The sequence below is a fragment of the Phodopus roborovskii genome, unplaced genomic scaffold (genome assembly GCF_943737965.1).
Source record: "Phodopus roborovskii unplaced genomic scaffold, PHOROB, whole genome shotgun sequence".
In the NCBI taxonomy this organism is placed as follows: Eukaryota; Metazoa; Chordata; class Mammalia; order Rodentia; family Cricetidae; genus Phodopus; species Phodopus roborovskii.
In genome coordinates this window covers 3,903,720-3,975,808 of record NW_026126447.1, presented here as the reverse complement: position 1 = coordinate 3,975,808, position 72,089 = coordinate 3,903,720, and positions in this window count along the sequence as shown.

The following is a 72,089-nucleotide window of genomic DNA, read 5'->3' as shown; positions in this document are numbered from 1 at the left end:
AATTTAATACGGCCATATTATAATGCAAATTACCAAACAAAGATGCTAAGTATTTTATACCACTTCCAGAGAAATAACTACTATTCAGTGGTATATGCCTATATCAGCCTTAATAGTATTTATATAAAAAACTGACAACATGTACATGCAAAAGATATTCTGCAGAATTAGAAGGTTACATTTTTGTAGCTAGGAACATGCATAGAGGCACTCATCTAATTAAAAGAAAATCAGTCATAAATATGAAAGGGTACAAGGAAGGGTACATGGGTGACTTTGGAAGGAGCAAAGGGGAGGGGGAAATACAAAATAATTATAATCTCAAAAATATTAAAAAAAATTTGAGAATTGGGATAATAAGAACCATAGCATTTTATTTCTTTCCTAGGTACTCAAACTGAGCCTTATAAAACCAAAGAAAAATGTATTTTTGTCAGCATATGTTTTATAACTAATTTTGGATGATATAATACTAGCTTCCTTCTTAGGAGCATGCTAATAAAATTTTAAATACTCTAGCAACCAGGACAGGTATTCTAGAAGATAAGGAATATTGGAACATTTGAATGAGGACAGAACCAGGACAGCAGCCCCGCTGTGAGACACTTACTGTTAAGCCTGCAATGAAAAGGACAAAGTAGGAAATTGGTTTAGACAGTAGAGTTTCAGTATGTTCTAGGATTGGCTTTAAATTTATGCTCAATGTTTAGTATGTCTGAGTAAAGCTACCATCCTCTCTACCTGCATTCTCACCAAGCACACATAGATAATAAGTATTTATAGCTGTCCTCCTGTTAATAAAAAAGCCTGTTTTAAATGCTTATCACATTACCTAGTATATATTAAGAACTAAATAAATGGAGCCTTTTGATGCTAACTTAAATTGAGACATCTTAGCAGTTGGTTTATCTTATGTTTCTCCATTGAATGTTGCCAGACCTTTGCACTTCAAGCATTGTGTTTGGATCAGAGAAGGAAATATCAGACAAAGGCCATTTATCTTACATTGTTGAGCCAATGCAGAAGAGAAGAGTTAAGAAAATGACCTAAGGAAACCTCTCCACAGGAGATTCCTAGCAGAGTTTCATGGTCTTGTGGATGTTCAGAACACACCTCAAAGTTTAAGTTGTGAAGATTTACCTTCCTTGAATCAAAGCCATATTCTGAAACTGTTTAGCATTCACAATCCAGCTCCAGCTGTTTCCTCTTGGAGCAACTTATTCACCTTCTCCTTCTGTTATCATGATGCCCTTTGGCCCACTTTGAAGGTTTATCTGTGAGCCCGGGTCATGTCTCCTCTTTATTCTACACAATGCCTGAAAGATTTTAAATTCAATTCATTAAACATTGCAACAATAGTGATTCCAGTTATTTGAAATATCTAAAAGTTTGAATTATACTTATTGAACTTTAGTATTTACTGCAGAAATAATGCATATTCCTTCATTAATTCTTCACTTAGTACAATGGATCTCAAATTGAGCAATGATCTTTTACGTGTCATGGAATGACATAGCTGGTTACTGAGACCAGTGGATATTCATCCATCCATCTATTCAGTCAGTCACTAATGCCTTCATTCATTCATGATCCTCAGATAGAACCAAGTACCCTGGTATTTGTATAGAAGAACAGGTTTTCATAAAGACTTTATTGATTTAAACATTTCAGTGACCACAGTTTGTCATCCTGTTTCCAACCATTTCCAGCACACAGTAAATGCTTCTTACACACCTGTCAAGTAACAATGGAAATGTCATGTAAACTCTCTAGACCCTATAGTTTTTATGTCTATAATATGATAACAGTGGCAACATCAAATTCTCAGAATAAATTCAGGGATTCAATGGTAAGTTACTGGATGTTCTAAGAACTGTTAGTTACTTAAGGCAATTCTAACAAGACCACCTCTACTGGAATGGAAACATTGAAATCAAGATCAAATAATTTATTAATATATTAGTTATTATATGGATAATGTATTTGTGCTGGAAAATGTTCAAGTGCCTTAAAAATGATAGAATTATTCTGATCAAGTTCAGTATTACTTCACTATAAAGTAGAAATTTAACTAAAGAAAGGATATTTAAAATTAGATTGGAAGCATCCTCAAATGGGTGTAGAGAACCATCATTAAACTTGTAAGGAACATTTATATCTCAAAAACATTAACTGTCTGTCTCTGATTTTTGATGTGCGCCTATTCTGGAGATGGTCAAAGCCAGGTCTATTAAATTGAAGTAATAGGTGTCTCTGCTAGGGAAACTCATTTGATTTGTTCTAAGATTTATTTTTATTTTCTTGATCAGGCATGCTTTCTGCTAATTTATCTGGTCTACAGGGGAGGGTGGCTAGGCTGACATGAAATTATCCCAGTGTTCTGATTCCATTACCCTGTCTTTTGCAGATTTCTATAGTATGAATTTGGTAAACACAGACATATTTTAAAAAATGAGCATCTAACACAACCAGATATACAAGGTACCCCTTGCCTTAAATAAAGCAAGGAAATCATGTCCATGTGGACAAGCATGATGAAATAACTGAAATTTGCCCACTAAACTCGTGGTTTAGTTTTATATTCCACGGCACCTATATCTTCTTTAGTCATTTCTATTTATGCTTGTGGATGTTTTACCCAAATCTATGTAAATATATATACCACATTAATGCATTACTCACACAGCACAGAGGGGAGGAATGGTCCCTTAGAACAAGCATTATAGTTGGTTATGAGCTGTTTTGTCTATGTTGCCTATCAAACACAGGTACGCTAGAAAGGCACACTGTTCCCTTAACCAGTGTGATATATTTCTAGTTGAACATCAGTATTTTCTGTGGTTATAGTATACTTTGCTCTCACTTTTTGGTGTTAATTAAATGAAAATAAAACCATTAGAGCTAGAGAGTTTTCTCTGAGAAGGACAGAGAAGAAACATGGCTGAATTTCAGGGATTCAGAAGTAGAAGAAAAAGGTTATAAAGGTGCTATGATTTTCCTTGATTGAATTTTAAGATGTGGAGATGTCCAACTACTTATAAGAGGGGAAAAATAATTAAATTTATGTTCATCTACTATTGTGAATTTTCCATTGTTATCCAATATAGAATCAAATGAAAGAGTAAATTCAATTACAAAATAAAAAAGAAACTGAACTTAAATCATGACCCAAATAACCCTGAGTTCTACTTCTTCTGGTGTTTTTTTCAGTCTGTTTCACTCTCTCTGTGTTCAGTGAAGTATTTCTCTTATGGTTACAAGATTTATTTCATGATAGGGAATGACCTTCGGCATATGATGTTTACATGGAAATTCTCAGAGCCTGAATAAAATAGCCAGTAAAAACAAGTATGTGAAATTTTCAAGTTTCACTATAAAATTAATAATGCAAAATTTACATGATAGTTACCAAAGAAGGAAACTAACAAAACAGTCATATTTTAAAAAATGTAAATGTAATAAGAGAAAAATAGAGATTAATGCAATGAAAACGTCAGAATTTAGGGGCCTGCCTCTCATCATTCAGGGTTTAAGAAGACTACTTTTACTCTTGTTCTTTCAGATAATTTTATTTTGAGACATTTAGTCTTCTGTCAATACTCTTCTTTGATTTGTTTCATGACTATGCATGAGGTCCATTCTTCACTTTATGTTACATGTTCTTTTACCTCTAATGCCAGCTGCCAACATGGATTCCCTTTACCCGAAATCAATGAACGACTATGCCATAATAGTTGTCTTCATGATTTTCTTTGTGCTAGTCAGTTTTATCTGAGTTGTCACTTATAAATTATAAGGGAGAAAGGCTTATTTTGGTTCACATCTTCAGCTATTTCCATCTATTTCCTTGGCTCTAACAATTCACAGCCCATGGTGAGACAGAATGTCATGAAGTTATGTGAGTTTAAAAAGCTGTCTACTACAAGGCAGACAAGATTAAGACAGAAGAGAGGAAATGTGTAAGGAGATGATAGTTAAATGATGGATTATAGATAAATAGATGATAGATAGATGATAGAGTGATCACAAAATATACTAGATGTAGCATTCTTAATGCATGCATATCCTTTTATTTATTTATTTATTTATTTTTTAAAACCAAGTCCATTTAAATGAAAACAAACATTTATAGACAATATTTGGGAATTTGGGCGTCGTGCTTTCTAAACTACTTCCTGCTGGTAAGGGGCGCTGTCATGGGGCATTCCAAGAAGATGCAGAAAACCTGGCTGTAATCTGTAAGGATGCTTTGTCCAGCTGTTTTGAATGTAGGATCACCTGGTACTCTGTTTCAGGCAGTCTGGCTTTATCAAACCACATTAGTCTGGAAGGAATCCATAGCTTTTCATTTTCTGTGGAAACAAAAATAGAAATCCTTTTCCCCAGTAACTTGTCCTTGAACTTACATTTTTGAGTCAGAGCATTTTTTTAAATTTATTATTTTACATGTCGGTCAAAGTTCCCTCTCCCTCCTTCCATCCCTCCCTCCCTTTTGCCCTCTCTGCCCTCTCACATGTACCCTAACCACACTTCCCTCACATCTCCCACCCAATTCCATATGTAGGGGAATGCCATCCAGTTGGGGTCATGTAGATCTGACAGGTCATGTGAAGTAGGGACTAGGGCTTCTCTCCTGTCTCTAGGTTAAGGCAGTTATCCCTCCATGGGGGATGTGTTAGCAAGGTCCTTTTGTGCACCAGGGATACATCCTGGCTCCACTGTCTGATCCCTTAGACTGCTCAGTCCTTCTGCCTTAGACTCATGAGTCAGTCCCATGCTGGCTTACCAACTATCAGTCTGAGGGCCCGTTAGCTCCTCCTGGCTCAGGTCAGCTGTCTGTATGTGTTTCTGCCACCTGGTCTTGTCCTCTCCATCTGCATCTGGGTTCTAGTTTGACTCGGTGTTTATGTATATGGGTGTTTGCTCCTGTTTCCAACAGGCATTAGATGAGGGCTCCATGGATAAGTTAGTTGTTGATCTCACTATCCAGGAAGGGCATTTATGGTAGCCTTTCCACGGAAGCTCAAATTGTTAGTTGGCAGCAGTCTTGTAGTTCTCTAGACCTTTCTTTGTGTTCAATTTTATCTTCAAACCAATATTGGCTCCCTCTTTTATGCTCTCTCTCTCACTCTCTCTTTCTCTCTCTCTCTCTTTTGTCTTCTATTCCCAACTGGGCTCAATCTTCCTGGTCCCATGTGTTTTCCTTTCCTCTCTCTCCTTTTCTCCTACTACTTCTCTCTACATATTCTCCTTATAGACCTTAGTTCCTAAAAGTTCATAAACCTCACAACAATTACAAAGAAGCATAATTAACTAGGGCACAGTTGTTGAACATGTGTGTCTTGGAAAAATTTGATGTTCAAATATTAGCATTTCTTTTATGGGAGCATAGCTATCTCTCTGACAATTACCTTTACTTGTTGGATACAATCTCCCTTATGTACAGGAGCTATCTGAACTTTGACCTGGGTCAAGGACTATAATTGTATTATCAATTTTTGGTCACCTTACCTCAAGCAAAAGGATTTATTACAAGATGGTTTATAAAATAATAATATAGCTGTTTTAATTGCATCTTATTAGAAGCAAGAAGCAAGACAAAATAACTTATTTAAAACAGGTGAGAGCAGCTTTATCCCCATTGACACACATATTTGTTGGACTCTTGTGTAGTTGTTGTTTCTGACATCATAATGGGCATTTGAAGAAACCAGAAACAGAAAGTTACAGCTTATATATGTGATATTGTTCAAAGGTTTATGTGTTATACACTTAGTGTTGATATTGTGTATTTGAGGGGTAGTGTAAAGTTTAAGAAATGAGAAGTATTAGAAATTTCTCTTCTTACTGAGACCAAGATTTTGAGGGCTATAGTGAGATCATAGCCTAAAGTTAATTACCAGGTACTTCCTTTCTCAGGTTTTGCTTCATAGTCTTGAGGGTGGGGAAGATGCTGCTCTACCATGCCATTCTGACATGATTAACTATGCCTCCAACTATCTAACAATGTAAGTATCTAAGAAAAATTGCTTTCCTCAATCACATCCTGTATCTTTTAATGTATGAAACTAAAATATCCTTTCATTTTCTCAATAGATTTCAAGAATTTGATCTATACGTAGAAAACTGAATTATAATACAGAATGCCACACTTGAAGTTGAAGACCTTGAGTTCTCAGGATAAGATTATGGCAAATAATATATTTTGAGGTTGATTAGTATTATACTGATATGTCCTGAGAATATGTACATATTTACACAATAGAACGAAAACCTTTTCTTCTATTCTCATCTTTTCTTCCCAATGTGATAGACAGCTTAAATACATAAATTAGTTTTTCTCCATGCTCATGCATCCACTAAGCAATCGTCTGTGTTCTGCAATTAAAGAGACTTCCATCATTCCATTGTCAGAATAAATAATCTTCTAGCCTCTATGTCTATCTATTAACATTTTACATGCACATATCTCATGTAAAATTCTCCTCTCAGATAGTTAGGAAGAGCTCATCATTAACCTGTGTGGTGACACCTCTGTTGTATATCAGATCTGAGCAACAAGACTGCCAACAGCACCAAATCAATTTCCATTAAACAAAAATAAACACTTTTTTCATATTGCTCAGTATGTTTACTATTTAAAATTATTTCATTCCATAAAATTGTGCAAATTAGGTCTGGCTAAATCGACTTTATTTGTGTTGTCTTTCTAAACATCATTTTTTTACTGAGCCAACAACTTATTTTACCTACTTGTTTTAAGAATTGAAAAAAATCACAAAACTCATCATAGTCAAACTGTACCCACAACGTAGATGTGAATGTTTTGAGGTAGATGTAATATTTTACACCTCAGCTGAACATGTATCAGTGACTTACTTTCTGCCTGACACATTTCTTTTATTCCAAAGAACAAGCTAATGGGAATACCTAAAAGGGAAACAAAGATTACATCTAAGTTAGTAACTATGAACACATTCATATAATCAAATAATGCCTATAAAAGGTATAGATATTCATAAACTTTTGAAACAGTTAATATGTGTCTGTCTATTATTTCAGTAAGAAAAGATATCTGAAGTTATCACTTTTCTTTATAAAAGTCACCAGGATTAATTTTAATGTAGCTCCATCCATAACAAGATACTTGGATGACTAAAATCTGTCCTTGAATATCTCTTGCCATTAAACATCTTACCCTTTATATTATGCCTACTTTTTAACCTACTGTGTCACACCTAGCTATTTTTATTAGAGTCACATTAACTATTTGAGGTTTTACTACTGTTGTATAGGTGTTAGTCACACCTACTTGTCAGATTTTTGTATGAAAGATTTTTCGTTGAAAACACAATTATTGTATTTAATAGATTGTAAGTGGCAGTGTCACTCCAAGCCTTTATAGTCTTTCAAATCCATGTAGCTGTGTCATATAAATACTGCATGCATTTTTAATATATATGCATATACATATGATATATGCTGGTCTTTAACATTCATAATTTTACAATATGACCAGGTGGCAGAAACACATATAGACAGCTGACCTGAACAAGGAGGAACTAATGGGCCCCCAGACTGATAGCTGGGAAGCCAGCATGGGACTGACTCAGGCCCCCCTGAATATGGGTCTCAGCCAGATGGACTGAGCAGTCTAAGGGACCTCAGACAGTGGAGCCAGGATGTATACCTGGTGCACAAAAGAACCTTGCTAACATAACCCCTATGGAGGGATAACTGCCTTAACCAAGAGACAGGAGAGAAGCCCTAGTCCCTACTTCAAATGACCTGTCAGATCTACATGACCCCAACTGGATGGCATTGCCCTATATATGGAATTGGGGTGGGGGGATGGGAGGGGAGTGTGGTTAGGGTACATGTGAGAGGGCAGAGAGGGTAAAAGGGAGGGAGGAAGGGAGGGAGCAAGAGAGGGAGGAAGGGAGGGAGGGAGTAGGGAGAGGGAACTGGGATCGACATGTAAAATAATAAATTAAAAAAAAAAAAAGAAAAAAGAAATGTGCTTAATAGCCCAGAAATCCAGGAAACATTCCTAGTCCTAGCAAAAATCATATCTTTAAACTAAAATTTTTTCATGCCAATAGCTGTTCATGGGTTAGGATAAACAAAGATTTCTAGGATGTTATAATAAAAAAGAAACCCATCAATCTGATATAGAAAAAGCACCTCTGAAACTCAAGTGAACCTCATAAATAATGACAAAAGCCTGAGTACCTTCTCTTTGAAACTACGGACCGGGTGATGATGTTCACTCACTCCACTCTTACCAACAGTACATTCAAAGCTCCAAATGTTGATCTTTTTAGTAACAATGAAAGGCACATACATTTGAAAAGGTAGCAATCTCTTTGCAGAAAATTTTGCATGTTGTATAGTGGAGTACATTTATCTACAGGAAGTAAATTTATCAAACAAAACCAGCATACACAGCATTCACAATAAGTCTTATTCTTACACCCTACAAGAGAAATGATGTAAATAATTAAAAACAGAATTTATGAGGAGGATCCCAGATAAGACTCCTGGAAATAGTAGAGAGAGTGCCTGAACTGGCATACCCCTATAATCAAATTGACGAATACACCAACTATCATTATAGAGATTTTATTCGGTAACTGATGGAACCAGATGCAGAAAACCACCAAGCCAAATAACTATGGAAAGAAAATGAATCAATGGGACTTAACAAAATATAATGGGGCCTGCTAGCCTGGGAGCTGCAGGCATGTCTACTCTACCCCAACAGACCAAACAACCAAGAGTCTGCTGACATTTCAGTGCTAGTCATGCCTCCACCCACCAGGAGTGTGAGAATCTCAGTCCAGCCTCCTACACCCACAATGAGAAATATCAGAGTACTGGACCTGCTTCTACCCACTGGAAGAGAACATTGGACCCATACCCACTGGGAGAGGAAGAGACCCTGTCTACACCCACTGCAAGAAGAGATGGGAAGATGACAATACAAGAATATATTCAACAACAGAAAATCCAATATGACATCATCAGAGTCTAGGGACTCCACAACAGCAAGACCAGAACATCTCAATAGAGATGAAGCAAAAGAGAATGACATTTAGACACATCAGAGAAATCATCCACAATGATCAGACTTTGAAGATCATCCATGGATGGCCTCACACTCCCTATGTAGCAGAAAGAGGATGGGAAAAGGGGTTGGTCAGTAGGGCAGAGGAGAGGAAGGAGACATGTAAATCAAGCTTGATTCTAATTTAAATTTAAAAAATCCAAAAACATAGTATAAAAACCTTTCTTTTGCTGGAGCCCCTTTGAAAAGGATGTAAGAAAGGTTCTTAAATTGAAAAAAAATATTTGAAACTCAGAATACTGAACACAGGGGAAGAAAATATTCACAACTATTTAAAATATATTTCAAAATTCTCACAAATAAAATTTAAAATGAATAAGTTAATATTATAAAATATCAAATTTAATTCACAATACACTACCCCATCTGTACTGTCAGAATTACTCCACCAGAGGTATCAACAAAGCTAGAGACAACTTCAGATCAGAATGGAGGGAATCTGGATTCTTTGTCCACTGATAGTGGACATATAACCCCCAAAAGCGTATAAATCCCTAAAAATTTGGTAGTTTCTCAAAAACTACATTTGAGACACATCATACTAGAGATAAGAAAATATTTGCTTATATAACATCATCGTTTAAAGTAATTTTGCATTGGTCTTACAATCAATTGTATAAAAATGCTGGCAACAATAATGAATGAACTATTAAAATATGTTGTATAGCCTTACCCTGAAATATTACTCAACAAGAAAAATGAATAACTATAAGGAAATAAAAAAGCATCAGAGTCCATTTTATAGGAAATCGACTAAGCAATGAAAACCATATATAAGCTACATAATAATGATTTAATTTACCTAACATCAAAATATATCATATTTTAGACCCCTTGTCTTTCAAAAGGAGAAGTGGGGAAGAGAAGAACATGTGGGAACAGGAAGCCTGAGTTGGGGAACTAATAGATGAGAGCAAAACAAAATAAAACAAAACAAAAAGAAATGAAGAGAGAGATACAATAATAGAGGGAGCCTTTAGCCACTACATGTTTTAAGAGAAAACACACTCTAGAAAAATGTTCAGAGACCTAGAAGGATGACCCCAACTAAAATCTGAGAAATGGTAGAGAAGCTACCTAAAATCCCCTTTCCTGATAATGAGATTGATAACTAACTTATATGCCATCCTAGAACCTTCATGTAGTTGTAGCAGTGGAAACAGAAGCAGACACCCACAGCTAAACACTGAGCCAAACTCCTGAAATCCAGTTGTAGAGAGGGAGGAGTGATAAGAAAAATGGTCAAGACAAGGCTACAGGAAACCACAGAGACAGCTGACCTGAACAAGAGGGAGCTCATGGTCCCCCAGACTAATATCTGGGAAACCAGAATTGGACCAACTCAGACCTCATGAGTATGGGTCTCAAGTAGATGGCCTGGGAAGTCTAAGGGACCTCTGACAGTACAACCAGGATTTATCCTTGGTGCACAAAACGACTTTGGGAGCACCTTCCCCATGGAGGGATATTCCCTTAGCCTAGAGGCATAGGGAGAGCCTAGTCCCTACTCCAAATGACTTGACAGATTTTGATGATCCCTCCTGGAAGGTATCACCCTCCCTGTGTAGTGAGTAAGATGGGATGGGAGGGGGATTCAGGGTGCATGGGAGGAAAGGAGAGGAAACTGAGATAGATATGGAAAATAAGAAAAATTACACACACACACTATATATTGCACTTGTGATGTGTGATCATTGAACAAAAAATGTTGCAATTAGGGAAAGTACATAAAGTGTATTATAAATTGATTTATTGGTATTATGTTTTATAGCCATATCTAAACCCAAGTTGGAGGAAGAAGTGATCATATTTCATTATATTCGTGTATGAATTCTCAAAACGTTAAAAACATTAAAATCATTGTATATGCTATTGTTTTAGGATGAGGATAAATTCGACAAGTATTTCACAGTTTTATATTTGAAAAAAAATGTATCCAAAATCAGTGTCCCTTGGCATACTTGTAATATAATGAGATTAAAGAATGTGATCTGTATGGATGTGGATCATTTGGGTCCATCACAGAAGGGGAAAGGAACAAGATCTTCTGAGCATATGGAGAATGGTGTGGGGGGGCAGTTAGTAGAGAGGGAACTAGGAGAAAGTGAGGGGGGAGGAGAGGAAAGCACATGGAACTATGAAGACTGAGTCAGGGGAGAAATAGACGAGATAAAAGACAAAGAGAGAGAAAGACAGAGACAGAGGCAGAGAGACATAGACCATTAAAAATAGAGCCTGTATAGGTTTGAAGAGAAAACTGAACCTAGAAAAATGCCCAGAGTTCTACAAGACAGACACCAACTAACAACTTGAACAATGGTGGAAAAGTCCTTCCCTGATAATGAGATCGACGACTAACTTACCCACCATCATGGAACCCTCATTTAGTAGTTAATGGAAACAGAAGCAGACACCTTCAACTAAACACTGAGCTGAACTGGATTCCAGATGCAGAGAGGGAAGATAAGACCAGGCTGCTGAAAAACATAGAGACAGCTGAACTGAACAAGGAGGAGCTAATGGGCCACGAGACTGTAAGCTGGGAATACAGCATGGGATGGTCTCAGTCCCCCTGAAAATGAGTGTCAGGTAGAAGGCCTGAGCAGCCTAAGGGACCTCAGACAGTGGAACCAGGATATATTCCTGGTGCACAAAAGGACTTTGGGGGTATATCCTCCATGGAGGGATACTGCCTTAACCTAGAGACAGAAGAGAAGTCCTAGTCCCTACTCCAAATGACTTGACAGATTTAGATGACCCCTCTGGGAGGGCATCACCCTACAAGTGGAGTGGGTGGGAAATGGGAGGGGAAGGTGTTCAGGGTGCATGAGAGGGTGGGAGAGAGAAAAATGGAAAGAGGGAGGGAGAGTGAACTGGGATCGATATGTAAAATAAATAAATAAATAGATAGATAGATAAATAAATAAATAATGTGACCTATGTTCACTTAAGCTATGGGAAGCTAGCCTGGCTGAACAAATTAAAGAAGGTTCCACTGTAATGCTCAAACTACATAGCTGGAGATGCAAATACCCTGAAGAGCAACAGAGGTTTCTATTTTTCCGAATGATCAGACTTACTTTTTATGTTTCTAGTTTAATTTTACACAGGGCAGCATTTGAGGTTACAAATAATACTTGTTTATTTGTATTTCCAAAGTCCTGTTAGTTTATAGGAACATGTACCATTTGCCTAAGCAGTGGAAACATTTTGAGTGATATTTCTGTTTGGACCATGTTCAATGGGTCCATGTTTATGCATTATTTATTTATTTCTGGATCATAGTCTCTGACCAGACAGTCTAATAATATTGGCAGTCTAGGTTTAATCACATCCCTGTGGTATGGCTAAAATAAGCAGATCCTTGAACTGCCAGTTTTAAGCATCAATATATTTAATGGAGAGAATGATTTTAATTAAAAGTAAAGGGTATGTTTGATTTAGAGATTCCTAGTGATCAAAATAAGACAGTTGACAAAAGTGTACTAAAGTGTACATTGCATTTCATTTGACTGTTGCTCTAGGCCTCAGATGATCAGATATGGCAATAGAATTTTGGACAGAAACAGAGCAAATGGAAGTGAAGAAGATTTGTACAGACACTATGAGGACTCTGGATATTCCATTAGGTAAATGAGTTTGGAAATAAACTGGTTAAGTTATTGAATGTGACTGAAATATTTAGAAAATAATTGTTTTGTAATTTCTATAGTTTTCTTTTTTTGAATTCTATAGATTTTTTTTGAATTGGGAAAAACGAAGGAAATCTTGGTAATCTAATCAAAATAGAATTATTGGAAAGATACCATGAATATACGTAGATCCAGGATGTAGACTCTATATATATATATATATATATGTATACACACACACACACACACAAACACATACATATCCATCCTGTGACAGAGATCTGGCCTAAAGCACACTACCAGCTTTACTCTTTACGCTCAGGAATAGAATTGTGGGAATATTTGGTGTGAAATCCATATTTCCTGCCTTACTGAGTCAGGTTATCAAGTGCAAGCACACATGAAAGAATTGTAGGATTTAGGGTCATATACACACTTCTCCTCATGCAAAATGTGTACCTGACATGTTTAGAACATGTAAAGGAAGATAATTCATCCTGAAATACTGTCCTGTCTGAAACAACTTTTGGTTGCTATATAATAATTAACAAGTATTTCAAGATTAGCAATGAGAACATACACTTATCAACTATGTAGGTCAGAATTCTCACCAAGCTGACTTGGATATTTTACTTAAAATCTCTCAAGTCCAAAATCAGACCCTGTCTTCCTTGAACTGTCATCTGGAATCTCAGGGGATAAATCTTCTTCCCAGTTCATCAGATTGTTTACAAAGTTCTGATCCTAAAACTCAGAAGTCTGAGCTCACCTTTTCCTTGCTGGCTTTGACTCAGGGGTCACTTTGTGATCCTGAAAAATCTGAGCTTCTTACTTTTTAGCTTTACTAATTTTGGCATAACCTTTCAATGCCACATCCATGTTCATTCTCTGTGACTTCCTTTTCTACTAGCAATTGAGAGAGGAGCTGTAAAAAAAAGTATTGTATGTTCAGTGTACATTGTGTGTGTTTCATAAGGACATTTACTCAAGCAAACCTGTGCTTTGACCTTATTTTCTCAACATCATGTTGTTCTATACACCCTCTCTTCTCACAGTTGCAGTTCTTTCCCTAAACAATTATTTATATCATGTCTATGTGCATTTAAAACTATGTCCCACACTAGAGAAATCATGGAACTTAATATAATGACTTCAAATTGTACCCATTTCCTTACATATGAATTAATTCCAGTGTAATTTGTGGTTGAATATAGTTGCATTGTTTGTACATATCACATTTTGTTCATTTGTTGGGATGCAGATGAACATAGAGGCTGATTCTGTTTCTTGACTGTGATCAGTAATACCACAGTAAACGTGTCTGAGCACTTGTCCCTGTCGTATGATGTCTTATTTTCCTTTGGATATATTCCCACAAATAAGTCAGCTGGATCCTACGCTAATTCTGTTTTCATAGTTTTGAGGAAATCTCCCACTACTTTCTAGATTTGACATACCTGTTTACATTCCAACTATCAATATAAATTTAGAATTTTCCCCTACAACGTTAAAATCCTGTGTGTGTGTGTGTGTGTGTGTGTGTGTGTGTGTGTGTGTGTGTGTGTGCGCGCGCACGCGCGTAACCATAACTATTGTGAGTGACAAGAGTGAAATTTCATCTTGGTGTACTCTCAACTTGTATTTCCCTGAAGGCCTAAGATGCTGTTCTCAGGTATCTCTAGTCTATCTGTATACCATCTTCTCAGAAAGTTCTTTACATTTTCCTTGTTTTTGATTTATTAAAAATAAAGAATTTCACTGGCCTTTAATTTTTGGTACATTTTAAATTCTAAGTAAACTTCTGTCTACAACTGGGGAAAATTATCAATTCTTTGTGCTCTCTCTTTGTTGTTGATTATTTACCTTTATGCTACAGAAACAATCTAAGTTCATGTAGTCCATTATAACAAACATTGGGATTCTTTCTTGAGTTGTTGGAGTCCTTCACAAACTCTATACCAATGAGAATTTTTCTAACTTCCTTTATCTGTATATGACTAACCACATTGACCAAACTAACCTGTGAGGCAAGTGTTTATTTGGCTTACTTTCTCGGTCACAGTCCTTCACTGAAGGAGGCCACAGCTGGAACCCAAGCAGGAATTCTAAGTTGAATAAAAATCATAAGGAAATACAGTTTCCTATCTCCTTTATAGATCCATTCTTAGCTAAGTTTCGTAACTCTTCAAAACCATTTTCCCAGGTGATTCTATCATCTTTGAAAGAAATACAAGCCCAAGGATCAATGTGATATGGACAATCCCTTAAGAGATATCATTTTCAAATAACAGGGTTGTGTCAAATTGACAATGTTAACTACATCATGTGTATTTTGAAGTATTGTCCAAATATAGCATTTATGGGTGGGTATGGTTCAAATAACTCCACGTACATAGTCTACTGAGCTCATATTAATGTATTTGTGTGAGTTACTTAATTTTATCTCCTTTTTTAATTAACTTTTTATTTTTATTTTACATATCAATCCCAGTTCCCTCTCCCTCCTTCCTTCCCTCTTTCCATCTCTGGCACCCTCTTATGTCCCCTGATTACCCTCCCCTCCAATCTCCCCCACTACTCATGTAGGGTGATGCTCTCCAGGAGGGGTCTTCTAAATCTGTCAAGTCATTTGGAGTAGGGACTACTCTCCTGTCTCTATGTTAAGGGAGTATCCCTTCATGGGGGATATACCCCCAAAGTCCTTTTGTGCATCAGAAATATATCTTGGTTCCACTGTCTGAGGTCCCTTAGTCTGCTCAGGCTTTCTAGCTGAGACCCATGTTCAGGAGATCTGAGTCAGTCCCATGCTGGATTTCCAGCTATCAGTCGGGGAGGGGGCATTAGTTCCTCCTTGTTCAGGTCAGCTGTCTCTATCTGTTTTTGCAGCCTGGTCCTTCCTCCCGCTCTGCATCTGGAATCCAGTTCAGCTCAGTGTTGAGTAGTGGATGTTTGCTTTTGTTTCCATTAGCTACTAAATGAGGGTTCCATGGTGGTGGATAAGTTAGTTGTCGATCTCATTATCAGGGAAGGGCACATATGGTAGCCTTTCCACAGTTGCTCAAGTTGTTAGTTGGTGTCAGTCTTGTAGGTCTCTGGACATTTTTCTAGGTTCAGTTTTCTCTTCAATCCTATAATGGCTGCCCCTTTTATGGTCTCTCTTTCTCTCTTTAGTCTATTACTCCCCTGACTCAATCTTCCTAGTCCCACATGCTTTCCTTTCCTCCCCTTCTCTTTTTCCTAGTACCACACTGCCCCCCCATTCCCCATGTGCTCTGGAGATCTTGTCCCTTCCCTGTTCTATGAGGAACCTTATATGAATCTCTTAGAATTCTCCTTGTATCCTAATTTCTCTGGCAGTGTGAACTATAGGCTGGTGATCCTTTGCTCTATGTCTAAAATCCATATATAAGTGAGTACATACTATGTTCCTCTTTTTGTGACTAATTTACCGCATTCAAGATGGTTCCATCCACTTCCCTGGGAATTTCATGATTCCATTGTTTTTTTTTTTTTTTTTTTTTTTTTTTTTTGGTTTTTTTTTTTTTGTTTTTGTTTTGTTTGTTTTTTTCTGCAGAGTGCCGCATCTTCTTTACCCATTCTTCATTTTTAGGGGCATCTAGGATGCTTCCAGGTTCTTACCATTACAAATAATGCTGCTATAAACATAGTTGAGCACATGTCTGTGTTGCATAAATGTGGACCATTTAGTTATGTGCCTAAGAGGGGCATTGCCAGGTCCTGTGGTAGACTGATTCCCATTTTGTGAGGAACCTCCATAGTGATCTCCAAAATGGCTGTACAAGTTTGCACTCCCACCAGCAGTAGAGGAGTTTTACCCTTTCTCCACATCCTCTCTAGCAGAAGTTGTCATAGGTGTTTGTAATTTTAGCATTTCTGGCAGGAGTAAGATGGTATCTCAAAGTTGTAATGATTTGCATTTTCTTGATAGCTAAAGATGTTTAGCACTTTCTCAAGTGTCTTTCAGTCTTTTTGATTTCCTCTATTGAGAGTTTTCTATTCAGTTCTGTACCCCATTTTTTAATAGGATTAGTTGGTGTTTTGTTGACTTGTTTCTCGAGACCTTTGTATATTTTGGAGATCAGCCCTCTGTCAGATGTAGGATTTGTGAAGATCTTTCCCCTGTCTGTGGGCTGCGGTTTGGTCTTGTCAACTGTGTCCTTTGCATTACAGAAGCTTCTAAGTTTGAAGGTCCCATTTATTAATTGCCTATCTCAGTGTATGTGCAAAACTCTACCACCTTGTAAGGTCTATATATTTTCAGAAGGCTATTCAGAAATCTACCTAAAATCTCTATCACAAAGAAATATGGTAATGAAGAAACAATGATCCAAAGAATATAGAGGAAATGAGGTAGACTCCCTTAATAACAAACAAGGTTGGGAATTGGTGGTGCATGTGTTTAATCTGAGCACTATGGAGGTAGAGGCAAGTGGATCTCTGTGAATTTGAAGCCAGTCTAGTCTACAGAGTCAATTCTAGGACAGGCTCCAAAATAATATAGAGAAACACTGTATGAAAAAAACTAAAATAAATAAATAAATAGTAACAAAACAAATTCACAAACACTTAAGGCTCTTCATAACAACTGTAGTGCATAAATCTTATTTTTAAAATAGACAATACATACTTAAATGTATAATGCAGTTGATATCATAAAATATAAAATATCATATTTTATATTTTATATAAATTAGTTTGTAAACTACTATATAAATTATATAAAATATTAAACACTAATATTTTTCTTTATGCATGTGCCCATGAGTATGAATTTCAAGGGACTCTGAGGTGATATAATAAAACACTGAAAATGCTGGAATCTCAAGACTCAATTATCTGCTTCAGCACAATATACCTAAACAATCTTGATAAATCTTCTAGATCTCAATTACTTGAGTTACAAAATAAGTGAATTGAATCTGGCTGTAAAATATGTTCATAGTGAATCATAAACAATAAGTAAAACCATTGTATTAAACTTCCAGATGTATCTTTTTAATAATATACCCATATAAAACAAACACATATAAAAGGGTTATGTATTTATTCTACACATTTTCAAAATTATTTGTATAGTATGACAAGGGTATAGGAAAATGTTATGAATGGATATTTCTAAATGGATAGAGCTAATGAAGTTATAAACAATTAAAAATTAAATTAGGTCATGGATCCCAGATGATAGCTGGGAAACCATCATAGGACCAATCCAGAACCCCTGAACATTGGTGTCAGCTAGGAAGCCTGGGTAATCTATGTAGCCTCTGGGAGTGGATCAGTATTTATCTCTAGTATTCAAATGGACTTTGGGATCCCAGTCTACAAAGAGAGATATTCCCTCAGCCTAGACACATGGGGGAGGTTCTAGGCCGTGCTGCAAATTATTTGACAGACTTTTAAGATACCCCATGGATGGCTTCATTCTCCCTGGAGAGCAGAAAGGGGAAGGGACGGTGGGTTGGTGAGGGGTAGGGGTAGGGAAGGGAAAGGGAACTGCGATTGACATGTTAAAGAAGCTTGATTCTAATTTAAATAAAAAAGGAAAAAATAAAATTAGAGCTGTTGATACTTAGGGACAAGAGTTTCACAAATCATCTGATCTGTGCATAAGAAGTTTTCATTTGCCCTTAGTATCTAACTAAAATAATATATCTTTTCTACCAGACATTTTTAATCCTTCCCCCTTCCTCACTAGAAACAGCTATAAAAAATCAATCATTTTAATTTAAGCATTCTAATATAATCTATATTCTTTTTTGAGAAAAGAAGACAAAAGTTTATCTGATATGGTACATTAGGTCTTCAAACGAAGATTTTTAAAGGAAAAACTTAGGATCATATCTTCATTCACGTCCACAGCCATCACTTAGTTCTGCCATGAAGAAGTTGGCTTTATAAGTAAACAGACTATGTTACCTATTTCTTCTCATCTCCTTCCAATTGTAAGATTTTAGCATCGAAGGGTTGTCTTCACTGCATATATATTCTGATCACCTAACTAGGAATGTTTTGTTTGTTTGTTTGTTTGTTTATTTGTTTCCATATTATAGACAAGATCACCAGATTCAGGGGGTATATTTCAGATCTAAAGGCTTAGTAGAATAAATTATGTTAACAACTGACAAGACTAAGCCTTATAGGCATATGAAGTAATTTGTTGAGTAATGATCCTAAGTTGCTTTTAGTTATTGTATTTTTATGATAGTGAAAAAACAAAAAAACAAACAAACAAACAAAAAAAAAACAATTAATGCAGAGCAAGGGTAGGAAGTAACCAAGAGTCCAGTGCTGACAATGAAAGCAAGAAAAGGAAGGGTTGTAAAGTTCAGGCTAAAACCTTGCTTTTGTGGTGTCCTTCATAACTGAAATTTCCAATAAGCAATATAGATCAAATTTATAAAAGAGTGATAGAAAGATTTGAGAGAGCTTAAAACAGGTGAATGAGCCTAGTAGAGTAAAGCACATGAACCTATAAAGTAAATTCTCTGTAAATACTTCCCTAATTAGTACATCAGACTTCCAGTAATTGTCTTGATTAAACAAAATTACCGACTTAATACTTGTATTACAAATTTATTCTACAGGATACAAAGTCTAACAGAATAAAAATTTATTGGCGTGTTGTGTTGTGATTATGGACTTTAAAGTGATTCACATATCATATGTAAAATGCACAAATATGTTTCACCATTGCAGAATGCATGGTATATTTGTCATATATAATGACAGATTTGTATCTAACATGGAATGCTGTCTTTTTTATTGCTCCCTGCAGAGAAATGATTGGAATGTTATTATTGATTTAATATAATAATAAAATGAAATTGCACCCAACACAAAAGCCAGAAGAACACACACATTGAAGAAAGAAGTGTAATTGATTTCTCTGAAGACATAAACTATCTTTGTGAAGTTAAGAATAATAGTTGTTTAATAATTGTGTCTTTAGAAGTCCATTCTAAAAACAGTTTATGATGCAAATGAAAATATTTTACTCAATAAATGGAAAGGTTTTATGTGTTTATGTGAACCCCTGTGTCACAATGTATATCAGATTAGTCTTGAACTCACATATATTGCTCTCCCTCTACCTCCCAAGTACTAAATTAAAAGAGAGAACTACCATGCAAGGCATCTCCAGAAATATTCTTAATGTTGAATTTCTTCCTGGTATTTTAGAAATGCTGTGTTTATGCAAAAAGAACTAAGTCCTAATTCAACTCTGTAGTCTATGTGAGCATTGTTAGCAAAAAAAATGCAACATATTTTAAAATACATACTGAAAGCATTATTAATAAATTTACCTTAAAAATGATGCATGTTTCAAGAGATAGTCATTTAACTTTACATAATTATGACATGATAAATGTGTACATGTAAAGAAATATTATGGTTATATTAAATTTATAATTATATTTTTAAAGGTAGAATTAAAAGAATATGGAATAACAAATAAATGAAGAAAGAAAGTATAAATAAAGACTCAGTAACTTGTGACTAAATTATCATGGGTGGCATCTACACAATGCATTAGCAACCTGTCTGTCTCTTGTCAGTTATCATGCCTTCTGTGACCAAATCTAGTGGTCTTTATGGACTTTATTATTTGCTTATTTGTCATGACACTCTAGACTATATTATCAGCTCTGTGGAAGTTGCCCATGTGAGACCCCTTCCCTGTGCTCTGCTGACATTTGGGACCCCTTAGTGGATATAGAATCAGCCTTTGTCAGTAAAGTAACATATTTTGTTCATGTCCCTCTCCAAATATTTCTTTCAGCAGAAAGATTGCTTTCTGTATGTTCTGTGTAGCTCAGTTTATGCTTCCACTAACAGCCTTGAAAATTGCAAGGTATGAATCTTTTTTTCTGCTGATATTCATATTTGCCGGCCCTGCATATATGATAGACCAAGTTACATCTGCAGTGTTAAAAGATGATACAAGCAGTGATCATGACCTGAGTACTTCTTCATTGTCTTTTAGACATAAAATCTGATTCAATAGTTTACTCTTGCATTTGAGTATTATTCATTGGTGAGTTATCTTGCTGAATTCATTGAGAGCCACTATTGAATCACTGTTTTCTTTCTCATTTCTGAAACAGCTCTAGTAAACTCAGCAAAACACAGTCATGCTTACACATGCACATACATATACACATACACACACACATGCATATAAGTATATATGTGTCTATATATATATTATTTAAATATGTATATTTAAATAAGATACACTGTCTGTTTTACCTCTTTCTATGTTCAGAAATTTTAATCATTCATCTCCTCAATAAAGCCAGTAGAGCATATAACAAAATTCAATATTAATTAATCTTACTTGTACTAGTAAATTACTGAAAACATAATGAAGATATTTTCTAAGACTTAGTAAGTGAATAACATGAAAAAAAAGCAAATAATAATAATCTCTATATTTTAGTTCACACATAATCTTGGGTTAGGAGTTTGAGAACACTATATGTTAATAATCATAGACAGAAACTTTTTATTTATGTGAGTGTCAAAAATGAAACAAAAATTACAAGTTGATGATTTCAAGGAACATTATCTCATCATTCATATATTGAAAGACAATTCCAGACTGAATTTTAGAGACTGGGGATATAACTTAAAATTTAGGAGCATGTGTTCCTTTTGCAAATGTCTGCATCTCAATTTTCAGTGTGCACATGTTAGCTCATGACTATCTGTAATTCTCATTTCAAGTAATCCAATGCTTTCACTGGCTTCCATGGATGAAAAATATATGTGTGGCACACAGATATTCATACAGTTATATAAATGTAAATTAAAAATACATCTTTTTAAGTATCTAATCTTATTTACAAATTCATGGTTTATTAATATTATGAATATTGCAGAGCCATATGAAGTGACATAATTTATTTTTTTCTCTGTAATAATAATTATTTTATTTATTTATTTATTTATTTTTTCTTTCCATCTGTGTGGATTTGCCTCTTTCTGGCATTTGTTTTTTTCATAATTTAAAAGACTAAATGTAAGTATAAATAATATAGACTTTGTAGATGATATAGTACTTAGATCCAAAAGCAAAAGGACTAAAAGTAAATTATACATTAGATAAATAATTTTGTCAGAAGAATAAATCAGTGTGATCCATAGAGTATATCTGTTCACAAGACAAGAAAATAGATAATTAATTAATTAACTGAGAGCAGCTATAAACATATTCTTGTACAAATGTTTAGAACGTCACTGAATACTTACATTAACCCTGGGTATCCTATTTGTAATGGAAATTTATCTAACTAAATTATATCTCTTGTAAAATGACCACCACTGAGAAAGAGAATGACTTGTCTATGAAGACTAAAAAGGTTTATCATGAGGTATTTAGGCATAGATGGAATATTTTTGTCATACCCTTACAATGACTGAGGAGACATTGTGGCATGCAATACAATACTACTTTATTCCATATTAATAATATGTAAATTAATATTTGAACTGAGAGGATTCTTCAAAATGGGATCTTAATTTAAACTAGTAAACTATTATGAATATGTGGTTCATGCCATCTCATAGCACTGCAACTTTCTATTTGTTGGTTATAACTCAAGGAACATTAAGATACATCGTGGAGTTTCAATGTGAAACATACTTAAACTATGTGGTTGAACCGCAAAAAAAGTCACAAAATATGGGGCATCCATGTCCTTCCAGCTCAATTAAGACATCTGTTAGCAATCTTAACATTTTCCATGATTCCACAAAAAATTTGTGAAGACAGAATTGCGATATTCCATTTCTAGTGAGTCAGAGTTGGCATGAGTAGTAACAGCATTATTCTGATCATTGTAAATGTAAATGGCACAAAACAGAATCCAGAGGTTCAGTGAACAATAAGATAAGGTGTGGAATTTCAAAAACTTTAAATCTCCAGATTCCCAAACATCAACCAAGGTCCACTGGAAAAGTATCTTAGTCCAGCTATCTATTTATGAAGTCTAAGACCAAGTGATTCAAGCTGGCCAAGTTAATAAAGATTTGAAACTAATTCTTATCAAAAAAATGATCCCATCATAAATATTTAAATCTGTGATTTTATTACATTAGATAATTAAAAATAGACATGTACATGTGACCTTGAAAAAATGGTCTCATTTTTACTTTTGTTTATGTATGCATGCTTATGCATGCAACAGTCATGAAATATTCTGTGTACCTCATCTCATGGTGCAGATTTATGTGTGTATCAGACTCCAGACTTGTATGGACTGGAAGAATCATGCTACCTGTTAGAGTATAAAAGAGAAAACATTAGTAAAACTGATAATATGCCTTGTGGTGGTAACTCAACCGAAGTAAGCACATCTGTCATGAAGGAGCAGACTGCCAGTTCTTCACCAGGGGAGAGGCATTTGAATGATAATGTACCACACATAAAGACACTTCAATAATGCTCTCTACCTCTTTAAATTCTCATAGTTAGAAACATGTGCACAGATGGAACAAATGCAAAGTCACAAAATATAACTTCCCTAAAAACTGGTTGCAAGCACAGAATTCAGAACTAAGGGTAAAGGGTGAACCACAATATCATCCCTACATTCTTGGTCTTCCCATTACCATAGGGAACACACCAAGCTCTATATATGGAAGTGTGTTGGTTTGAATAAATATGTCCCACCAATGACCATAGGGAATGGCACTAAAAAGAGGTGTAGCCTTACAGGAATATGCTTGGTTTCATTGGAGGAAGTAAATCACTGGGTGTGGGCTTTGAGTTTTCTCAAGCTGAAGACATATCTAATTGCTCCCTGTCACTTCTTGTTGCTTGTTGATCTAGTTGTAGGACATTTACCTATCTCTCCAGTACTATGTCTACTTGAGGGACACCTTGCTTCCTGACATGATAATAGATTAAATCTCCAAACCATAAGCCAACTACAATAAAATCTGTTCCTTCATAAGAGTTTCCATGGTCATGGTATCTCTATACAACAATGGAAACTCTAAAACAACAAGTAACAGGTGAAACTGCAGCAGACACAGAGGTAAATTCATTGTCAGAGGAGCTCCATTAAGAAGTTTAACCTTTACCTGAAAATTGTGAAAAGTGGCAAGTGTAGAAAGTTTTCAAAATAAATAGTGTAGTTTCCATCTTACACAAAACACTTGAGGGGTTAAAGATGTAACTTAGTGGAGGAAGTGCCATTATCACATGGGCAAAGTCCTGGGTTTAGTCCTTTGGACTTTGTGGACTGGATGTTCTGGAACACACTTGTAATTCCAACCCTGTAGAAGGAATGAGATTTATAAATTCATTTTAGACTAGGCAATATTATGAGAAACATCTGTATTCAAACAGACCGATAAACAAAACAACAAAACAAGAGAAAATGCACTGAGCTATGTTTTAGGAAAAGAAGATCAGCCATGATGCATGAAATAAAATGACTGAGAAATAGGTTTATTTGTTTCCTTGACTACATGGCCTAGGTTTATGTGTCTTTTATGCACACAATAGACATGTTCCCATGGAATGATGGTGTATTATGCCCATTTTTCTGGTTTAACAGATATCTCACCATTTATATCCAATCTGAATTCAGTGACTTTAACTGGTGATTTGAAATTGCTGTGTCTAGAATATTTACAAAGATATTTACCAGTGCTACAGAGTCAGCTTCAAAGGGATCCTTGATAAACTTTTATCAGCATACTCATTAATGTCAAAAATATATTTTTGTGCTTTTCATAGTATAAAATATAACACTTCCAAAAGCATAACTTCAAGGACTAATTCATGGGGTAAGTTTATTTCATTAATCAAAATTAATTTCATTATTCAAAATAATTATTGTTTATAAATATATTTTATACAATAATTTATATTGGCCTTTTATTTGCATTTCTTCTGTTGTAAAATAAGTACAATTATATTTCAGATATAAGAAGAAAAGTTTAGCAGAATAATTGAAATTTTGAGAAAAGCAAATGAGACATTCTTGCAAGAAATTACATAAAATATCTGGTACATAGTAAGTACCAATAAAATTTGCCTATTATTGTACATATTATTTAAAAATATTTTAATGTAAAAACATTTCTTACTCAGGCCTAAAAGTTTTAACTCTATTTCCTGGATTAGAGACATTTAGCTTAAAAAAAAATAAAAAACAATAAACAAAAACAAAAAAAAAATATCTGAAATCAAATGACTGAATCCGGGGTCAGAAATGACAGGATATAAACTTACAAATAGAAATGATTGTTATTCTTGTCCTAAGGTATTTCCACAACAATGTATGCTAAAGCTTATGTATACTAATACATTTGGTAGTACATACAGTATGTATACCCAATAATGTTTCTGAGATGGAGAAGCAGAAACAAAACAATTACCTTGCTTTAGTGAGAAGTTGTTAAAGTAAATCATTACATATATGATAAGATTATGTGACTGTGAGCACTGACAATTAGAAAATACATGTCTTAAATAAGGACTATAAAAGGTGTTGTTGCCTTAGGTAGGATGCTTCTCAGAAGAAGTTCAAAAGCTCCTCAGAGATGTTTCCATCTGAATTAAGAAACTGTGTCAAGGAAGAAATAGCATATTGGAAGAAACACTGTGAAAGGAGAAGACAAATAATGCAAATATCCTGAGCTATCAGATGACTTGGGATCTTAAAACATGAACAGAGATCACAACAAATGCAGGAGAGTGAACATGGGGAAATGCATGGCTGAAAAGAAAACAGAATGAGCATGTCAGAAGCTAGATTATAGAAGCATAATCAGGTCAAGTTCTGAAATCCATTATTGATATGTGTAGAAAGCGTTAAAGTTGACTGATTGGAGTGGTGGTGGCTGTCTCATCTAACTTTGTGAAACTGTTCATGGCAAGCTAATAGAATCTTTCCACCACAATTCAGTGACCCATTAATCTATATGAATTACTTTGATCTCTCAGTTTTATTTTTTAATGGTGTGTGTGTGTGTGTGTGTGTGTGTGTGTGTGTGTGTGTGTGTGTGTGTGTAAACTCCCAAGCCTTTAAGCTATAGTGTCTTTTTTGGAGGTCAGAGTACAATTGTCAGGATTTGGTTATCTCTTATCACATAGGTTCTCGGGAATGAACGCAGGTCATCATGATTGTGACAGCACCTTTTCATCTCACTGGTTGGAGTAAATAGTTTTAGCTAATGAGTTCACTATTATTTAAAATATTACTACTATGTTCCAGTCATTGTGTTAGACTATGGAGGAAATCAGTGATCTAGACAATGAAAACTGATATTTTGACTCATTGGCAATTCAGTAGTAAATGCAAATATTATCATAAAAATACGATCCAGAGTAAAAAGAACTTGCATGATTCTGTTGACATTCAAGCTCATAAGGTACCCTGGAATTGGCCAGTTTAAAATGCTGTGGTGCACAGGGTGACAGAGCCTGTGAATGAATAGTGCATGCAGCTATTTTTTCCCCCAAGTTTAGAGGAAATAGCAATAAAGAGAGGAAAATAATATTTTGTTGTTGTTTTTAAATAAACTGAATATTTTGAATAATATCCCCATAAATGTGGTTGGGGAGCCACCTCTGAGAAGTCTAAAATCATTGCTGATGCATTTCTATTAATTTTCCTTGTATTGGGAACTTGGCTCCTGAAGCACAATGCATTATGTATAACTGCAGTACACTTTGCACAGAGAAAGGATTGAGTTTCAATGTTTCCCTAGTGCTTAACTTCAAAATACCAGCAGGTCTGACATCAGGATTGGGCCTTTGCCCATGCTCTTGATATTGAAATTATCCTAAGTGGCACATATAATCAAGAATTTTTATTTGCAATGTAATTATAAATGCATGCACACTTACAAAGAGAAAGAGGCAAAGACAGACAGATGGAAACAAGATTTTACTTGGCACCCTTGTGCAAAATATTATATCCTCAATCCTACATTAGATTAATGATTGAACTGTAGATAGTGTCTAACCTAACAGCACTATTTGTCAAACTCTGTGAAAACTCTGAGTGCATAAAAGCTAAGCTTTCATCTGGGGAGATGATTTTGTCATTAACTTGTTTACAAAGTAAGCAGATGCATCTGAGTTTGGATCCAATCCTCATAAGAAAGCAGGTACAATGACATACCTGTAATCTCATGGCTGGAAGAGTGGAGCCAACCAGAACCCTGGAGATTACAGACCAGACAGTCTTAATTAGTAGATGGGATCTGCATTCAATGACACCTTTTCTAAAATTAGTTTTTATTTAATTTTAAAACAATCTTATTGTACATCCCAGTTCCCTCTTTCTCCTCTTCTCCTATGCTTCCCACTTTTTCTTCACATAAGAAAATTTGAAAACAATCTTATTTTACATAGAATCCCAGTTCCCTCTCTCTCCTCTTCTCATATGCTTCCCACTTTTTCTTCACATCTGTTCTAGTGTCCTTATTATCGCTGTGATAAAATTTGTAATTAAGGTATACTTGGGGCAAAAAAAGGTTTTATTTCAATTTCTACTTATAGATAAGATGCTGTCACTGAGGGAAGTCAGGATAGGAACTCTAGGCATGAATTTGAAGTGAAAGCTATGGAGGAATGTTTTATTGCTTGGAATCTGGAATACTCTCTGCTGTCTTTCTTTACATCTCGGTCCTACCTGCTTAGTGATGGTATGGTCCACAATGGTTGAGATCTCCCACATCAATCATCAATCACTAACATGGCCAAGGTCCAATTTGATATAGGCAATTCTTCAATTGATTCCTTTCCCCCATGTGACTCTATGGGTTTTAAAATTTCAAAAACAACTTAATTAACAAACACACACATATACTCATTAAAAATAAATTATATATATATATATATATATATATATATATATATATATATATAATGACATATACTGGAGATGCCTCCTAGTGATACTTCCATATCTGAGTAATTATTGACAGATGATTGATAATGAGGAAAGAAGTCTCAATTTTCATAAATGTACATAGACATTGTTTAAGGTGCTTTTAACCCAGTGTGTAATTTTAGCCCATGAATATTGGAAGCTCTAAACAAAATCAATGGGAGAAAGAAAAAGGGAGAGACAGAGAGCATTAAATTGAGAAGAGGGATATGTATTGCATTGGGTTAGAAAGATGGAAGGAGAAGAGATGATATAATAATAATGAATTTTATGCATGAATTAATTTTTCAAAAAGAAAAAAGGAATATTTTTTAAAGTCACATAAAATCCTGTCACTCCCCAAAGCCTTAGACTGAATCACCAAACAAGATCTCTCCTCAGTTCATCCATGAATTGCCAACATATAACCCCAACTGACACTACTGTCCTTGTCACTACATCTGGGCCCGTACCTCTGGAAGTAGCTTCCTCTTCTCCAGAGCCAAAACAACACCCCAAACTCCAGGGACAAGAACAATTTCCTAAAATCCATACATAAATCTCCTACCCAATTAGGACCCAGGACATCATCTGAACCACCAAAAACCCTCAGACAAATCAATGACCAGACATATACAAAGTCAGAACATCATCACCGAACTTGGGCAGTAACCCCCTGCAGAACCAGAGGACAACTAGGCCATCACAAATTAAGCCCACAACAAGATCAGAGACCCTCTATTCAACAACAGGCAATAGAGACCTGAAGACCAGAGAGGAAGCAAGCAAAGGCAGAAAACACCCATCTATCAAAGACTAATGCAGAAATTGGCATGATGGGATATGTAATTCTTTAAATATGTTTCTCTTATTGGTTAATGAATAAAGCACCATTGGCAAATAGGAAAGCAAGATAGGTGGGGCTAGGAGACAAGGAGAATTATGGGAGATATAGTAATTAAGATTCAAGATGTAGGAACATGAAAGAAGAGGTTTGGGCCCTCTCTCCAATAAGATAAGACCACGTGGACACACTTAGGTTGATAGAAATGGGTTGATATTTAAGACAGAGCTAGCCAATAAGAAACATTAGTAACAGGCCAACAGCTTTATGTCTCATACAGCATCTCTCTGTGTTATTTGGGATTAATGAGGCTCTGGGACCAGGTTGGAGGGCAAACTGCTCATAACAAAATGGCCCCTACAATGTGAGTACTAAGAACTTCCATTTAAAACTTGACGAAAGTTTTAAAAGGGATTTTAGAATTAAAAGAACAGAGACATGCAAGTTTTCTTGGTAGCAGCATTTTGCTTGGATAGGTTCTGTTTTCCTAGATATAAGTAGAGACTCCTGCTGCTCCTTTAAGGGAAGTTTCTGACTCAGCATAAGAGGCAAACACTGTTTACAACTGAACGGTGTTTACTAGAGCTGGCAATGGCAATGACCACATCTCTATGCCAGCAGCATGCTGCTGGAGGGCAGCTTAGACCAAGGCATAGAGCACAGCTCTCAGAGCTGGCAGTAAACACACCACTAACATCTTGAATAGACTGCAGCTAAAACAGCTGTGGCTTTCATTTTAACAATGTTTAGCAGATAAAAGACTCATGCCAGAAAAAAGAAGAAGATTTATAGTGAAGAGAGATTCAGATTAAGAAAAACTTCTAAAGGTTTACGGAGTGTTTTAAAATATGCATAAGCTTGAGAGAGAAAAACAAACAGGATAAAGTAGTTAAAAACAAATAGAAAGAGAGTAGCAGGGTGTGGTGGCATGCCTTTAATTCCAGCACTGGTGAGGCAGAGAGAAGTAGATCTCTGTGATTTCAAAGTGAACCTGGTATACAGAGTTAATTACATGACAAGCAAAAGTTACACAGAGAAACCCTGTCTCAAAAAAATAAAAAATAGATGTAGAAAAAATAGAGTAGTTAAAGAAAAAAGATACATGAAGATGGAAAGCACACACAGAGTCTCCATATTATATGCTATTTTGTTGTCTTTGTATTGTTTGACTGCTGAGGAAATTGCAACAACTGTTAAAAGAAATACTGTTGGATTAATCCAATATATATATTTTAAAAATGCTTTGACTTCAATTTTTACGTGTAAGGGCAAGTTACTGGGGAAAAGGATTTCTACTTTTGTTGCACAGAAAATGATAAGCTATGGATTCCTTCCAGACTAACATGTTATGGTCTTCTCAATGAAGATGACATACAGAAGTGACTGAACAGATGTCTTACAGATCCTAAGATACTATGGATGCCAGCCCAGCAAAAATTTGAATTGCTATAAAAGGAAAACACAACATGTTTCATGATAAATTCTAATTTAAACAATACCTATTTACAAATCCAGCTCTACAGAAGGTACTAGAAGGAATAATTAAACTCAAGAAAGTAAAAGAAAAAATCCAAAAGATGATGTTTTAGTTCAGTGCCTCAAATGCATGGGCACACACATTTTTAAAGAAACATTACTTAATCTTAAACACATCAAACCATACACATTAAGAGTCAGGGCAGGAGGGCCAGGCCTAGTCCTTATTCCATATGACAGATTTTGATGATTCATCCTGGAAGGTGTCACCCTCCCTTGGAGTGTGTGTGGGGGAATAGGAGGGTAGTGGGGGGAGGCATGGGAGGGAAGAAGAGTGGGACAGAGGGAGGGAAGGAGGGAAAAAAGAACTGGGATTGATATATAAAATTAAAAAAAAAGAATAACAAAAAAGGGAGCATATAGAAATGATAACAAAAAAGGTAGATCATTCCCTATCCCTTCCATAGTATTGTCTTACTATATGCCCTCAAATTACTGTTAGACAAAATGCTTATGGTTTTATATCAGTACCTTCACTTTAGTGTTGTGAGTACTTGAGCAGTTCCATCTCATGTAAAACAGAAAATAACAGTGCTTATCAAATACAGTCATCCTAGGACTGAACAGGTATATATAAACTACTCTGGGCCTAGGTATTTTCAAAAGTATCAAGTGACTATTAAATGGCTAACCTTTAATATTTATATGTGTACATATTTATTTACCAACAGACCAAAGAGTTATTTTAAGACTGACATGAATTTGGATATCTGTATGTCACCCCATTCTCTTGAGTGGTGTTCATCTGTCTCTTTTATAGTCTCTTCTAATGTTTAAGAATCTTCAAGTTAAGTAGAATTTTTCCCTTAACAGAGTTGAGAAAAATCATATAATCATAGAAAAAACAGATAACTGAAATGGTACTGAGGGATCCAAAGATATTAGGTTCCTCAATTTTCAGATAAAATTGATACTCAAAATATATATGTAATATTTCAAGAGTATTATCACAATTAATATCAGACAAAATTGAAAGTCTGATATCTTCTATCTCTCTCTCATGACCATCCCAGTCCCCCTCCCTCCCTCCATTCCTCCTTCATCCTTCCCTCCCTTTTACCTTCTCTGCCCTCTCACAGGCACTCTAACCACCCTCCCCTCCCATCCCCCCACCCCAATCGCATATGTAGGGGAATGCCATCCAGTTGGGGTCATGTAGATCTGACAGGTCATGTGAAGTAGGGACTAGGGCTTCTCTCCTGTCTCTAGATTAAGGCAGTTATCCCTCCATGGGGGATGTGTTCCCAAAGTCCTTTTGTGTTCAGAAAACAAAGAGACAGAAAAAGAAATCAGAGAAACATCACCCTTTACATTAGCCACAAGCAACATAAAGTATTTTGGGGTAATGCTTACCAAACAAGTAAAAGTCCTAAATAATAAGAACTTTGTGGCTCTAAAGAAAGAAATTAAAGAAGATACCAGAAAACGGAAAGATCTCCCATGCTCTTGGATAGGTAGGATAAACATAGTAAAAATGGCAATCTTGCCAAAAGCAATCTACAGATTCAATGCAATCCCCATTAAAATCCCACCACAATTCTTCATTGACCTTGAAAGGATAATAATCAACTTTATATGGAAAAACAAAAGACCCAGGATAGCCAAAACAACCCTATACAATAAAAAGAACTTCAGGAGGCATCACCATTCCTGACTTTAAACTCTACTACAGAGCTATAGTTCTGAAAACAGCCTGGTATTGGCATAAAAATAGACAGGTAGACCAATGGAATCGAATTGAAAATCCTGATATTAACCCACACACCTATGAACACCTGATTTTCGACAAAACAGCTAAAATTATACAATGGGCGAAGACAGCATCTTCAACAAATGGTGCTGGCACAATTGGATGAGGGTGTGTAGAAGACTGCAGATAGACCCATGTCTGTCGCCATGCACAAAACTCAAGTCCAAATTGATTTAGAATGTTTAATATGGAGGAATTGTAAGTATAAATTATTTCCCTGACCTTTTGAAATATAAAGGATGTCTAGCCTATTACCACTTCACAAACAAACAAACAAACAAACAAAAAAGCCTTCCTGAAGTACCTGGGAACACATGATCATTAAAATATATAACATTCCCATTAAAATATATAACATGAGTCAAGGATCATTAAGGAAAAATTAGCAAATGCACATAGCCTCACTTTACCCACTTCCCCATCAATTTTCTGTAGCAATTTTCCACACCATTTTTATAAAGCTAAAGAAAGACCCAGATTTTATTTATTTCTTCAGTAGAGTTGAGCTTAATTTTCTGAAGATCTCTTTCTTCTGTCACAGTAGCCTGATCAAGAACAACAAAAATATGTATTGCCATTTTTAACAAAGGTCCAGGCAATTTTATTTTGATACCACATAGTTCAGGACAAAAGGTTGCTCTTGTATAGTTTCCCCTGTCTTTTGGGAAAGTACATGCAAGTTAACTGGAAGCAGACCAAATATTGCCAATTCATTTGCATTTAAATTGTCCAAATGGCATTTGGTTGGAGCTATTTGATGTCCAAAGAGGCTTTGGAGGCTTTTAAACTTCAAAACAGAAGGTCAGAATTGATTAGCAGGAAAGAGCCTCAGTACTAAGTGGCAGAGTTGGTTCCAAGCTTCTGAGCTCAGGGGCAGCATCAGACTGAAGCCCTAGAGAGAAATGAGTCACATGGGCTCACTCCAGGAAGAAAAGCCTTAAAGCCCTGGGGAAGGAGAATGGGTGGAGGACACTGTCTTGAACTATTTATTAGTTTCTATGATGCCTTGGTGCAGCTGCCCCTCCTTTTCCATTATTTCCTAGGAAACAGCAGGAAGGAATTAGTGTGCAGCTAATACTCCAGTTTTCTCTTACACAATATTTACATATGGTGAACAATCATTTTTAAATGCACTGACTGCCTATATCCATGTGTTTTGTGTCTTAAACATAGATTTATATAATACAAATAGAATTGAAAAGAATCATGCAAGTGTGGTGACCTCTTGCTGACGTACCCTGAATTTAGGATTATATTTCACTATGTCTATATAGCTCTTTGCACTTGCCTTAATATGCAGGACTCCCTTTGCAGCAGGAATCCCCACTACCTTATTTGGGCAGTATCTCTAGGCTCAACCTTATTTGGAGTCTGCACCTGAGCTTAGATACCTAAAATATCTGAAGTGATCTCTGACATAGTTCCCTGCAAATTCTCTCCTGCTGCTGCCCATATGATAACAAGGTATTGTCCTTTAGGTGTATGATAGCTCCATGCTGCCAAATGCAAATTAGGTGGTGCCCCAACTGCTGTCCTCATCCTATGTATTTCCCTCACACTGAAGAAAAGTTGAGCTGTCTCACTGAAGGGAACACCTGGAAAGCTTTTTCTGTCATGCCAAAATCCCTGCATGATGCCCCTCTGTTCCATTTGTATTCTTAGACTGGTGGCCAGTGAAACACAAGAAAAAGGGAGACCCCAACCTCACAATTCTACTACTTGAGAGGGGAAAGGAGAAGGATTGCAAGTTAAATGTCAGTGTAGATTATGAAGCAAGTTGAAAGAAGGCAAGACAGAGCTATGAACAAGTTTACAGAAAAGCATTCTTGTGTATTGTAGGTAAAATTCCACAATTAAAAAATGCTATATGAAGGAGAGTGAGAAATCTGAAAAGAAAAACAGAGGAAACAGGAAATGGATAAAATATGCTTCATTTTTGGTAGGTAATACATTACAGGGAAATAGCATGACAAAGGCTTGGGGATAACAGACTATCAGAACTTATAAGGATACTGTTCTTGGAGGGCATCAACATTAGTAACCACGGCAATAGGTAAGAAATAATGGTTAAAGTAGAATTTGTGAGAAATAAGCATTATGGGATTCTCTTTGTACCAGATTCAAGATTGGACAGACTCATACTTTGCTCTTTCAAACACATTATCCAAATGACCATCATAGAAAAAGGAAGTGAAGCCCAAACACTGAGTTAAGTTAAACTTCATCTTCACATCATCACAATCCTCTAAATTTCTACAATGCTGAGTGTATTTACCTGTTACCTATCCCATCTGTGTGTTTTGTTTATTTGATCTTGCTTTATAGGCCAACAGTGATAAAATGGATCATGGGAGTAGTAATCTTGTTCAGTTTCTTTGTTTTACTTCTAAACATAGTTTAGTTTATCGACAGAAAGCAAAGAAATTTAACAATGTCACACAACTATCTAGTGTCAGATATGGAATAGAATTAGGGTTAAGACCATTAAGGAAAGGTAATTAAGAACTGCACTGAAACTGAATACACTACATTTTAGTAATGTGCTTTAACTTTCTTAATTAAATCATGAGTCAAATATTGCAAATGCACACTATTGAATTTTATTTTCCAAGATACATGAAAGAGGTGCAAATAAATTGAATTTAGACATCATTATTTACATTAACTCATTTAAAAACCATAATGGGAGAAGAAATCTAAGAAGCAAATGTACTAATATAAAATAAATAATATCTCCTGAATATCTTCACTCCAGTGACTAGGAAGGATAATCAATATCTTAGAAATACAGCTATAGTCGAAATATCATGAACAAAATAAGATAGAATAGGAAAGAGTTTGGGAATAGGGAAGAGCACAGGGGAAACAGAAAGGTGGATAAGGACTCTTACAGTTGTTGTAGTTCATTGAAAATGATTCATTCCCTTGCATAATCACCTAGGCTGTCTGTAATCAGATCTAACACAAACTAGCAATTATATGACAATACTCCTGAGTGAATGGTGTCACTGGAAATGAATGTACTACCTGGATTATCTCTCTTGTACAAATAATTCACAGAACACAATGTAAAGTTGAAGCTGGAAAGAAATTACCATAACGGCTCATATAAAGACACAGACAATCCATTTCATGTTTCTCTAGAGAAACAGAGGGAGGGAGAGAGAGAGAGAGAGAGAGAGAGAGAGAGAGAGAGAGAGAGAGAGAGAGAGAGAGAGAGAGAGAGAGAGACCAAGACAGAGAGAGACCAAGACAGAGAGAAACATAGGCAGAGAGATACACACATACCACATCTCTCACATCTCTGTGCCCAGGGATGTTATTTAGAGCATATGTAAGCAAAAGCAGTTTCTTGGATTTAGTGACAGTACAGATGTAATAAGAAAGTTATACACATGCAAACTTGCTGAAATATGTGAAAATGTACTGTCAAGACTTGTGCATTGACATTAAAAATGAAAATAGTAATAGAGAAATCCAGGCTTCAGCTTCAACTCTATGTCTTTATGTTTTTATTAATTTATTTTCTCAGGAAATGAAATCTAGAATCTTCACATCATATCAAATAAGTTGTTTATTTGCTATTTGGGCAATTATAAACCAACAATGTGGAAATATTATTTTATTGCAGAGTTTAGACAAAGCTCAGATATAAAACAAACTTTTAATAGGGATAAACAACTGGTCTATGATTAAGGGCATTTGCTATTCTTTCAAAGGCAGACTCAAATGTTAGCACCAATGCAGAGATTCTCCCAACTGCATATAGTTGCCACTCCCAGGAATTCAACTCTCCGTGCACTTATGTGTTTATATACTCAATGGATCCATGTAAGTCTATAATTAATTTAAATAATAAAAAATTTAAAAAGTAAAATATATTCCATAGTAAATAAACAATGACAAAGGGAATATTGTGGTATGGTTCTAGGTAGGTTTTTTTTTTTGCTTTCATGTTGTAAAATAATTCATTTTCAGTGTGTATTTGTGTGTATCTCTGCCTGCATGCATGCTATAGGCTGGTGTGAGTTGCTAATGTGGGTAAAGGGAACCAAAGTCAAATTCTCTGTAAGAGCAACATATATGCAGCTTTTGAGGCATCTCTTCTGCCCTCTTGCTCTAATTTTATAGGAAAAATAAAGAGAAACGCTGAGAAAGCTAAGCAACTTGCCCAGTATATGGCTAGTACCTCACAAATAAAGGACATGGAACTGAATTTGTCTACAATCCCAAATTTACTTATTAATGTGTGGCTAATTTCAACATTAAATATTTAAGTTCTTGAAATATCATTTGCTTTTGTTTATGATTTCCATTGTTCTTTAAGTATTTCCCTCATACCCACAACCTATCATAAAGTCTCAACAATCTCTCCTCTTTTCAGACTTCTTCCTATTTCTATTTTAGATGTAAAACTACCTGAATATTTACAAAGTGAAATACTATTTATCCTCTCTTTCCTCGCTTTCTTTCCCTCCTTCATTCGATCCTTTCCTCCTTCTTCCTTTCTTTCCCTTCTTCTCTTCTTCTTCCCTCCTTTTATCACTTCTTTCTCCCCTCCTTCCTTTCATTCTTTCTTCATCTCTCTCTTAATTTCATTTTTGTTTATAAGAAAGTCTAATTATGCAGCCCAAATAGGCCTAGAACTAACCTTGGACATTAGTCTGGCTTCTAACTCACAAAGATCCACCTGCCTCTGTCACACAAATACTAGAATTAAATGGGTAAATCACCTTGCCCAGATTAGAAATAGTGTTTCTTGCCTTTGAGACTTTATACCATTTTATATCTACATTGCTTATCTTTTCTCACTTGCAACCCAGTACCACTACTATTTACATAATTATTCTTCAAATAATATAATTGCAGGTTCCCTTTAAGATTAAGAGCTCATATTTTTCTCTGAGAACTTCAACATATTCTGGACCTTACATGAAGTAGCAGGTGTTTAGTCTATGAATAAAGCCTGTGTGCTAGGTATCATAGGCATTGTAAGTTCCAATTCTACTACATAACTATATGAAAGCAAGTGATGTGATTCAGTTTAAGCCTTCTAGGAGGAATCATCAATATCTGTCAAGTCATTTGGAGTAGGGTCTAGGCCTTCCCTTTTGCCTCTAGACTAAGGGTGTATCCCTCTATGGTAATATGCTCCCAAAGTCCTTTTGTGCACTAGGAATACATCCTTGTTCCAATGTCAGAGGTCCCTTAGACAGCCTAGGCCTTCTAAGTAAGAACCATGTTTTTTTTTTTTGGGGGGGTGGTATGAATAGGTCCAATGCTGGTTTCCCAGCTATCAGTCTGGGGGGTTCACTAGCTCTGCCTTTTTCATGTCTACTGTCTGTGTGGGATTCTGTAGCTTGGTCTTGACCCTTTTTCTCATCACTGCTCTCTCTCTGCAACTGGATTCTAGGAGTTTGACTTAGTATTTAGCTGTGGGTGTCTGCTTCTGTTTCCATCAGCTACTAGATAAGGGTCCTATGATGGCATATGAATTAGATATCCATCTCATTATCAGGGAATGAATGGCATTTAAGGTAGCCTCTATACTGTTGCTCAGATAGTAAGTTGGGGTAATGCCTGTAGGTCTCTGAACATTTATCTACAGTCAGTTTTCTCTTCAAACCTGTAATGGCTCCCTATATTATGGTATCTCTCTTTTTTTTTTTTTTTTTGCTCTCCTATATTCGTCCTCTGACACAGTCTTTCTGTTCCCACATGTTCTCCTCTCATCCCCTTCTCTTTCTCCTAAATTTCTCTCCATTCTCTGTTGATCCAACTCCTAATATGTTCAGAAGATCTGTTCATTTCCAGTTCTGTGAGAGATCTTGTATGAAACTCTTAGGTTCCTCCTTGTATCCTAGTTTTTCTGGCAGTGTGGATTATAGGCTGATGGCACTTTGCTCTGTGTCTAAAATCCATATATGAGTGAGTACATACCATTTTCCTCTTTTTTGTGACTGTGTTACCTCACTTAGGATGGTTTCTTCAAGTTCATTTGCCTGAAAATTTTAAGATTGCATTTTTTTTTTCTGCTGAATAGTATTCCATTGTGTAAATGTACCACATCTTCTTTATCCATTCTTTGTTTGAGTGACATTCCTTGGGTATGTAGGGTTTCTGCAATTTGTATTGTTGTTGAATTCCAACTTTTTTTTTTACATATAAATGCTGCTGGCCAGTTACTTGTTTCGTATTGTCTAGCTCTGCCTTAAATATTAACCCATTTCTATCAATCTAAGTATTTCCACGTGGTTTTTTCTTACCAAAGAGAGGGCCGTGTTCTGCTCTCTACACCCTCCATCTTGTATCTCCTTCCTACTTCTTCCTTTCTCCTCCTAGTCTCCTAGTCCCACCTGGCTTGCTTTCCTATTGGCCAACAGTGCTTTATTCATTAACCAATAAGAGAAACATATTTACAGAAAGGCATCTCCCATCATCTCCTCTTTTCAGTCTACATAAAAAGAAGGGTTTTAACCTTAACACAGCAAAATATATAACAAAACAGTTATCAAATAAAAACCACAGTCAACAATATTTAGTCCAATAACATTTAGCAAGATTTAAAGAAAATATTTTATCATCTATCCTATTTTTGTGATCTAAAGTCCTATATATAACTTATCTTTAATCCTAACTAAGGAAAACTATAACTATAACTATGTCTTCCACTCCATCAAAGACCACAGAAGGATAATATATAAACTCTAGAATTGACAGAGACAACTTGCCTGGTCAGTTATATGAAGTTCTTCTGTAAAGTTCCATCTTCAGACTATAGGCTATAGTGTGTCTTGCAAACTGCTCAGCAAAGCAAGAAACTTTAAACTGTCCACCTATATTGGCAGTTTGTCAGTCACTTTTTTTCTGTGTCCTGAAGACTGTCTGTCAGACTCTTTCATGAAGCAGGAACTCTGTAGCAATGTACATCTTGTTTCAGAAGTCACTTTTCTGTGGCTCCTGCATGCCCAGTTTATATAGCATAAAGTCAAACAGTCCAGACAAGAGCAGTTTCTTACCCAAATGGCTAGTCTAGTCATATCAGAAGTAAGCTCCATACGAGTTTCTTCAATGTCCATCTTCCTTTCTTACTCAGGTGGTGTTGCCAGGAGCAGTTATGTCTCATTGTCAAGAAAAACCATAAACAATTTTAAATGCCATATTCTGTAGGTCTTTGAAAGGTTTGAAGAATGCCTATTTATCTCAAATACATCTTTGTATATTAAAGAAAACCTAACTAACATAACTATAAGTTTTGACTATTAAAGATAACTATTATCTGTATTAAATTACACATTACATTTTTAAATGAGCTATATAAGCACAATACCGAAATGAGAAGAGAAATATACATAGAACAAAATTGACTTTTAATTTGTATCAATAAATGAAAATCCATTCCAAACAAAGTATTCATATCCATACCAAAATCCCCTTTTTATCTTTAAAGAGATTGGTTATGGTCATTAACCATTTATAACCAACCCAAATAAATGAAAACAAATATTTATAGACAATATTTGGGAACTTGGGCATAGTTCTTTCCAAACTACTTCCTGCTGGTAAGGGGCACTGTCATGGGGATCCTAAGAAGATGAAAAAAGCCTGTCTATACTCTGCAAGGCTGCGTTCTCCCAACTGTTTTGAATGTTAGATCACCTGGAATGCTGTTTTAGTGGGTCTTACTTTTTCAAACCATGTTACTCTGGAAGGAATCCACAGCTTTTCATTTTTTTATGGAAACAAAAATAGAAATCTTTTCCCCAGTAACCTGTCCTTGTACTAAAACTTTGGAATCAGAATATTTTTAAAATATATAAATTGAATTAATCCAGCAGTACTTCTTTTTACAGTTGTTGTTACTTCCTCAGAAGGCAAACAAGTTAAAGACAATATAATAGCATACCATATCTAGACTCTTTTTGTGATTTCCATCTTTATGTGGCTTTTTATTACTATGTTTCTTCTACTTCTATTTTTTCATTTTTGGAAACAGGGTTTTTTTGTGTAACTTTTATCTGTCCTGGAATTAACTCTGTATACCAGGTTTGCCTTGAAATCACAGAGATCTGCTTGCCTCTTTCTCCTGAGTGCTGGAATTAAAGGCGTGTGACACCACTCAGAGCTACTCTCTTTCTTTCTTTTTTTTTTTTTTTTCACTTTTTTGTTTATATTTTTATTTTATATAAACAAGTCCATTTAAATGAAAACAAATATTTATAGACAATATTTGGGAATTTGCACGTTGTTCTTTCCAAACTATTTCCTGCTAGTAAGGGGTGCTGTCATGGTGGATTCTAAGAAGATGCAGAAATCCTGGCTGTAATCTGTAAGGCTGCTTTGTCCAGCTGTTTTGAATGTAGGATCACCTGGTACTCTGTTTCAGGAAGTCTGGCTTGATCAAACCACATTAGTCTGGAAGGAATCCACAGCTTTTCATTTTCTGTGGAAACAAAAATAGAAATCCTTTTCCCCAGTAACTTGTCCAAACTCATATAGCCATTTTGGAGCTAGGTATGGAGGTTCCTCAGGAAAATGGGAATTAGTTTACCACAGGACCCTCTCTCAGGCATATACCCACATGATCCACATCAATGCAACAAAGACATCTGTTCAACTATGTTCATAGGAGCACAATTTGTAATAGCAAGAACCTAGAAGCAACCTAGATACCACTCAATTGAAGAATGGATAATGAAGATGTGACAAATCTACACAATGGAATACTACTCTGTAGAAAAAAATAATGGTATCTTGAAATTCGCAAACAAGTGGATGGCACTTGAAGAAACCATCCTGAATGAGGTTACCCAGTCACAAAAAGAGGAACATAGTATGTACTCACTCATATATGGATTTTGGACCTAGAGCAAAGGATCATCAGCCTATAATTCACACCACCAGAGGAACTAGGATACAAGGTGTATTCTAAGAGATTCATTTAAAGTCCCTCACAGAACTTGGAAGCAACAAGTCCCCCCAGAGCACAGGGGATGTGGGGGGGCAGCAAATGGAGAGAGAAGTAGGAGAAAACAAGGGGGAGGAAAGGAAAACACCAAGTGTGACTAGGAAGATTAAACCCGGTTAGGAATAGAAGACAGGAGAGAGAGAGATTCAGAGAGAGAGAGAGAGCGAGAGAGAGAGAGAGAGAGAGAGAGAGAGAGAGCATAAAAGAGGGAGTCAATATTGGTTTGAAGAGAAAATTGAACACAAAGAAAGGTCTAGAGAACTACAAGACTGACACCAACTAACAATTTCAGCATCCGTGGAAAGGCTACCATAAATGCCCTTCCTCGATAGTGAGAACAACAACTAACTTATCCATGGAGCCCTCATCTAATACCTGTTGGAAACAGGAGCAAACACCCATACATAAACACTGAGTCAAAGTAGAACCCAGATGATGCAGATGGAGAAGACAAGACCATGTGGCAGAAACACATAGAGAAAGCTTACCTGAACAAGGAGGAGCTAACGTGCCCCCAGACTGATAGCTGGGAAGCCAGCATGGGACTGACTCAGGTCCCCCTGAATATGGGTCTCAGCCAGAAGGACTGAACAGTCTAAGGGACCTCAGACAGTGGAGCCAGGATGTATCCCTGGTGCACAAAAGGACTTTGAGAACACATCCCCTATGGAGGGATACTGCCTTAATCTAGAGACAGGAGAGAAGCCCTAGTTCCTACTTCACATGACCTGTCAGTTCTACATGACCCCAACTGGATGGCATTCCCCTACATATGGCATTGGGGTGGGGGGGATGGACGAGGAGGGTGGTTAGGGTGCATGAGAGAGGGCAGATAGGGTAAAAGAGAGGGAGGGTTGGAGGAATGGATGGAGGGAGGGAGAGGGAACTGGGATCGACTTGTAAAACAATAAATTAAATTTTTAAAAATGCTTTTACTCTAAAATGAATTCCAACTTCAAAGAATGGTGGTCTGACAAGATACAGAGGACTATTCCAATTTTTTTTGTATCTGTTGAGGTTTGTTATGTTGCCGACCACGTGGCAGATTTTAGAGAAGTTTCCATGTGGAGCTGAGAAGAGGTATATTCTTTGGTGTTTGGCTGGAATATTCTATATGTACCTGTTAAACATAATTGGGACATAACTTTTGTCAATTCTTTCCTTTCTTTGTTAAGTTTCTGCTTAGTGGTCCTGTCTAGTGGTGATATTGGGGTGTTGAGGTCTCCCACTATAAGTGTATGAGGTTTTATGTGAGCTTTGAGTTTTAGTAGAATTTCTTTTACAAATGTTTGTGCCTTTGTATTTGTGGCATAAATATTCAGAATTGAGACTTTGTACTGATGGATTTCTCCTGTGATGAATATGAAATGACCTTCTTCATCTCTTCTGATTGATTTTGTCTTAAAGTGTAACTTGTTAGATATCAGGATAGCTAAACCTGCTTGCTTCTTGAGTCCATTTGATTGGAAGATGTTTTCTCAAAGTTTTACTCTGAGGTAATATCTGTCTTTGAAGCTTAGATGTGTTTCTTGTACATAGCAGAAGGATGGGTTTTGTCTTCATAGCCATTCTGTTATCCTTTGTCTTTTTGTAGGTGAGTAAGGACCATTAATATTGATGAAAGTAAGGGCTATTGATTTTTAATTCTTGTTTGTTTTAAATTTGTTGTTGGAAATAGTATTGTGAGTATATTTGCCCCACTTTTTGTTTTTGGTTCTGTTAAATTTGGATTATTTATCGCCTATATCTTTGTGAGTGTAGTTAATTTCTATGGGTTGGTTTCTTCTTGAACTTTCTGTAGGGCTGAATTTGTGAATATGTATTGTGAAAATCTGGCTTTCCTCCGTTTATAGCGATTGAGAGTTTTGCTGGTTATGGTAGCCTGGTCTGGCATCTGTGGACACTTAGTATTTGTAGTACTTTTATCCAAGACCTTCTGGCCTTCAGTGTTCGTTGGAAAAGTCAGGTGTAATTTTGGTAGGTATGCCTTTGTGTGTTACTTGGCCTTTTTCCTTTGGTGTTTGTTATGTTTCTTGTATTTTCATAGGCATGTCCTTCTTTAGATTAGGAAAGTTTTCTTCAATGATTTAGTTGAATATGTTTTCTGTACCTTGGAGCTGGGCTTTTTTGCCTTCTTCTATGCCCATTATTCTTAGGTTTGGTCATTTCACAGTGTCCCACATTTCTATTTCTATTTTCAGCATTCCTCAGTTTGAGCTTTCTTTATTGTCTCTGTTTCAGTTTTCAGGTCTTGAACATTTTGTTTGTTTTGTCTTGGCCTTCCTTACTTTCTTTAAGAGATTTTTTTTCATTCTTTTGTTCGGTCTTTTATTCTACTTCTTCCAATTTTTGTTTGTTTTTTCTTTTATTTCTTTAAGGGATTTTCTCATATCATTTTTGAGGGCCTCTATTTTTTTATGAAGTTATTTTTTAAGTCGTTCTCTTCTGCTTCATCTGCTTTGGTGTGCTCAGGTCTAGTTGGTGTAGAGTTCATATATTATAGTGGTGTCATACTGGTCTTTCTATTCTTGAGTGTTTTCTTGTATTGCCATCTTTGCATTGCTTCTTCCAGTGGTGCATGTAGAGTCTCTCTCTGTCTACCCTGCTCTCCTGGTGGGTATAGGAGGGTCATGAGCTGGATGTCTGTAACCCTGGATGATCTTATCTCTCTTGGAGGTCACACTGGCAGAGGGCAGGTGATGGAGCCCAAAGATCAAGTGAGTGCAGGTTCAAGGTGGGTCCAGTATGCTCAGTGCAGACCCAGGAAGTTCTAAGGAGGTGGAGTGGGTGTTCAACCTGCACTCTGGCCCAATGCTCATCCACAGCAGTGGGCCAAGCTGGCCCAAGCATTAGGGGAAGGCAGGCTCTGGGTGGTGTATGGACCAGAGTACCTGAACTGTACTACTGTGGTTAAATAAGGATCAAGATAAACAAATAGGCCAAATAGATGTTTATTCAGGGAGAAATAACTTACAACCTAGACAAATGAACACCAGCAAGTTCCACCGGATGCTCTCCTCTATGTGACCCACCAGAAAGAGAGCGTTCCCCGGCTCCACCCCCAATGGGTGTAGTCAATGCCACAGAAGGAGACAAAGTGAATATCTCACTACACTGTACCACTCAGGACAAGGTTATGGGGGGAGCGAGATATAGAGCTAACTCAGGGAGTTCCCAGGGAAGGATGTTGGGGGGGGCGGCGTTGTCTTGAACTTGTCCTAGACTCACCTCCAGCAGAGGCCAGGCAATGGGGCACAAAGATCAGGTTAGTGTGGTCCCAAAGTGGTCCAGCCTGGACAGGAGGGTCCAGTGTACTCAGAGAAACCAAGAAGTTTCATGGAGGTTGAGGGATTGTTGGAACTGCACCCTGGCCCAATGCTCACCCTCAAGAAGTGGGCCCAACAGGACCAAGGGTGAGGGGAAGCAAAGGCTTATTATCTTATACAAACCTTTACCTATTGAGTTTTTATTGCTTGGAGTTTGATCTTTATGCTATTAAGTCATATAGGAATATAGGTTCCTCTGGCTTGTTCCTTCTTTCTTGTTCTTTTTTTCCTCATTTCAATTAGTTCTTATGCTCAACCAAGATTTAATGTTTTCATCTAGAAGAGATGATGGCAAAGACACACACAGAATTTCTTCTAATTGCAGTGAAATTCAATTAGTATCCAGGTTCATACTCATCTATAGTATCCTTAAAATCAAAGTTGAGGGTAGGGAGGCCAGGAGACAACTTAAACTCCACTACTGTAGAGAAAGATTTAATAAATTTTTATTAAAATGCCTAATTTCTAAGAAATAATAATCATTAGTGCATAAAACCTCAGAGTACATCAGATAGATAGGTTTTGTGTAGGCAGAGTGATCTACAAGACTGTTAGAGCACTTCAATAAGCATAATGAGGCTAATTTGTTTGTAGAAATGATAGGGTTATTGATATGTGCTAATTGTGCGTACCAGTGAATTTATGTAAAATTTTGTGAGCAAGTGCAGCTGTAGACTACTGTATCTTCAAAGCCTGTGACGTCATGCACTTTTCAATATCAACTTCAAAAAATTCTTTCAGTCCTCTCCAATAGAAAGGCTCATTGTTGCTCTTTTTTCTCCCTCTCTTAGCTGTAATGCACCTGCTAATATAGGTTATTAATAGAGTGTTTATTCATACAGCATGGTTGACAGGGGAGAAAGATCAAGAAATTTCAGTTTAGTTCCAAAGGTAGGGAGGTCCCTTATTAAGGAGTGGTAAGTGATACTAACAATTATTGGAAAGTATAGCATATCCCATGTACAGACACAGGAATAGCCATGAATACCTCAGGAGAACCTCATCCATAGCTGAGTTTTAAACAAGCAGGAATATGGGTCCAATACAATGCAGATGTACTTTCCAAATAAATGTCAGATATTCAGTAGGATAAACACCAGCAGCTAAGAGAACTCTACATCCCACGGTGCTAACAGTTACTTGTTATTTCTTGATTATTTCTAGTGCAGGAGAATCTATGGAAACTGTTTGGTAAATTGTGTTGATTAATGAATCTGATAAAAATATTTATAAGAAAACATATGTGAAATAAATGAAAGAAAATTTAATAACTAGACATTGCAAGAGGCAGATCAACTCAGTGAGCCTCTTACCAAATAGAGACAAAGTCACAGGACCTTAATGTCAGCTCCCTAATCAAACACATTAGCCATACAGGGCTGACTCAGTATTGTTGTCATATGTAGGTGGAGGAAGGTAGAGCTTGTGGTAATTTTTACACAAACAGTATTCTGTTTTTAAAGTTCAGTGTAAAAACTAGAGTTGAGTTAATTTATCTACTAGAAATACTTTATTCCAGAGTGAGTTTCTCATGTTTTGATATCACACATTAATAGTAAATCATACATTTACTATTTATGGTAAAAGCGGGAATAAAATTTTTAACATGTTATAACTTCTTTTATGATATTAATTAATTTACTTATATTTGGGAAAATATGAGCTTATAACTTGAAAAATCTCTGTGACTGAGACTCAAAAATTGCTCTCATAGAATCTTCAAACCTCCATTCTTTAAAATGTGCATACATATGGGGCAGAGATGGGGCAGAGGCAAAGAGTGCTTATACTTTGTCAGGGGAGCTGAGTTTAGTTCCCAGTACCCTCATTCAGGTAATTCACAACCTTCTGCAACTCTGTTCCAGGGAATCTCATGCTTATTTCTGGTCTCTTCACGTATCTGCACACACACTGTACACATAAATTCATATACTCATATAGGTATACACATAAAGATATACACCACACACACACATACATACATACATACATACATACATACATACATACATATATATAATGAAAGGTTATTTCTATAATGGAGTCTTTGAGAGCATGGCACAGGTCATTAAATCACTGTATTATACATTATGAAATATATATATATATGTATATATATATTATATACATATATATATATATATATATATATATATATATATATGATTCACATGGGATCACTCTCTTACTAGTTCATAGCCATCATAACACCTCTGGAAAGTGAACTGTTTGTCATCACTTCATGAGACTAAAGAAATTAATATTTAAAACTGTAGCTTACCATTCATAATTCCAACATGTGTTTTTCTGTAGGTCAGTAGATCTATGATGAAATAATTCCATTTGTCACTGTCATATGGAATTGAACTGGACTAGACATTACTTTGTTATAGATCCCACATTTGAAAGGCTGAGAGCTGAGTTTAGCTATACTTTCAAAATTTTAGCCAATTAAATCTAAACATGTCTGTACAGAGGGAAAATATATGAAAATCAGTGATAAAAGAGAAATAATCTTGAATCTTTAAAGGTGCTACTTCTAGTCTAATAATTTCTAAATTTGTCCAGTATAGTCTTCTAGGTTTTTTCTGAAGTTTTCAAAGCCTAAGTCATTTCTCTCCCAAGACTTTCTAAATCCCAATATTGGAGTATGGGACTCAGGTACCAGAATTTTAAATATCTCTTATACTGTATAGAAGATTTGAAACCGTTGCTGTGTAGTGGGGTTCTCAATATTTACATAAGCCATTTATGTATTGTTACAATCAACTAAGTTTACATTTGCAAGCCATCAAAATCAAGTTGTGTGTGCCTTACCCTGAGTTATTTCACATTGTATAAAACAGTATTTTTTTAAAGAACTGTGCCATGCTCTCAAAAACTCCAGTATATAAGTAACCTTTAATTATTTTGAATACAAATGCAGAAATAGGGTGACTCTGTCCATTAGAGGACACATGACACCATCTCTTTAATTTTTAAATTGGTAGGGGCAGCAAAGTAGATCCTCCCCCCCCCCATCGCAAAATAGTGTTTGATGCTTTACACAGCAGGACCCTGAACCCAGTAGACATGAAAGCATAAGAATACCAGTGCTGCCCTGTCCTCAGCAGGGTCAGGAGTGGGTACAGAGTCTCAAACATGGGCCTCTGGACCCATAAAGGTCCCATATACCTTCTTTTCCTTTCACACGCTTTGCTATTTAAGTAGGGGGCCACCCTATAGCCCAGGAATTCAATGTATAACTCAGTCTGTAGCCTGGAACTGAATATGTTGCCCAGGCTTACCAAGAACTCACGATAGCCCTGCCTCAGTCTTTGATTGCTGGGATTACAGGCATGAGGTGACTTCTCCAGCTTCCTCTTTCATACTTTGATGATAAATTGAAAATGTTGAAAGTGGCGCTTTGAACGTCAGGGCAGAGTGAGCATCACTGTGACAGATTGTGCCTAATGTGAACCTCAAAGCCTGTTAAAACCCACAGGGACCAGTTTCCATGTCTATGGGATCAAGACTGAAATAAACAAGGCCAAGAAACTACTAGCTAACTTTCAGCCTGCAGGTAATGCATAATGCCTTAGTGTTATTTAGATGAAGTATTTGTCATTTATAATTAGTAAATGTTAATGAATGTTCAGGAAGAACAAAGTTACCAGAGATGGCTGTTTGCCATGGGTCTTACTTCCCCTACCTTTCTATAAGAAAAATGATGCCTGTATTTATTATTATTATTATTATTATTATTATTATTATTATTATACGGCTTATAAACCTAATTTTAATAAAGTTTTATATGCTGTAAAAAATTGGAAATTATTTCTAGAAGGGAAAATGTGTTCATCCTATAAATTATCAAAAATAAATGGGACTTAAATAGCAAAAGAACATAATAAAATCTTATCAATAAAATGAGGTCTGAAAACTTATCAAGATGCCAGGCTGAGAAAGGATATGAAACATTCATGTGAAATTTCAAAAATTAATACTTAACATTGCAGAATGATGGCCTTGTTGACTTCTTATCTAACAGCTGCATGTGTACATCAAGGACCAACAGGAATAGAACTCTTGTCTCTTTCAGAGGCTTCATCCCATCTTAGTTTCTGATGCTGAATTTACCTACTTAAATTTCTGTTCCTCCATCTTTACTTCTTCTGGGCCTGGTCTTGCCAATCACTTACTTCCAGGGCATGTCATCTCTGGTGTTCATTTCTGACACTGTAACATGATTCTATAGACATTTCAGAGTAGTAACAGTAGCAGCAGTGTCTCCCTCAGCCCTCCATCCTAGGTTTATTATCTTATTCCTGTAGAGCAGAGACTGCCAATCTTTATCATTTATCCAGCTGTGTCTTCTTGGGAGAGGAGAGTCATTGTAGTTTAGGAGGATAGACACTGGTAGGTACCTCATTCCCAATTTGTTGAGCTTGCACATATATGTTTATGTGCAGAAAAATTTTGATTTGGTACTTTAAAAACAAACCAGTTATTTTAAAATACAAATATATGAAGCTGGGAGGAAGACATGAAGTACAATGCTGTAGAGAGTAACGGATAGATATGACAGTATATTTTTAAATATGCAAAAATAAATATTAAAATGATTGTGGCCTCTGGTTGTTAGACAATTCTACTGTGCATATTCCTGCAGGTAGGCATATAGGCAACACAAATTAGTCTCAATGCATAATTTGAAAAAGAAAAGATAGGAAATTAGGAAGGAGATTAGAAATATGAGACTAGGTTTGTGGAGAAGTTTGAGGAAAGAGCCAGGATAATATTATCAAAATACATTGTGTGTGTATGTAAAATTTCAAATTATTAATGAGATTATTATATGTTAGGAATTTCTTAAATGGTATTTTCACTATTTTCTACCCTTTATTTTTAACTTCAGACCCTATTTACTGAATATTTATTAGATCCATGAATTGTCTTTCTCATAAAGTGTTTATATTTTTATAAAAAATTTTATGGTAACTTTTGTTTGTTATATTTCAAATGAAAAATTTTAAAATTTGGGAACTAAATTGAGTATTTTGAGGTCACAAATGCACATATATTATAAAGACAAAATAAGATATTCTTTCTCGAGACATTCAAAATATAATATTTTATCATACAGGAATTTGTTTACTATCGAGTGTGAATGTCAAGAAACCATAAAAGAAAGTCAGAGCAGCTTATGACTCAGTTTCTTCACTGTCAAATTAAGGATAAATCTGATTTTAAATGAAGTTAGAAGACTTTAAGGGAAACATGGATTCCAGGTGTAAAATAAGATTAGCATGAAAAGAAGCATAACAAATTGATCAAGCTGCTGGTTAGACACCCAGAGTTCTCACAAAACATTATCTAATAGCACTAAATGCCAATCAATGAGGATTAAATGGATTGACTTTTCCTTGGAGAAACTTGAGTTTTTAAAAGGAAAAGGAAAGAGTGTTGGGTTAATGGCTACTAAAGCTTTTTCAGACACAATACAGAAGAAATTGGGCATTTTATAAACTGACTTTTAGAAGTAGAAGCATAGAGCTCAGAATCATAGAAATATGAAATGTAAACAAGTCTAAAAGGAACTATGTAAAGAAATGTTATTATTATGAAACTAAATTATCAGTGTAGTCAGGATACAAGGAAGACAACCATTACTCAAGTTATTTTCTAGAATTCAAGTTTAATATAAAGGATTTTTCAAAGCAATATAGAAAAGACATAATTCCATGGAGAAAAATGCCTATAGATATGTCTAGAGAAAATAGTATATATGAGGGAGATGTTTTATCTCTGTATTACATATACTTAAAAACATAATTCTAATGGCTTGTGTATACTTTGTGTGGTGGTATGAATGCAAAATGTCCATCATAGTCTCAGGCTTTAGGATATTTGAATCCCAATTAATGGTGCTTTAGAGAGAGGTTATGATACTTTTAAGAGGTGAAGCCTTGTTGGAGGATGTGTATCATTACAGATTTATTTTGTGAGTCTAGAGACTCTCCCCTCTTCCAGTTCATTTCTTTCTTTTCTTTCCTTCTTTTCTTTTTTCTTTCTTTCTTTCTTTCTTTTTTTGGTACTGTAGTTAAAGATATGGGTCCTTCCTCTGATACCATAATCCCAAATAAACTCTTTCTGCCATATACCATTTTGTGGTATTCTTCAACCCAGAAACTGGCAGTCAAACTTGGTAGGGTAAAAGGTAAAAGTCAACCACTGGTACAGATTTTGAAGGCATGAAAAGATCATGGAGAGCAGTTGGAGCTTGACACTATAAAAGAACATAAGAGTCTAATATTGGAGTTGCCTGGCAAAGCTGGAGGGAATAAGACTAGGTAGTCGAGCAGTTATAAATATCAGCTAAGGCTATGTGACCAGTAGCAGAAATAATTATCATTGACAAGAGTGCTTCTGTGATATTTGTTTAGAATGTACCAGAACAGATATTTGGCTTTTTCCCCTCATTTTTTTTTATCATAACATGTAATTAGAATGAAAATATTAATTTTTATCATATTGACCTTTGAGATTTTAAAAGAATGTCTCTCAAGGGTCATTGGCACTTATTATAAATGCATAATGGATTTGCAGTTGTATGAGGGAAAGTTAGATCAGGTTAAGTGTAATTATGATCTAATTAAATGTATAATGCATTTGTAATTGTATTTGTGATATCTAAATCATGTTTAGGCATTATTATGACCTGGTTATTGTTTTCATTTGGAAATTTATCAAAATAAGATTGTGTCTCAAGTTCATAAGGAGTTTATTGTTGACTACATCTGGAACTGAAATACAAAATGCAGGGCACATCTGTAATCAATTTTTGCTTAAATTGAAACATAAAGGTCCACTTTTGATACAGATAATTTAGGTAAATAGATCATTTGAGCTGAGAAATGACACAAGTTTGAGCTGTATCATGAGGTTGGTAGACATACCTTTAATCCAGTTGTTTAATCCAGATCTAATCTTGGCCTTGCTTTGTGTTAGAATCCTATATAAGGACATGAAAGAAAGAAGCTTTTGCTCCTTGCCTGCTTTCTCTTGCTTTGCTAGCAAGTCCATTCCTTCACTGGCTTTAGAACCTTCTCTGGGACTCTATTGTATACTTTAGAACAGCTGATACATCTAGGTTTGTGGACTGAGCACATAATAGATTCTTGGACTTTCTGTTGGATTAGCTTGACTATAGCCTAAAAGTCATTCTAATCTATTGCCTTTCAATATATATATATATATATATATATATATATATAGAGAGAGAGAGAGAGAGAAAATCATTCTTATAAGGTCTGCAACTCTAAAAAAATTGTTCTCAACCTTCCTAATTTTATGACTTCAATCATAAAATTAATTTTGCTGCTACTTAGTAACAGTAATATTGTTACGATTATGAATTAAAATGTAAGTCTATGTGTTTTCTGGCGTTCTTGGATTCTTAATTTAACTCCCCAAAGAGTCCTGACCTGTAGGTTTAGAAACATTGCTATAAAAAATCATTACTAATACAAAAACCGATACATTTACATACAGATAATGATATATCATAAAGAAAAGGGAGCCCCAATATTTATTATAATATAGACCCACTACTCTTGCTATTACTTAGCATTTAGTCAAACTCAAAACACTATGCCTAAACCGAACCCAAAATAAACATGAATATGTCAGTTGGTAAGATAAACTGAATTATATAAATAAATCTATTGGTTATATTTATTACACATTCCTTAACTAAAGAGCTTTCTGTGTTTCATCAAGTATCTGGAGGGGTCTTTAAGATACCCTAGTAAGCAGTTGTGGTATATTAATTAATGAAGATAACAGAGATACCGAATGGTAGACCTGTCTGCATACTTTCTGAAACTGTTTAGTCAGGGTGTTTGACCACACTGCTACAATGTCATCCCTGCTCTTCAACATAGGATTCTTTTTACCTTTGTTATTTCTTTTATGAATTGTTAGTGACTTCTCTTTCTTTCAAGATGACAACATCATCAGTTTGTCAGCATCTGACTTTTATATTAATGATCTAAAGCCACCATCTAAAAGTTTCTTCTTTCTCTTAACCTTGCATGTACCTGCCTTAACTTTAATCTTCATTGTCAATAGTAGATTAATTCATTCTGCAAAATGTGTGAATTTATTGACTCTTCTTGGATGTTAGAAGGGGCACCCTGGAGATATCACATCAGCAAGATTAGCATATTTTCTGCCCCCTTGAAACTGAAACTTTATAAGGAAAGACAGACTATTAAACAATCCATTCCCATTAGTGCATTAAGCAATCTTGTGGGAAGGATAACAGAAGGGCAGCTGGCATGTTATATTGGAGTCACAAAAGGGATTCTGATGCAGGTGGCAGTAATATAAAATGGGAACAAAGATGAAAGTAGTGACAGCAGAATTGGTGTTCAAGTAGAGAAAAAAAAATCCCATGTGTGTGCTCAGAGGTGAATGTTGGTTAGCCACGGACATATGAAGTAACATTTAACTGTCCTGGTCCACATCTCAGGGTGGTACCTATGCCAGAGTCCTCCTCTACAGATTTCCAACTTGTGTGGCATAGAGGAAAGGAGATTTCAGGATCACAGCTGTTATTGCCATTGCCACCTCCAACACTGCAGCAACAGTTTTAAGGATAGCCCTCTCCCAATCTGTAAATACTTCAAGCAGAGTTGATCTACTATCAGGTAAATTGGTTGGAACCTTAGCCACCCAAAACATACTCAATTATCTACTATTAATTGACATTTTAAAACTAAATCTACAAAATAACCTCCTACAGGAACAATTGGATTTATTGTTGGAGACCCATATGGCTTTTTTCTCTCTCTTTCATATATATCTGTGTTATACCCACTGAAAATAAGAATGCATCAGTTGCAGTTACTTTTCTTCAGGGGTCCTGGAGTGATCAGTTTTTAAATTATACACATGCTATAGCCAGGCAAATCATTAACATCAATGAAATCCAAGTATCACCTACCAGTGCAGAAGATCTTTTACAGGGACTTCAACTTGCAGGCAGGTTAGAGAATGGTCAAGCTCTCACTCACTGGGGTTCATAGCCCTTACCCTTGGTGATATCTGACTTACCTGCCTATGCTGCCACAGCATTAGACAGGCTAAGGCCTACATTAAAACAAGGCAGATTCTACTGTCTTTAGCTCAAGAGAAAGCCTATGCCCAAGTATGGCTGAACTTGAACTAATCACCAAAGACAGTTAAGGCAGAAAGTGGCAAATATCCAACAAAAGACAAGAATGTTACACACCTGGGTGACCTCTCCCTTAATGGGTAAGGATTTATGCTGATGTCCTCTGTTGCCTAAGACAAGTGTTAGTTTATATTAAAAGATCAGGGGACCTGTACCCTGAGGCACCTCAAGCAAGCTTGAAGCTTTTGGCTGGAACATCTTGCCACAGAGTTGTTATTGGTACTCTTCCTGTTTTCTTCCATTCCACACACCCCCCAAGTTGCCATTAGTACTCTCCCTATTTTGGTAACACACATCTTCTGGGGAGGAGCTAAGTCTGAAACCTTGCACTCTTGATCCTGACCGTTCCTTCCCCTCAATAAAAGGCATTCCAGTATTCCTGTTGAATAAATAACCCCCTGTCTTGTCTCTTCACCTAATTAGGACCAATTGTAGCATGGGTGCCACACTTTTCCACCACCATTGAGGTGATAAGAGTTGGAAGGCCAGGTAAGTATCATCTCTCTACTATAATATTACTCAAGTGAGGTTGACCATCCCTGTATAAGCAAGCAAGCAAGAAATGACTCAGACAGTAACTGAAAAACAGACATTTTGTATATCATTCTAAAGACTATTGAGGGATTAAGGGTAAGTAAAATTCTAAAATATGCCATCTATCATCTGTCTAGCCAATTTGTTTGCTTTGACAGCTTAGAAAGAACCAAGGACTTATTGCTGGGAAACTTGTGGCTGTAGAGTTGGATTTTGTGCTCTGTGCACTATTAACCAATTTCTAATCTGCAAAAATGCATTCTTCTAATATGAAAGAGATTTCCTAACTGATTAGCATTTTTAATTAATAAGTAAAAGATTATGAAAACAATAATAGATTAACTCCAGAGATTTCAAAATTAGTATTTTCAGATTTTATGATTCAAGGAGTGTGCTTTAGTACCAAATACCCACAACTTCCTTTAATAAGAAGAGGTGTATTATTTCAGCTATTGTGTTAAAATTCACTAAACATTTCATTAAACCAGCAATTTCCTTATTAGGGGGAATTGCTAAGACTTGATCTGATGAGAAAGGAAGTGAAAGGCTTACATTTAGTTAGTTACTTGTTTGATGTTATCAAGCACCTTCTACTCTTTGAGCAACTATCTCATGGCCAACATGAATAAATGATAAGGTTGCCTTCAAACTTATGATTATAAAAAATGTGTTAAAAGTTAAATGAATGTAATTCAAATATGGACAAACTTCTCTTTTGGAGTATGCTTTCCTGGGAGGAAACCTAGTCATATATTTAACTTACGAAGCACTCTTCTGAATTAAGTTTTATTTGATCTATTGAACTTACATTTACTTCATGTTATCATTCTTATCATTACAAGCTAATAATAACAAATACACTTGATGGGAGATGTCTTTCTGTAATATGTTACTCATATTGGTTAATGAATAAAGAACTGTTGGTCAATAGGAAAGCAAGATAGGCATGACTAGGAGACTAGGAGGAAATAGAAAGTAGTAGGGAGGAGATTCAAAATGGAGGATCTACAAGGTAGTATGCCAGGCCCCCTCTCCAGTAAGATGAGACCACGTGGAAATACTTAGATTAATAGAAATGGGTTAATAATTAAGACAGAGTTAGCCAATAAGAAACAAGTAACTGGCTAACAGCTTTATATCTAATACAGCCTCTATGTGTGTTATTTGGGGCTGGCACAGCAGAGGGACAAGACCAAGAGGCAGGAAAATCTGCTCTTAACATACACTTATATTATTAATCAGTTGTTCTTATGCAAATCAAAATTGTGAACATGTTTCCAAGGACTATTTCCATATACATTTAGTTTTTCATGCAACATTAGACTCTAGTGTTTCTTCCCCTTTATGTGGATATATTAAAAAAAAAAAATTTAGTGTATTTTTTTACCCAAGAATGTAATAAATCCCTTATTGGCTCACAGGCTTGAATAAAACTGAAAAAAATACTGACACAATTTTCATGTAAATTTTTCTTTTATTATTATAGAGGCCCACAATCAACAGAAAGAGGCTTATAGGGAAAAATGGCCAAATAGTGGCAGTGGCAGTCATATCATGTCAGAGTAGAGATCTAGCAACTAAAATCACCCAGATAATAAAATGTAGGGTAGGTTAGGTCAAGGCCTGTTGGGTCATTGACAGATGTGTTTTTTGTTTTATCTAAGATCACAAAAGGAGATAGAATTTATACTTGACTAGAATCATTAGGACACTAAATTACCCTGAAATAGTTCATAAGTCAACAGATGAGTGTGACTCACAGTGGTGGCAAGTGTGAACAGTATATGCATGACAGCCACCAGAACCAGGTTAGAAACTTTCAGAATACCTGCAGTAATTATGATAAGCATTCAAGGTGCGTCCATTTGTCTTGTGTGTTTTCCGGAATAAGAATGGAAGAAATTTCTTTTCCAATCTCTAACATCATTAGATTATCTGTGTGATCAAATAACGTTGGTTCACATTCAGTATTTTCAATGCATTATCTGACACTAAGCATTCTACACTACCCTTGGAAAGAGTTTATCTAAGTCTATATGAATATTCATTGTTTCTAAAATTTTTCATACAACTATATAGTAAGAGAGGATCATACTGTTTCATTATTTGTTCCTGCAATTCATTCTAACCCTCCCTGAGGCAAAATTATCTTAATTTAATGTATTATTTAAAATAACTCACTAAGTTCCATTAGTACTGCTTGTGTGTATTTGATGTAGAGGTTATCAACTAGAGTATGGTAATCATGTCAATGTCTATACACTTAAAATTAAAAATAAAAAATATCCCTCTCCTCATAAGCTATCAACTTTCTTCAGTTAGGAAGATGCCTAGAGAACTTCCCCATCCATATATGCCAGAATTTTGCTAAGATTGATCTTGTTCAGATCTCACAATGGTAATTAAACTTCACGTGAGCTCATGAATATAATAGTTTTGAAATTCATAAAATGCACATTGTACAGCATTTGTCCTTATCTTTCACATTTACAGTCTGTCCTCCTCCTCTTCTGTAACATTCCTGAGGTTTGCTGAGGGCAGTAACAGAAATTTACTACTTTTCACAGTTATGCATCTTAACATTGTCTGTTGCCCACTGAAGGAGATAGGGACTTCTTTGTTTAACTTTGAATGCATTCATGTATATGATTATAAACATAAATATTTATAAAGTAATTTGACTATCTAGAAAAATAACAGACTTTACTCTATGGACTATGTTTTCTCCACCAGTGTATTTTCTATTTTCGAGTATAACTTCACTTTGTAATCCAGTGCCAATATTATATCTTCAGTCTGTGTTTCTTCACTTTTTCAATTTAGACATTCCCAGAAAGCCTGTGTATATTAATATGATAGGTTTCTATAATAATATACCACATATTGTGTAAACCAATGAATGTGAGTTTTCTTAATGTTTTGGGGTCTTCAGGTTTAAAATGAACATAGTGGAATGGTATATGCTACAAAATATCTACTTAGAGAATAGGTGGTCCTTGCCTGTCTTGGTTACTTTTCTATTTGTATCATAAAACATCATGACCAAGACAACATTATGGAAAATGTCATTCTGTAAATGTATTTCTCTTAGTGGTTAATGAATAAAGCACAGATGGCCAATAGGATAGCAAGATAGTTGGGACTAGGAGACTAGGAGGAGATAGGAGGTAGTTGGGTGGAATTCAAGATGGAGGATGAAGAGAAGAATGCTGGGGCTTCTCTATGGTAAGATAAGAACACTTAGACTAGTTGAAATACTTAGATTAATAGAAATGGGTTAACATTTAAGGCAGAGCTAGCCAATAAGTAGCTAGTAACTGGACAACAGTTTTATATCTAATAGAGTGTCTCTGTGTATTATTTGTGGCTGGTGTGTTGGTGCAACCAGACCAGCAGAAAAACACCTACTCTTAATTGCAACCTACAGAAAACAAAACAAAACAAGGTTTATTTTAAATTCATGCTTTCAGAGTATCATGTTCTATAATAGTCAAGCAGAAGCACGAATCAGGAAGAACATAGAGTTCACACCTCAATGCCAAAATAAAAGCAGAAAGAGAAGCACACACAAAATTCTGTAGTGTTTTGAAACAGCAAACCGAGCTCAGTGACATACTTCTTCCAGTAAGGCCAAAACTACTAAGCTTCTGGGAACATTTACGAACTAGAGGTAACATATTCAGAAGTATATGGAGGACATCTCAGTAACATTACAACAATAGCCTTCTCCTAAGGTCTACCTTGTGATTGAGCCCATATCCATAAATGTTCATTCATCTAAAGATCCCTGGCATGTAGCATTCATGCCCACTTTGATGACTGCAATATTACTATCCTTTAAAGACTGTATCTGACCCTAAATAAAGTCACATTCTGAAGTAATGGGTGTTAGAATTTTGACATGCAATTTTCTGGGGAGAGTATTGTATTGCATTCTTCTTATCCATCTGCCCATACTGAGAAAGGTTCATTTAATGCAAACGCCCCATCATTTAGGAAATGTGTCTTTTCTGACCACAGACATAGGACAATGATAATGCAGAACCTCATCAAAGAAGTAATATTCCTGAGCAAAATTGATTTCAACATTATTCATTAAGTATGGGTGTTTGCTCCTGTTTCCAACAGGCATTAGATGAGGGATCCAGGGATAAGGCATTTATGGTAGCCTTTCCAGGGAAGCTCAAATTGTTAGTTGGCAGCAGTCTTGTAGTTCTCTAGACCTTTCTTTGTGTTCAATTTTATCTTCAAACCAATATTGGCTCCCTCGTTTATGCTCTCTCTCTCTCTCTCTCTCTCTCTCTCTCTCTCTCTCTCTCTCATTCTCTCTCTCTGTCTCTCTCCTGTCTTCTATTCCTAACTGGGCTCAATCTTCCTGGTGACACATGTTTTCATTTCCTCTCCCTCCTTTTCTCCTATTTCTCTCTCCATTTGCTGACCCCCACTTCCCCTGTGCTCTGGGGAACTTGTCCCTTCCTGGTTCTGTGAGGGACTTTATATGAATCTCTTAGAAAACACCTTGTACCCTAGTTCCTCTGGTGGTGTGAATTATAGGCTGGTGATCCTTTGATCTAGGTCTAAAATCCATATATGAGTGAATACATACTATGATCCTCTTTTTGTGACTGGGTTACCTCATTCAGGATGGTTTCTTCAAGTGCCATCCACTTACCTGCTAATTTCAAGATACCATTATTTTTTTTTTCTGCAGAGAAATATTCCATTGTGTAGATGTGCAACAACTTCATTGTCCATTCTTCAATTAAGGAGCAGCTAGGTTGTTTCCAGATTCTTGCTACTACAAATAGTGCTGCTATGAACATAGTTGAACAGATGTCTTTGTTGCATGGATGTGGATCATTTGGGTATATGTCTAAGAGGGGGATTTCCAGGTCCTGTGGTAAACTAATTCCCATTTTCCTGAGGAACCGCCTGACTGATCTCCCAAATGGCTGTACGAGTTTGCACTCCCACCAGCAATGGCGGAGTGTTCCCCTTTCTCCACATCTTCTCCAACATGAGTCATCATTGGTGTTTCCAATTTTAGCCATTCTGGCAGGAGTAAGATGGTATCTCCAAGTTATTTTGATTTGCATTTCCCTGATAGCTAATGATGTGGAGCAATTTCTTAAGTGTCTTTCACTCTTTTTGATTTCCTCTATTATGAATTCTTCAGTTCTGTACCCCATTTTTTAATAGGGTTATTTGTTGTTTTGTTGACTAGTTTCTTGAGTTATTTGTATATTTTGGAGATCAGCCATTTGTGGGATGTAGGATTGGTGAAGATCTTTTCGCAAGTCTGTGGGTTGCCGTTTTGTCTTGTCCACTGTGTACTTTGCCTTACAGAAGCTTCTAAGTTTGAAGAGGTCCCATTTATTAATTGTTTCTCTCAGTGTCTGGGACCCTGGATTTATGTTCAGGAAGTGGTCTTCTATACTAATTTGTTCAAGGGTACCTCCTACTTTCTCTTCTAAGAGGTTCAATGTGGCTGGATTGATGTTGAAGTCTTTGATCCATTTGGACTTGAGTTTTGTTCATGGCAACAGACATGGGTCTATCTGCAATCTCCCACATACCCTCATCCAATTGTGCCAGCACCATTTGTTGAAGAGGCTGTCTTCGCCCCTTTGTATAATTTTAGCTGTTTTGTCAAAAATCAGGTGTTCATAGGTGTGTGGGTTAATATCAGGATTTTCAATTCGATTCCATTGGTCTACCTGTCTATTTTTATGCCAATACCAGGCTGTTTTCAGAAGTATATCTCTGTAGTAGAGCTTAAAGTCAGGAATGGTGATGCCTCCTGAAGTTCCTTTATTGTATATAGTTGTTTTGACTATCCTGGGTCTTTTGTTTTCCATATAAAGTTTATTATTATCCTTTTAAGGTCAGTGAAGAATTGTGGTGGGATTTTAATGGGGATTACATTGAATCTGTAGATTGCTTTTGGCAAGATTGCCATTTTTTACTATGTTTATCCTACCTATCCAAGAGCATGGGAGGTCTTTCCATTTTTTTGTATCTTCTTACTTTCTTTCTTTAGAGCCACAAAGTTCTTATTATTTAGGACTTGTACTTGTTTGTTAAGCACTACCCCAAAATACTTTATGTTGCTTGTGGCTAATGTAAAGGGTGATATTTCTCTGATTTCTTTTTCTGTCTCTTTGTTGTCTGAAAAAAGTAGCAAACACCCATACATAAACACTGTGTCGAACTAGATCCCAGATACAGATGGAGAGGACAAGACCAGGCAGCAGAAACACATAGAGACATCTTACCTGAACAAGGAGGAGCTAATGGCCCCCAGACTTATAGCTGGGAAGCCAGCATGGGACTGACTCAGGTCCCCCTGGATATGGATCTCAGCAAGAAGGACTGAACAGTTAAAGGGACCTCAGACAGTGGAGCCTGGATGTATCCCTGGTGCACAAAAGGTCCTTGGGAACACATCCCCATGGAAGGATACTGCCTTAACCTAGAGACAGGAGAGAAGCCCTAGTTCCTACTTCACATGACCTGTCAGATCTACATGACCCTAACTGGATGGCATTCCCCTAAATATGGAATTGGGGTAGGGGGATGTAATGGGAGGGGAGTGTGGTTAGGGTGCATGTGGGAGGGCAGAGAGGTCAAAAGGGTGTTAGGGAAGAAGGAAGAGGGAACTGTGATCGACATGTAAAATAATAAATTAAGAAAAAAATGCAGTGACTCCAAAATTTAAGTTCAAGGACAAGTTACTGGGGAAAAGGATTTCTATTTTTGTTTCCACAGAAAATGAAAAGCTGTGGATTCCTTCCAGACTAATGTGGTTTGATCAAGCTAGACTGCCTGAAACAGAGTACCAGAAAACAGCTGGGCAAAGCAGCCTTGCAGACTACAGCCTGGATTTCTGCATCTTCTTAGAATTCCCCATGACAGCGCCCCCTACCAGCAGGAAGTAGTTTGGGAAGAATGACACTCAAATTCACAATATTTTCTATAAATGTTTATTTTCATTTAAGTGGACTTGGTTATAAAAAATAAAAAAATAAAATAATAATTAAAAGATTATTCATTAAGAAGTTAGTCTATATTCTAAAATTACCTAAACATATAGTCATTGTTATAAGAATGTTTTGTACAATATGTTTAAGTACTTATACAAAATCTATTAAATCATTGATATTTTAGTGTGCAGAAAAGGAGTAAAACTGCCTTATAATCATCTGTGTTGAAATGTTTGCATTTGGTGAAAGATGCATTTAATATCCCATAGCCACATATGATAAATGCACTATACACTGTGTTATATTCAGAGATGGTTATAAAGTTTGGAATCTAAAACTTTGAATTTGAAGAGGAGTTGAGATCAAGGCTGTCAAAGTAGAGTAATGAAAAATGGCAAGCACATGCAATGCAACATCACTTTAATAATCTTGTATAATTTTTATGATAAGTATCCATGTTTGTTTTGTGTCCTTTGGCATCTGGGAAGAAGATTCAATAGAAGCCATTGTTGTCCAATCTTGCATTTTATAATATTGTTGTATTCAACTGTTTTAATTCAAGCTACAGTCATAACTGTATAGGCTCCCACTTAAGTGATGATTTAAGTTTGGTGTTAGACTCCAATCTTTCTCATCTAAATGTACTTGTTGAGAATGATTACCTTTAATTCTTGTTGGTGGTGACAGAATTGAGATAAGGGTGATTCAACAGGATTTGCCTGACAGATACCACTAGTTGAAGTCAGTATTATGACAGAAATCATTTCAGTAAGCAGATGGGGCCATGTCCATATGGTGGAGCTCAGAGAGTCAGTGAGACAGAATAATGAACAGGAATAGGAATTGGATGAAAACAGTTCACTTGATGTTTATTTAGAGTCTGTATCTTTTAAAGAAATGTTATATCATGCTTAATCAAAAAAATATAAGTCAATGGACACCACAATTTGGCAGAGATGTTAAAATTTTAAACACACATATCAAACTTGAAGAATATTCGGATTCCCTTTTTGTTTTTCTTTTTCTTTCTTTCTTTCTTTTTTTCTTTCTTTCTTTCTTTTCTTTTTTTTTTTTACCACATCCTTATGTAAACTATTTACACACAGAGTTCAATTTTGTTTCTCTTGGTTGAAAAGGACTGTGTTACTTACTTTAACTCATAATTTTCTTTTCCTTTGCATATATTCTATGGGTAACTATGTTTAACTAGCATGAAATTTGGAAACATTTGCAGATTAACTAGCATAGAGTACTCTGAGAGTCTCCTTGTGATGAATTTTTATTATATTTCATAACAAGTTTGTATTTCAAATTGGTCAAGGTTGCTCACAGTTTACTATGTCTTCCCAAGACTAAAGCAGTTTTCTGCATTATTGCTTTTGTAAATTCCTTATTTAAAAAATCGAGTAAGCATAATTAAGAATGGGATGAATTGATGCTAGCTGAGGAGGGAGTCTCTGTAGTGAGAAGAAGAAATTTATGATCTGCCATATGGTGAACATTCTAGTCAATACTGCTGATGGGAGACAGTTGTTAGATGTTATTCACAATTAATTTTACTCAGCAGTTCAATAAAAATTTAGATAGAAACAGAAATACAAAAATAAATACAAATAAATAGAAATAAATATATGGTTTACATTCTTTTTTATTTTTTTAGAATTTGTGGTAAATTTTATAGTTTTTAAAATATTTTTTCCTTATTTTCCCAGGTTCCTCTCCCTCCCATCTTCCCATGCCCCCACAGACCCTACCATCCTATCCACCATCCACTTCACAGGGAGGATGAGGCCTTTCATGTGGGATCATCAAAATCTGTCAAGTCATTTGGGGTAGGGCGTAGACCTCCCCTTCCCATCATGTCTCCTGGCTAAGGGAGTGTCCATCCATGGGCAATAGACTCCTGAAGACCATTCATGCAGTAGGGATACATCCTGGTTCCACTGACATATGTCCCATAGAGTGCCCAGGCCTCATAACTGAGGGGATATGCGTCAATCCTACTCCGTCTGGTGTTCATGAACCCCTCAACCCCGTTCAGGTCAGCTGTTTCTGTGGGTTTCTACAGTCTGTTCTTGACTCTTTTCTCATCATGTCTCCATGTCTACAAATGGATTCCAGGAGTTTGGCTCACTGTTTAGCTGTGGGTGTCTTCTTGTGTTTCCATCAGCTATTGGATGAAGTCTCTAGGATGGCATATAAGGTAGTCATCAATCTCATTATCAGGAAAGGGTATTTAAGGTAGCCTCTCCATTATTGCTTAGATTATTAGATGGGTCCTCCTTGTAGGTCTCTGTATATTTCCCTAGTGGCAGATTTCTCTTTAAACATGTAATGGCCCCCTCTTTCAATCCCCATTATAATCCCAGCACAATTCTTCACATACGTTGAATGGGCAATACTCAACTTTATATGGAAAAACAAAATAACCAGAATAGCCAAAACAACCATGCACAATAAAGGAACTTCCAGAGGCATCACCATCCTTGGCTTCAAGCTATACTATAGAAATATTGTCCTAAAAACAGTTTGGTATTGGCACAAAAATAGGCAGGTAGACCAATGGAATTGAGTTGAAATCCCTAATACACATATGTACATCTGATTTTTGACAAAGCGGCTAAAACTGTTTAATGGAAAAAAGAAAACATTATCAACAAATGGTATTGGCATAGCTGGATGCTGGCATGTAGAAGACTTCAGGGAGACCCTTATTTATCACCATGCACAAAACATAAGTTCAAATGGATCAAAGACCTCAACAAAAATCCAGCCAAAATGAACCTCTTGGAAGAGAAAGTGGGAGGTACCCTTGAACAAATTGGTACAGGAAACCACTTTCTGAATATAACACCAGTAGCACAGACACTGAGATCGACAAGAAATGGGACCTCCTGAAACTGAGAAGCTTCTGTAAGGCAAAGGACAGTCAATAAGACAAAACGACTGCCCACAGAATGGGAAAAAAATCTTAACTAACCCCACATCTGACATAGGGGTGATCTCCACAATATACAAAGAATTAAAAAAGCTAGTCACCATAATACCAAATTATCCAATTGAAATGTAGGGTGCAGAACTGAATACAAAATTCTCAATAGTGGAATCCAAAATGACAGAAAGACACTTAAGAAAGTGCTCAACATCCTTAGCCATCAGGGAAATACAAATCAACAGAACTCTGAGATACTACCTTACTATTGTCAGAATGGCTAAAATCAGAAACAGCAATGGCAGCTTATTCTGGAGAATGTGGAGAAAGGGGAACACTCCTCCACTGATGGTGGGAGTGCAAACTTGTACAGCCACTTTGGAAATAAATATGGTGGTTCCTCAGGAAAATGGGAATCAGTCTACCACAAACATGCAGACATTCAATTCTTAAGAATATATGCAAAATATGCACATTCATGCAACAAGGCATCTGTTAAGCTATGTTCATAGTAACATTTTCAATAGCCAGAACCTGGAAACAACCTAGATACCCCTCAAATGAAGAATGGATAAAGAAAATATGGTACATTTACATAATTGAGTACAACTCAGTAGAAAACACAATGGAATCTTTAAATTCATAGGCAAATGAATGGAACTGGAAGAAACATCCTGTGGAGGTAACCCAGTCATAAAATGATGAACATAATAGGTACTCATGCATATATGGATTTTAAACACAGAGCAAAGAATTATCAGCCTATAATCCACACCTCCAGAGAAGCTAGGAAACAAGGAGGACCCTAAGAGAGTCATACATGATCACCTACAGATGGGGAAAGGAACAAGTTTTCCTGAGCAAATAGGTTGTGAGGGTAGGGGAGGAGAGAGGGTATTAGGAGAAAGAAAAGGGAAGAAGAGGAGGGGAGAAGAGAACATGAGGGAGCAGCAAGATTGAGTCGGGGAAAGAATATAGATTCTTTTATTTTTCAATCCACACATAGCCAGAACTAGGTTTCATTTTGGGGAATTGTGTTCTTATTCATTTGTTTTAAATTTGTATCTTCCTCCCTATTTTAGCTGTGCTCCTCCATCCTTAGCTTTTAATACATACATTTCACTTTCCCTTTTTAATCAGTCTCTGCTTCTTTCCTTACTAACAAGTCTCTTGCTTCATCTCAAGGCCAGAAAGCTGTGTCTGACTGAAGTTTCTTAACCTCTAGAATGGCTAATGGAAGAATACAGCTAGGGCTTATGTCAGGGTGAGATAAGAAGGAGTAGAAAGTATGCAGCTATTTTCTGCCATCATCAATAGAAAATACAAACATGTACAATTACCTGCTTAATGATAATTCTCTTCATCTTCCTTTTCTGAATGTGTCCTATGTGGAGGTAGGGAGTACCTGTAAGGGGAGGGTTCTTGCTTATTTTTCTAAAGGGTGATAGAGAACCAACAGACATCCATTACTCTGTAATCTTCTGTGAGGGCAATAGCAGATTCAGCAGTTTTTGCAAAATTACAAGCACAGCAAGAAAGGCAGGCAAACAGATTGCTCAAACGGACAGACTTTTAATAACTGGATCCATCAAAACCCAGATTCACTACATGTGTGTAGTAGTGTGAGCCCCACTTTGGAAGACTCAGAAGGACTGCTTTCTTGTCATCTCCTATGCTTCCGTCCTCATTATCTTTAGAGATATATGTAGACACTCTTTCCTTTGTTGTATCTATGAAGTAACTAAGTGTGTATAACTGACCTGTTCCCTACTTTTTCCTTCCCTGTTCCTTACCCACAGAAGACTGGCTGTTTATTATCATGTGGATAACATGAATTCTAGTTGGTTTGGGTAATAGGTGACAATAATATCTACTTCTATTGGTTCTTCCTGTTAGATTATGGGTGGTTCAACTACATAACATTATGGAAGCCTAAGGGAGACTATTAAATGGACTGATGACCTTGTTAATTATAATTTAAGAATCCAGAGTCCTAAAACTGTTTATAAACTTTCATCACTGAATGTTTGAGACTACAGATATCAATAGCACTGGAGTATTGTATCTTCTCAATATGTTTAGGTTTCTCTGAACCATATTATTAAGGTCATTACACTATGTATTTAACCTGTTTTGAGTTTGGTACTTTGTATTGGGCCAATGTAACATACAGGTAAGTACTAGTTGCCACTGAAGACACAGATACAATATATAAGTAAATTTAATTTTACACATCTATATAGATACTTGAGATGGATACATGTTCTACTGAAGGTCATAAGAAATCTGTTAGTTGAAATAAATATTATCTTCTGAATCTGTGTATCTGACATATAACCCCAAATGTATTCCATGAATCATAGCCCTCATGGGTTAATATGTTTCTAAATATAGAAACATGTATATTTAGAAAAAGTATCTCAGGGAGTCACAAAACATAGTATCACTTTATAGGCTTTGAGAAATCCTGTAGTAGGGAAAATGCAATTTTATTTAAACTAGAATTTGCTACATATATTATAAAGCCTTTTCACTTTCTTTCTCCTAACACCCAATTGCATCTCATAGATGTAATGGTCTGTGAAATCCAGATTGGATTTCTTTGATCCTCTAAGCATACTTGAAAAACAGCCCCATTCTATTACTTCAAAATTTGTGTTTTCTTCTTTCAGGCTCCTGGAACATGGTGGGTAGAATGTCTCAGCCCACATACAGTAACAGGATGTGGATTTTGATAAATTTTGCTGGTGTTTGTTCCAATTGTGAGTGTCCATATTGGTAGATGTGTATAACTGAAACAGCATTGGTGAAAAGGAGCCTGTGTTTTGTATGTCAATGCATGTCTTAACCAAAAACACTTCTTCTGAAACCAAACAGCCACCGACTCCAATTTTATGCACAGATTTTCTGCATGTACTCTCTCTCTCTCCCTCCCTCTCTCTCTCTCTCTCTCTCTCTCTCTCTCTCTCTCTCACACACACACACACACACACACACACACACACACAGACACACTTTTAGAAAATTCTCTATTTCTTGTTTTGTTCTAGTCAATAATGCCAATTAGTACTATTTAATACAGCTTCTTCTATAAAGGCAAGGGGAAAGAAGAAGGAAATACAAAAATATTGAATACTTATTGAACAATTTATTCATATCTTGATATTCTATTTAGTCTTCAGCCATCTACATGAGGGAACTAAGGCTCACATTTTTGTTAGTAGCTAATGCTATAAGGCTAACACATGTTTCCAACCCTTGGATGCCTTAATGATGCTCATGTCTTTTATTCTGAAGATATTTAGCAATGCCTGTTAGCTAAGAATTGCTACAGATTCTGAGTATGTAAAGGTTGTGTAAAAATGCATCCAGAAATGATGCAATTTACACCAATGAAAATGTATCTGTAACACAAGGAGTCTAAACATCAGACATTAGCTAATAAAAAGATGGCATATAGAAAAGATAAATTTCATAACAGATCATTTAAAATAGCTGTGTGTAAGAAGTGTTGTGTTGGTATGTATATGTATATATGAGCAGATTGCTGTTTGTGCTATACCCCCCCCCCCAGGTAATGGGAAAGAGCAGAAGCAAATGCAATCAGAAAGACGTGTTTAGCAAAAAATGATTCCTTAAAGTTTGTTGAAAATAGAAAAAAAATCAAGAAAAGCAAGGAAGAAAATGAAACTATTTCTGTACACATTTTTATAGTGTCACAGAGATAGACATACCCGTCCAAAGCTAGCAACTGTTGTACAAAATGCACTTAAGGAAGCCCAGCAAAGCAGACTGCATGACTACTGTGGTAATCTGTGGTGTGATGCCAAGGACAGAGCATTCAAATCCTGGCCTGTTGTTAAAAGTAAAACAATAGAGGCAGCAAATGTGTACTTCTCTTGTTTGCTTTGTCTCTGTGTTTGAAAGACTGCACATAGAGTGTGAATTACATAATGTTATTACATAAGCACTGTCTTATGATTGAGTATTCATTATGAATTTGAACAAAAGGCATATCTCAATATTTTCTGTTGCTCTGTACGTCAACCCTGTAGAACTTGTGGTTTATGAAAATTGTAAACAACACCCATATTTTGTCCAACCTCCTTCCTGAAACTGTGCTGTTGGCCAACTGAGTTTACAGAGAAATAAAACTAGTTTGCGTTGAAACCACTAATAGGAAGTTTGTTTTCTCTACTCATGTTTCCCACAGGGGTTGTAAACTTGCTTGCTTAGCACTGTTCCTGCCTATAAGTTATACAAGTCTCCCAGGACCTCTGATCAAGAAAGCTTCTCAACTTCTCTTCTGTTTGCTAATTGATAATATACTATTTTAAAGTAATTTAATGCTTCTTTTTATGCTACTTGAATTAGTTTCAGTGTCAGTTAAAATAAGAACAAAGACTGATGAATATTTGCAGTTGATATAGTACTAAAATGTGACTTTCTCCAAAGCGATGGCAAAAATTTAACCTCTGACTTCAAGATTCTATTATAAACCAATCAGATTGTTTGATCATGAAGAAGCACACACACACAGAGAGAGACAGAGAGACAGAGAGAGACAGAGAGATACACACACAGAGAGAGACAGAGAGAACTGACATATGAAAGAACTGAATATTCAGAGGGGTCCTAGCATTACTATGCCAATGATGATGTTCTGGCTGTGACATACCACTAGAGTTTCATAGCACATCACCATTGTCAGCAAGAAGGTAGAAGAATCCTTGAGATATTAGTGTTATAGTCACTCCTTGAATATTTCTTTCCTATACATATTTTTTTTGAGAAAGGGGTCCATAGAGAAGAGGTGGGAAGCAGAGAGACAGAGGTAGGGATGATTACTGCGCCTTCTTTGAGTGGAGAAGTTGTGAGGTTTGGTGTCAGTATGATCTGACATGAAGAAAGGCCAGAGGCAATTCTTTCTGTTAAAACTCATGCCTCTTTTTGTGCACTAAGACATTAGCAAACATCCATTTTTCTCACCACACACTTTTTGACTTTGAGGAAAGAAAAGCAAATAATAAAAACACAAGAAATATTTTTTAAAAATAAGTATTTTTTATCACATGTTCAAGTTTAGTACATCCACTGTGGGAGAAGGGCCTAAAGTCAGGAGAAATCTGTAAATGCTAGATAGGCATAGGCTGTCTTTAGAAAACAGAGGATGAGTTTTTCTGACATTAAAGCAGGAATCTTCACTAAGCTTTAATAGCATGTCAACTTTAGTTAAATTTCAAAGATCCAGAACAAAATATAACCCAAGGCAGAGAACACAGCACAGAAGTACAGCACATTTAAGCAGAGGAGTTTCTAAAACCTACATATTTGTTTCACCTATTTCTGGGATTGCAATAATTATTTAAGGGACTTACTGACTAGTTCTTTAATTATCTTCAACATATGTAATAATAAATTGGTTCTTTATTAACTCTATTTTACTCAGAGGAAATTGAGACTTGAGGTGATTATATGACTGCCACTTGCTTCAGTCTCTAAGAACAGCAAATGAAAACTAAAGGAAGAAATGCACCCTTGAACATTGTCTTAGCTAAGTTACTATGGGAAACACCATGACCTAAAGCAATTTAGGTAGTAAACATGCTATTTCACCATGCACCTTTCAGTCCATAAAGAAAGGAATTCAGGACAGGAACTCAAGGCAGAGACACAGAGACAGAACTGAAAAAGAGAATATGCAGAGATGCTGTGTTCTTGCTTACTCTCTAAAAATGCTTCCTTAAACATACCAGGACTACTTGCAAAGGGGTAGCAGTGTCTACAGTGGGCTGGACTTCCCATATGGATTGACTAATTAAGAACAAGCTCTACAGACTGGTGTAGTGTCCAATTTGATGATTTTTTTTTCTCCACTCAGAGCCACTCTTTCTTTAGGACATCCCCCCACACTTGTGTTGATAAAAAACTAACAGCACGATCATGATTCATTGTGACTACAACCAAGTGTTTTTTTCCATAACTATCAGAGCAAGCATTTTATACTGAATGATACCACTTTTAAACAGGAGAGAAAAAAAGCAAAGCTATGTTCCAGGAGAAAAATGGGAAGAATTTATTTTTCTCAAATTTGCAAATGGAATTGCAATCATTTGCATGAAGCTTTTATTTAGGTCACATTCGAAGAATGTTAAAGTAACAGAAGTTTAATTTTCAGTAATTGCTAAACTTTAAGTTTGTTGAAAACTAAAGATTATACTACAGCAAATAAGCTTATCCTTTTCTAAAATATTAACATTCCTCAGACATACAATATAATTCCTAAAATATTATTACCTAGTTTACAGTTTGAATGAACTTATAGTGCTGGGGAAAATGTGATTCTCTTAATTGATACTAAAGTGTTCAGAACAAAACAAAAATTAAATATATTAAGTTCTGGATGGATTTGAAGCTGATAGGCAATATCTACCACTCTAACTACATAAGTTAAGGAAAATGATGCTAATTTACAAGAGTAATAAACTTCTTGGATAGAGAATATGTCCCCGGGACTCTGAAAAGACCACCAGGTTAAAAGGTTTTGTTTTCTTTTGCACTCATAGTGTCTTGGCAGATGATCTTCCCCCATCCCTTTATCTATTCCTGTATATACTTTCTACACTAAGAATTAGGTCTCTGTCCCTGTTCACAGGAATGGAAAAAAAAAAAACTATTAACTATAAGAGTGACCATGCTGACTTCCTCTGATCTTTGTTATATAGCAGATAAAAAAGATCTACTATGAGGCAAGAAAAATGGGCTACTTTGCAAAGAAATAGAAACTTACTGCTATGGATAAAATCCACAAAGAAATGGAAATGTGCTATCTATTCCTGGGGATACAGAGCTACTAAAGAAAATAAAGAAAACAACATTAAATATGTGTTCTTATGTTCCCTTGTTTTTCACCCTAAGGCTTCAAATCCACAGATTATATTCCTAAATGTAAAGAAAAAGACAAAGACATAAAGAAAAGTCACTAGAAATCACTGGGAGAGAAAGCAAAGAATTTTAAACAACCAAACAAATATCAGAGGAAAGATATAGATGGAAATATGATTAAAATCAAGTTTTTTTTTTCACCAAAAGTTTTATTTTTTTATTTAAATTGGAAAATATCTTTTTTTACATATCAATCACAGTAGCCACTTCTTCCCATCCTTTCCCCCATCAAATCCTCTTTCTGCTCCCAAGGGAGAGTGAGACTTTCCATGGAGGATCTTCAAAGTCTATCACATCATTTGGAGAAATGCCTAGGCCCTCCCCAGTGTGTCTAGCCAAAGAGAGTATCCCTCTGCTGGGACTGGGATTCCAAAGTCCATTCATACATTAGGGATAAATACTGATCCAGTACCAGAGGCTCCATAGACTTCCCAGGCCTCCTAACTGACACCCATAGCTTGTTCCTATGCTGGTTTTACAGCTGTCAGCCTGGTGTCCATGAGATCCCTCTTGTTCAGGTCAGCTGTTCCTGTGAATTTCCCCAGCCTGGTTTTGACCCCTTTTCTCATTACTCTTCCCTCTATGCAATTGGATTCCAGGAATTTGGTTCAGTGCTTAGCTGTAAAAGTGTCTGCTTTCTCTTTCATCCACTACTTGATGAAGGCTCTAGGATGATGGCATATCAGATAGTTAACAATTTATTTTTGTTCTAGAGACTTCAGGTATGCTGTTAATCTCTAGGCTTCAGGCCAAAAATAAAGTTTTTAAAAGTGGTATTTGTAGGCACACCTGCACAAAGTCTCCAGGACAAAAGTTGAATTTTTAAAACTAGTACTTGTGTGTGTGTGTGTGTGTGTGTGTGTGTGTGTGTGTGTGTTTGTGTATGTGTATGTGTATGTGAGTTTGTGATACACATGTATGAAGACTCCATATAGGCAAGGAGAGGATATAAGGCATTCTGAGACTGAAGGTTTAGGCATCTATGAGCCACCCAACATGTATGCTGGTAAATCAATTCAGATAGTCTGGAAGTACTCATAACAGCTGAGCCATCTCTCCAGCCCCCGAGGATAGCAAGGAAAGTGTTCATACTACATGCTAATGTGGAAGAAGAAATATTACTAAGCATTAAAAATACATAATGGCATCTTCAACTACTTAAGAAAATAGAGATCACCCATTTTATTGTTAATGACTGTTTTTTTATACTTATCCATGTAAGATATCTTATGACCAATAAATAGGAAAATTTGATATATTCAATCTTAGTTAGAAATATAAAGTGAATAACTAAGAAAAAAAGTCAAACATACATGCTGGTAATATGTAAATATGATTAAAATATCCATGCACTGTTATTGGGATAATCCATTACAC